General features: G+C 44.3%; 6 protein-coding genes across 11 annotated transcripts; 3 read left to right on the top strand and 3 right to left on the bottom strand.

Annotated features, from left to right (window-relative positions):
* The first annotated feature begins 20,392 nt into the window (after positions 1-20,392).
* LOC136520861 (uncharacterized) lies at positions 20,393-25,328 on the top strand. Of its 6 annotated transcripts, XR_010775409.1 has the most exons (8): positions 20,393-20,864; positions 21,297-22,062; positions 22,140-22,255; positions 22,336-22,549; positions 23,271-23,407; positions 23,505-23,567; positions 24,231-24,438; positions 24,681-25,326. XR_010775409.1 is itself a non-coding variant. In XM_066514529.1 (7 exons), the coding sequence occupies exons 3-7, from the start codon at positions 22,235-22,237 to the stop codon at positions 24,687-24,689; spliced, it is 444 nt and encodes a 147-aa protein (XP_066370626.1). In that variant the 5' UTR covers positions 20,393-20,864; positions 21,297-22,062; positions 22,140-22,234; the 3' UTR covers positions 24,690-25,328. The 6 variants fall into 6 exon arrangements, 2 of the variants coding, with proteins under 2 accessions (XP_066370626.1, XP_066370625.1); XM_066514529.1 differs by lacking the exon at positions 24,231-24,438 and having other exon boundaries at positions 24,681-25,328; XR_010775410.1 differs by lacking the exons at positions 22,140-22,255; positions 22,336-22,549.
* A 658-nt stretch (positions 25,329-25,986) lies between these two features.
* LOC136522770 (uncharacterized) lies at positions 25,987-27,708 on the bottom strand. The gene has a single exon (XM_066516574.1). The coding sequence runs from the start codon at positions 27,439-27,441 to the stop codon at positions 26,083-26,085; it is 1,359 nt and encodes a 452-aa protein (XP_066372671.1). The 5' UTR covers positions 27,442-27,708; the 3' UTR covers positions 25,987-26,082.
* On the bottom strand, positions 27,484-28,211 carry LOC136523367 (S-locus-specific glycoprotein S13-like). The gene is made up of 2 exons (XM_066517070.1): positions 27,559-28,211; positions 27,484-27,487 (listed from the first exon to the last, which is right to left on the bottom strand). The coding sequence occupies exons 1-2, from the start codon at positions 28,209-28,211 to the stop codon at positions 27,484-27,486; spliced, it is 657 nt and encodes a 218-aa protein (XP_066373167.1).
* A 2,401-nt stretch (positions 28,212-30,612) lies between these two features.
* On the top strand, positions 30,613-35,787 carry LOC136520247 (enolase 1-like). Its single transcript, XM_066513705.1, has 17 exons — positions 30,613-30,767; positions 30,910-30,973; positions 32,170-32,234; positions 32,572-32,619; positions 32,748-32,834; positions 32,924-33,004; positions 33,087-33,188; positions 33,264-33,344; positions 33,428-33,502; positions 33,781-33,843; positions 33,924-34,004; positions 34,484-34,678; positions 34,768-34,818; positions 34,920-35,008; positions 35,108-35,159; positions 35,248-35,304; positions 35,389-35,787. The coding sequence occupies exons 1-17, from the start codon at positions 30,699-30,701 to the stop codon at positions 35,467-35,469; spliced, it is 1,341 nt and encodes a 446-aa protein (XP_066369802.1). The 5' UTR covers positions 30,613-30,698; the 3' UTR covers positions 35,470-35,787.
* A 981-nt stretch (positions 35,788-36,768) lies between these two features.
* On the top strand, positions 36,769-40,048 carry LOC136519708 (enolase 1-like). The gene is made up of 14 exons (XM_066513081.1): positions 36,769-36,880; positions 37,009-37,095; positions 37,185-37,265; positions 37,348-37,449; positions 37,525-37,605; positions 37,689-37,763; positions 38,042-38,104; positions 38,185-38,265; positions 38,745-38,939; positions 39,029-39,079; positions 39,181-39,269; positions 39,369-39,420; positions 39,509-39,565; positions 39,650-40,048. The coding sequence occupies exons 2-14, from the start codon at positions 37,042-37,044 to the stop codon at positions 39,728-39,730; spliced, it is 1,062 nt and encodes a 353-aa protein (XP_066369178.1). The 5' UTR covers positions 36,769-36,880; positions 37,009-37,041; the 3' UTR covers positions 39,731-40,048.
* A 25,082-nt stretch (positions 40,049-65,130) lies between these two features.
* Positions 65,131-68,807, bottom strand: LOC136522075 (protein cornichon homolog 1-like). Its single transcript, XM_066515862.1, has 5 exons — positions 68,500-68,807; positions 67,789-67,970; positions 66,057-66,179; positions 65,870-65,957; positions 65,131-65,768 (listed from the first exon to the last, which is right to left on the bottom strand). The coding sequence occupies exons 1-4, from the start codon at positions 68,563-68,565 to the stop codon at positions 65,921-65,923; spliced, it is 408 nt and encodes a 135-aa protein (XP_066371959.1). The 5' UTR covers positions 68,566-68,807; the 3' UTR covers positions 65,131-65,768; positions 65,870-65,920.
* Between the last annotated feature and the right edge of the window lie 1,845 nt (positions 68,808-70,652).

Here is a 70,652-nt window from a genome sequence, read left to right as displayed (position 1 = left end):
CCCACCTCTCCGACCGGAGCACTCACTTCGATCTCTAGCCTACCATCGGACGGCCTCTCTGACCAGAAGGCCTGGCCAAAGCACTACTTCTGACTCTGACCCCATGTCTCCAACCGGGGTACGTAAAAACCCTGCTCACTTCTTTTCTCTGACTGGCGCAACCAGAGCCGACTAGGACCAATCGTCCGGGGACACCCGCTCGAAAAGGACCAGGGAATGAACAGAGAAAGCAAAGCAAGATGCACAAGTCAAACCATGATACTAGGGATCGTACCCTATACACCTGCAGAAACAGTACTCTACAACCTCCCTAACACAAATAGTATTTTAGGCACCGACATTTTTCCTATAGTATTGTGGGCGTCATTAACTCTCATACGGTAAGGCTCCCCCCACATGCCTCTAGGCATTGACAGTGTTGTGGGCGCTGGCATTTACCATACTGAGTGAACATGGTGAAACCCCTCACATGCCTCTAGGCATCAACAGTATAGCAGGTACCAACATCTGCCATACCCAAATAAAAACGACGCAACCTCCCACGTGCATCCGACATCCAACAGTGTTGCGAGCGCCTACCATCATCCTATACACGCTGGCATGGGCAACAAGGCTTAGAAGCATACGTACTCTCTCCCTCTCACTTGTAAGGCCATCCCCTTCACCTATAAAAGGGGATGCGCTCTCTCCCAACAAAAGAAGTGATTCTAGATTCATTAGATCGATCAAGTTCACTAGTTCACAACCATAGAACCACCAGGTTTGAACTTCAAGCATACACTTGAACACTCAGCTCATAGCGAAGCTCCTGTCACTCTCAGCCTTTCCGATCAGAGCCTGACCGGACCTCTTGTACCCCCAATCTTTCTCCCTCCTGTTTGTAACCCCGCTGCAAACTTCGAGCAGCTAGGCTCAGGGATAAAGTCACCGACTGACTCAAACTAGATGTAGGACACGTTGCCTGAACTAGTATAAATCCTATGTCATTGAGTGCTAGGCCACCTCCAATCACAACATATGACAAAACTATAAATATTTACTTGTTGGTCACTTTCTACACCGACAGTTGGCGCCGTCCATGGGGAAGATGCTATACGTTCAACACTTTTTGGTCATCGGATGGCCCACCTTTTCACCACCTTTGCCATGGTAGACTCAGGCAATATGACTCGCTTCGGCTCACTGGAGTTTCCCGCACTCCCACCGATTGGGATGTGGGTTCCACCTGTCTTCGAGCCATCCTAGGCCTTCCTCTTCGGAAGCCTGGACTTTGTCGCCAATAGGCTTGGCATACTACGCCTCCGTGAGGGGACTCTTGTTCTGGCACCCATTGGAGGGGCGCCCTCCATCAGCTCTAGGATGCATGATGACTTCAACAATGAGGCATCTATGCTTCATTCCGAGCAAACTCTCTACTCAAACCCCGCTGTGAGTAATATGCATACTGTCATTTACTCTCTATTTACTATCTCCCACCGATTATCTAGAGGGACCGTATTGACCACATCGTAGACACCGAATGATCGGTTCCCCTATGGCCTCGTGTCCCTCGTGGACATGTGCGCTCGGGGGCTCTAAGGGATGCTGCCACTGTCCCCCCTCACATCTAAATTGATGGGAATGGCGAGCTATGCTCCTACCACTTTCCATGAACTACCGAATGACAAGGGTGAGAGCGACGGCTCAAGCATCGGCGACATGGCACCTAGCCACCGTCTGTCCTAGGAGTGCGCTATGGTGAACGCTCTGGGACAGCCGCTGGTCATTGTGGAGTCTACACAAACTCACACCCCTCTAGACCTACGTGCAGGGGCCCTCGCATTTGCGCAAGGGCATGCCGAGAAACTACGACAACAGCGGCATAACCAGCCGCTGCCTACGTCGGCAAGCTCGGTGCAGCACGTTACACCCTATGTGCATGACCCGGCAGGCGGTGCCCAGGGGTGCGCCTGCTAGGTCCAACATGACATCATGAACGAGGGGAATGATCTCCCATAGTTCGCTTAGGCTAGCCAGAATATCACTGCTGCAGCAATGCTTCTGCACGGCGTTTCCGAGCCCATCGATCCTAGGAGCAGGCGGTCTACCAGAACCTCTGGGTTCTAGTAGAAGCCGCCGCCATTCAACAAGTGGAAAGCTACACATCGCGACTCCGACATGAGCCCTCTCTCCCCATTGGGGAGCAGGGATGTGCCAGATGAATCGCTCCATCTACTCACCGCTATAGCTGCCAGGTGCGACTCGGGAGGTAACAGCCATGCCTCGGTCCGACCTAGCGCCTGCTATGCATCGATCGTCAAAACACGAGTGGCCTGGTCTACACCAGGATGCTCGTAGCATCATCAACAACTGTCATTAAGCCCGACATGATGATGACGTCCATCAAGCGGTGGTGAGAGCACATGACATGGATCCTGGCCAAACCATTGAGGGGAGCGGTGAAACACGCCCTAGGCATGGTCACCGGCCGAACGACTGGAGTCCTAGCCCTAAGGGCCTAGGACCACAGGCCTTTGACTGACATATCTAGAGAGTGCTGTTCCCACAGCACTTCTGATCACCCACCAATATCACCAAGTACACCAGGGAGACAAACCCTGGTATTTGGCTCGAAGATTTCCAACTCGCCTACCGAGCCAGAGGGGTGGATGATGAATATTTCATCATTCAGTATCTCCCCATCTATGTGGGGGAACATGTTTGGGCATGGCTTGAATTCCTCCCACATGGCAGCATCCATGACTGGGCGGACCTCAAGAGGGTCTTCGTCAGAAATTTCTAGGGGACAAATGTCCACCCTAGAAACTCCTAGGACCTCAAGAGTTGCCAACAGGAGCCCAGCGAGTCCCTACGGGATTACATCCGTAGGTTCTACCAGCGATGCAACTCCCTCCCTGATGTCATCGACATGGACGTCATCAGTGCATTCCTCTCTGGGATGACCTACGAGTCCCTAATCCACAAGCTTGGATGCCTGAAGCCTCGTACCACCCGCGACCTGCTCAACGTCGCCACTAACCATGCCTCCAGCGAGGAGGCAGTCGGAGCAGTCTTCAAAAGGGGCTGGGACAAAAGCAAGTCCAAGTGCATGGACCACAACAAGGGCCTCTCCACCCAGAGGGGCAAGAAGAACAAAAAGGATCGACGCTGATTGGACAACACCGCATTGGTCGCCATGGCTGATCATGTGGATAAGCAGCCCTAACAAGAACTACCAGACCACTTCAACAAACTCATGGACAGTCTATGCACTAACCATGCCTACCCCATCAAACACCTCTACAAGGACTACGAGCTCCTCAAACATTTCCTACGATAGGTCGGCAGGCCAAAAGAAGGGGATAGCAAAGAGGTGGCAACCAAGAAAGGAGGCACAGTGGGCAAGGATGGAGACAGTTTCCTCGACGCTGATAAATGCATCATGATCTTTGGTGGATCTGACGCCATCCAGTCAAAGTGCCAGCACAAGGTACGCTATAGGGAGGCATGCGCCACCAAGATAGTTGTCCCCTCCTTCCTTAGCTGGTCGAAATCTCTGATCACCTTTGATCAGAGGGACCATCCCTCCTACATCACGAGACTAGGACACTACCCGCTCGTCATCAATCCCATCATCCGCAAGAAGTGCCTCACCAAGGTGCTGATGGATGGAGGCAGCGGCCTCAACATCCTCTACATCAACACCCTCGATGCCATCTGCATCCCTTGGTTGGAGCTTCGCCTAATGGGCTCTCCCTTCCACGGGTGATCCTGGGAGCATAGGCATACCCGCTCGGGCAGATCGACCTACCCATCACATTCGACAACCGAGCCAACTTCTACTCGGAGGTCCTCACCTTTGAAGTGGTAGACTTTCTAGGGTCCTACCACGCCATCTTGGGACACCCATGCTATGCAAAATTCATGGCAATCCCAAACTACACCTACCTCAAGCTGAAGATGTCGGGACTGAACGGTGTCATCACCATGAGTAGCGCCTTCTCGCACACCTTCACGTGCGAGCGCGAGCACTATGACCTCGTCACTACGGTCGTCAACTCGTCCGAGCTCCCATAGCTTGGGGAATCATCAATCCCGACAGTCCAAGACTGCAACAAACCAACCTCCTCAACAGCCTTCCATCCGCTCAAGAAAACCAAGGCAGTGGGGGATGACCTCACCGACCCGGCTAAGATGGTGCGGATCGGGACCCAGCTCCTAGCCAAATAGGAATGCGAGCTCGTCGACTTCCTATGCACCAACCGCGATGTCTTCACATGGCATCCCTCTGACATGCTAGGCATACCATGGGAGGTCACTGAGCACGCACTGCACCTCATCCTGGGCTCGAAGCCCACCAAGCAATGCATGTGCCGTTTCGATGATGAAAGGCACAGGGCCATAGGTGAAGAGATCACCAAACTCTTGGCAGTTAGATTTATCAGAGAGGTATTCCACTCCGACAGGCTTACCAATCCTATTCTTGTTAAAAAGAAGACCGAGAAGTGGAGAATGTGCGTTGATTATACTGGCCTCAACAAAGAGTGTCCAAAGGATCACTTTCCTCTGTCGCGCATAGACCAGATAGTCGACTCCACCTCAGGTTGTGAGATCCTCTCCTTTCTGGATGCCTACTCGGGCTATCACCAGATCATGATGAAAGAGTTTGATCAGCTTGCAACCTCATTCATCACCTTGTATGGTTCATACTGCTACATAACCATGTCATTCAGCTTGAAGAACGCTGGCGCCACCTACCAAAGGTGCATGCAGCAATGCTTCACCGACCAAATCAACCCACTCGATCAGCCTAATCAAGCCGAGCGACCAAGACCAACGATCGCCATCTATGTTGATGACATAGTGGTCAAAACAACTCAAGCTTGTGACCTGATCACAAACTTGGTCGCAACGTTCGTGAACCTCCAAAGATTCAACATCAGGCTGAATCCCAAAAAATGTGTTTTTGGGGTTCCGAAGGGGAAGCTGCTAGGATACATTGTGTCCAAGTGCAACATCACGGCCAACCCCAAAAAATCATGACCATCTCCAACATGGGTCCCATACACAATGTCAAGGGCGTGCAAAGGCTCACCAGCTGTCTAGCTACCCTAAGTTGGTTCATCTCCTAGCTCGGTGAACGGGGGATGCCACTCTACAAGCTCCTCAAAAAGACAGACACTTTCATCTAGACTAAGGAAGCTCAATAGGCCCTAGAGAGCCTCAAAGCATCCCTGACATCAGCCCCGATCCTCGTTGCTCCTGAATAGGGAGAACCCCTTCTCCTCTACATCATGGCTAGCAACCATGTGGTAAGCGCCACGCTGGTCGTCGAAAGGGAGGAGCCGAGACACCAACTTAAGGTCCAGTGGCCCATATACTTCATTGGTGAAGTACTCATCGACCCCAAGGTCGGTACCCCTAGGTGCAGAAACTCCTATACGCCGTGTTGATGGCAACCCAAAAGCTCCTGCACTACTTCACCGATCACGAAGTCATGGTCGTGACTTCATACCCACTCAGAGACATCATCCGCAACCGCGACGTTGTGGGATGGATCTCTAAGTGGGCACTCGAACTCATGGGCCATGACATGAGGTACATCCCCCATACTGCCATTAAATCTTAGGCTCTTGCGGATTTTGTTGCCGAATGGATAGAGGTGCAGCTACTGACCCCGGACATCACCCACGAGTACTGGACAATGTATTTTGACGGGTCCATAATGGCACCTGGCTTAGGGGCTGGAGTGGTTTTGATCTCTCCAGATGGGACTAGGCTTCGCTATGCCATCCGCCTCCACTTTTTAGCCTCAAACAACACTGTAGAGTATGAGGCCCTCGTCAATGGACTATGCATTGCCATCGAGCTTGGGCTACATGACTCTACATTCACGGTGAATCGGAGCTAGTCATTGATCAGGTCATGAAGGAGTCCTCCTGCAAAAGCCCCCTCATGGTAGCATACTGCCAAGAGGTATGCAAGCTCAAGGACAAATTCTAGAGGATCAAGCTACATCACATCCCCTGAAAGGACAATGATGCCGCCGATTTTCTTGCAAAATTAGCCGCCAGGTGAGATCCATCCCCAAGCGGGGTCTTCATCAACGACATCCACAAGCCGTCCACCCGCATCCTAAAAGGTCTGGTCCAGACACCCCCCCGATGCCTAGTCGGCGCCAGAGGGCTCTGACCTCGATGCCAAGCCAACGCTCAGGGGCTCTGATCCTAGTACCTCCATGACGACGTCACCCGCCAACATCGCCATATTGGCACTCTATCAAACTAACTGGCGAGCACCGCTACTCGCCTACCTCCTCGAGGAGGTTCTCCCACCCAAAAGGACTGAAGCCTGATGGATCGCTCGATGCACCAAGACCTTTGTTGCGCTCGGTGATGAGCTCTACAAATGAAGTCCATCAGGGGTGCTCATGAAGAGCATCCCCACCAACCAGGGGAAGCAGCTCCTTCTCGAGGTCCATGCCGAGATTTGCGGACATCACGTGGCCCCAAGGTCATTGGTCAGAAAAGCCTTTCACCAAGGTTTTTACTAGCTCACTATGCTACAAGATGCAGAGGAGGTCGTCCGTAGGTGTGAAGGATGCCAGTTCTACTCTCGACAAACCCATTTGCTGGCACAGGAGCTCCAAACCATCCCTATCACTTGGCCATTCATGGTCTAGGGCCTCGACATGGTGGGACCCCTCAAAAAGGGCCTAGGCGGCTTCACTCACCTACTCATAGTAGTTGACAAGTTCACTAAGTGGTTTAGAGGCCAAGCCCATCACCAACATCCACTCGGAAGAGGCAGTCAAATTTTTCCTCGACATCATCAACTGGTTTGGCGTTCCTAACTATATCATCACTGACCACGTGACTAACTTCATCAAAAAGAAGTTCCTAGACTTCAGTGATGGATACAGCATCAGGATCGACTGGGCCTCGGTCGGACATCCACAAACTAATGGTCAGGTCGACGATCTCGTACTCTAGAGGACCCAATCAATGAAGGAAAAACACAAACTCTCTCCACCATGGGAAGGGCCCTATACTGTGACCGAAGTAATCCGACTGGGCACCTACCGACTGGAGGATAGCAACAACAACGTTCTCACCAACACTTGGAACATTCAACAGCTACATCATTTTCCCCTAAATTTGGTCTTATCGCTTTTTAGTCAACACTTGCTCCTATAAAACCACCCTAGCCCAAAACATTTTCAACCTGGGTCGCTCAGGGGCTCCATGAGGGTACAATACTAAATATTACCTCTCTCTTTTACTATCACATGGTAAACAACTTTGTCCCCAAACAGAAGCACATTCCATTCCTTTGATTGCCCTATGTGACTCTATTCTTACTCCCAACCGAACGCACCCCGCCATGACCTATGGTTACAAATAGCTGAGCCCCACGGGCCATGCCTAGGTTCTTAACAGCTATAGCCTACGGAACTAACGGGCAGGTGTGAAAAAGAAAGGATAAAACAAAAGCTATGCTAGGATAAAAATAAGGAATGGATAGTGGTTCTATCACAAAAATAGAACTGATGTATTCATTGATACAAAAACTCTTCACATGAGGGCTCACCAACGAACTCAGCTATTACATTTTCTTAAAACTACTTCCATTCCAAATACTACTGCGGCCGCTCGATGACATCGCATGACACCAAAAGAAAGGCCATGGCATACGCCGCCGAACATAACCACAGCCATAGGGGCCCCGCCCGGTTCCACTTGCTCGACTTCAGCGAGCGCAATGGGTACCTCAAGGGACCCACCCAGTTCTACTCCCTCGACTTCGGTGAGCACAATGGGTACCTCAAGGGCGTCGCACCCATATATGCTCACTAGAAGACCATGGAGCTCTAGACCTTCTCATGCAGTCGAGGCAGCTCTTGAGCAGGGACACCGCCACCAAAGTATGGCCACCATGGTTGGAAGAGATCTCATCAAACTTTATGAACTGACCAACCTAAGCAGCTATAGGCGTGGAACCCTCTACCAGCACGATCCTGAGCAACTTCCCCTCTGACAAGGCTCGCCCGATGAAGATCCACCAGAGAAAATCCTCACATGGCTCCATCCCAAAAAAGGCCTCGCAGATGACTCCAACACGCCACCCCCTTTGGAGGAAGCCACCCCTTTTTAGGCAAAGATGGCCAACACCACCCTAGGTAGCCTCTAGCTTGAAATCACGCTCCAAATTCACAAAAGGAACTATAAGTCCCCCTAGCTTACCCTCTCTCTCACTTAGGAACAGCCTCGGCATACAGGCACTCTCAGTGAGGAGGAAGGAGGAAAGACAATAGTTGGAGAATAGGCAAAGGACTGTGATGGAGAGCCCTCTCCTTCCCTCTATTTGAGGAGAAAACACGATAGCTGAAGCGGAGCAAAAGATTAGAGCAAAAAACTCTCTCCCTTCCCCCATTCAATGCAGATGGGAAACAATGGGACGAACCCTTGCCGATGGGATGCACACTGACCGATGGAACGATGCCTGGTCAGATGAAACATCGCCTAGTAAGACAGGACATGGCCTAGGTATGGCCCACCACTATCGCATGTCGGGCACAAAAACCAAAGCATCACCATGCGTAGGTAGCTCTCCGCCTCCCCAGATGGGACTTGAAAAACTCAAACAAAGGGATCTCCACCAAGAGAGACCATCAGACTTCCTAAGTCGACTGAATGGCTCAGAAAAACACACCGAGAGATAGGTAAGGAGTAAAGGGACGCCCCCATGTAGGCCATGCCCACTCCATCATGAACAACGAGCACAGGTCCCGGTCGGACATTTCTGATTAGAGCTCTTCGAACCCCGTCACTCAAGTCATCAAGGAAACACTATCGACCCCGACTATTTCTTTATTTAAATCATTTCATACATCCATATGTACATTCATTCTATACGCCCGTGCCCCCCTCAGATGATTTGGGCCCTGAACCGCCCGAGGGCTCGGGAACTAAGCATCGCACATGAAGCAAAATGCATCACAACGCTCTATGTTGCATCACAAAGTGGTAGTTGCCTCATTCAACATGAGCAATGATCGACCAAGGTTCAAAGGCCAGCCCATGAAGGGCTCGAGGCTGCGCCACATCAAACAGAGCCAGGGGAGAAAAATGCAGATGAGCCCTATGCGGCCCTCGCCTAGTCTGGTAGATAGGGTCATCTCAACCTTCTTGTTTGATCCTAAGCTTCTACCAAGCCCATAGAATCTCCATCGAGGGGAGGCCATTAGGCCACCTGGGTCGGTCTCCAGAACAACCAAGGCATCTATCGGGTTGTAGGTAAAGGAATAGTGAAATGTCACAAGAGGGCTATGCTGACCCCATCACGAACGATGGACCCAGATTCTACTCGATCATACCCATTAGCAAACTCATTGAGTGCGTCACTCGAGCTCGAGCGATCAGAACAAGTGACAAAACTCAGACTCTCCGGTTGTGAGGAGCCGAGGATGAGGTAACACACACAACTCAAACTGACCCTACTAAAGCCCAATGGGGCTTAGGGGCTCAAGTCACCAAAATGCCTAGGTCTATGACCCCGAACTCGCCCCATCTGGCTACGCTTCGACTCCACACCAAAACACCCGGGTCTGCAACCCCAAACTTGCCCCATCCAGCTACGCTTTGACTGCACACCAAAACACCTAGGTCTGTGACCCTGAACTCGCCTCATCCAGCTACACTTCGACTGCACTCCAAAACTACCTAGGTATGTGACCCTGAACTCGCCCCATCAGGATCCATGAGCTCTGGCTCATCCGGGCCGCACCGAGACCAAAATCCATGACTCTAACTCGCCCGATCCCACGACGCGCACCGACGCTAGGATCCGTGAGCTCCATCTCGTCTGATCCCTAAGAACTAACTATCTCGCCTAATCCCATGGTGTGCACCAACACCAAGATCCATGAGCTCTACCTCGCCCGATCCCAAAACTAACCGCCTCGGTTGCGCACCCGCCATCAAGACAAAAATCCCCTAGAAATTTCTGCCTAAATCGCTCGGGGGCTCAAAGGCTCCTATCAGGTTCATAAACCTAGAGTCCCATGTGGACCAGCTTCCCAACAAAGGCTTAGCCCAAGCAGACAACACACAACTCATGGGCAGGCCCAAGTATCTGAATAGCAGGCCAGAAGGGTGATCCAATCACCGACCGAAAGGCCTGGCCGAGGAGGAGCGATGCCTATTTTCTAACTCTGGCCCACCTCTTCGACCAGAGCACTCACTTCGATCTCCAACCCACCACCAGACGACCTCTTCGATCAGAAGGCCTAGCTAAAGCACTACTTTTGACTCTGACTCCACATCTCTGACCAGGGTACGTAAAAACCTTGCTCACTGCTCTTCTCCGATTGGGACCAACCGACCGAGGACGCCCGCTCAAAAAGGACCAAGGAATGAACAGAGAAAGCAAAGCAAGGCACACAAGTCAAACCATGATACTAGGGACTGTACCATGTACACCTGCAGAAATAATACTCTGCAACCTCCCTGACACAACTAGTATTGTAGGCACTGACATTTTTCCTACAGTATTGTGGGCGCCATTAACTCACATACGGTAAGGCTCCCCCACATACCTCTGGGCATTGACAGTGTTGTGGGCGTCAGCATTTACCGTACCGAGTGAACATGGTGAAACCCCTCACATGACTCTAGGCATCAACAATATAGCAGGTACCGACATCTGCCATACCCGAAAACAAAACGACACAACCTCCCACATGCATCCAACATCCAACAGTGTTATGGGCGCCTACCATCATCCTGTACCCACCGGCATGGGCAACAAGGCTCAGAAGCATACGTACTCTCTCCCTCTCACTTGTAAGGCCATCTCCTTCATCTATAAAAGGGGATGCGCTCTCTCCCAACAAAAGAAGTGATTCTAGATTCATTAGATCGATCAAGTTCACTAGTTCACAACCATAGAACCGCCAAGTTCAAACTTTAAGCACACGCTTGAACTCTTAGCTCATAGCGGAGCTCCTGTCACTCTCAGCCCTTCCAACTGGAGCCCAACCGGACCTCTTGTACCCCCATCTTTCTCCCTCTCATTTGTAACCCCACTGCAAACTTCGAGCACCTAGGGTCAGGAATAAAGTCACCGACTGACTCAAACTGGACGTAGGGCATGTTGCCTGAACCAGTATAACCCTTATGTCATTGAGTGTTAGGCCACCTCCGATCACAACATACAGCAAAACTACAAATATTTACTTGTTGGTCACTTTCTGCATTGATAGAGCCCAAGCCTCGCCACCAGAAGGAGGAGCCCACCTAGCATCATAGTTAGCCAGCTAGCCCACTAGGGAGGCCTCCTAGCCCATGGGGGGCCATCAACCTCCACCGCCACGTACTCCTTCCTATGATCTACACCGTTGATTCTAAGGCGGTTTTAGGTCAGTTCATCAAATGGTGGTCGGGAGAGTTGATGCGGATCGATGACATGGCAATTCCTTGCCCCTACTCCTCCTAGAGTCCTTGCCCCTTACTCCACCTTGATTCCTTGGCTGCTACTCTACCTCTAGCCTATATATAGCAGCCTCTACCCCCTCCCTCATTAGATCCTCAAACCCTAATTTGTATTCTTCTCATGAGGATCAGAGCTAGCTATCAAGAGAAGATTAGTCCTCCATAGAATCTAGTCTTATAAATAGAAACAGTGAGATAGAGAGTGAGGGAAGAGTTTGGAGGAGATATCGTCCTATTGGTGCTCTCTCTACGGCTTGTATCTTGGCAGAATCAAGTTCTAATTGAGCTTGCTTCTGAGATTTCTCTAGTAATCAACTTCTGATCCAAGTATCTTGTTTATATTGTTCTTTAGGTTCATGACTCTTTTGAGTGCTTTATTCCTGCACTAGAGTATTAAATATAAGTGTAAGCATGGTGCTTAGACTTAGGTTAATCATGGATGCACCCTGCATTCCAGATCGGTGGTAGATCGCATGTGTGACATCAGTACTATATAGCATCGTACTATAGCATTGTTGATCCTTTGTAGTCCACCTCCCATCTGTAGGCGCACGTAGGACGCGGTTACGAAGGAAAGCATCCTCTGCTGGTGTCTTTCCTTAAGTAATGTCCCTAGTTGAACAGTAGAAGACATAAGCTTACCCAAGTCAGAACTAGAGAACCTTAGTTGTCCTCTCTACGCTCCTGTTTATCCTAACCTTATTGCTACTCCTAGTTAAATTAACCCTTAACCTAATCGTTACCCCTTGTTAAGTTAGACCATAGTTAGTCTCACATGTTTCCCTGTGGATATGATACTTGGAATACTTTTGGCTAAAAGCTATAGCGGTATCCGTGCACTTGTGGATTTATCTGTGTGCGTTAAAATATACCAACAACAGCAAAAAACATGTGGTTGTGTCCGAAAAGCAGAGGATTGTGGGAGCTGATGGAGTCTAAAGCCCCGAAGAGTATAACAACTACACTGAGCTCTCACTCTTTACCGATCATCCAAAGAAGATCAAGTTGGTCGAGACCCACGTCAACAAGACCAAGATGATGCCCTGGTTCTGCCCCGACAGTGAGAAGAAGACCATAGTGGGAACACTTGCAGCAAAATGATATGTGTGCCACACATATATGTAATAATGTAGTCACTTATTTATTAACAAGAACTTTATGTAACTGACTGTTATTGTAATGGAATCATATATATATATATCGTAATCTGTACGTGTTAAGTGTTTGATTTTTAAAAATAATTTGATACTTGTTGAATGCAACTCTACTACTACACTCCTACAACACTACTACTACAACTCTACTACTACTCCTACAACTCTACTACTACACTCCCACACTACTACTACTACTACTACTCCTACAACACTACTACTGCACTCCTACAACACTACTACTACTACACTACTACTACTATTACTACTACTACTACTACTACTACTACTACTACTACTACTACTACTACTACTACTACTACTACTACTACTACTACTACTACTACTACTACTACTACTACTACTACTACTACTACTACTACTACTACTACTACTACTACTACTACTACTACACTACTACTACTACTACTACTACTACTACTCTACTACTCCTACAACTCTACTCCTACACTACTACTCCTACTCCTACAACTCTACTACTACTACACTTTTACACTACTCCCACTACTCTATTACTCCTACACTACTACTCCTATGAATTTTAAAAAGCATTACAAATTACATTTCAATTTTAAAACGTTGTAAAACTGAAATAATCAAGGAATTGAATGAAATGTTAAAAATGCAAAATCTTAACTAAGGCGGGCACCCTAAGCCGCCTGCCTTAGTTAATCTTAACGGTGGTGGTCATCCTAAGTCATCCGCCTCGGTTAATGATTAACCATGGCGGGCACCGTAAAGCAACCGCCTCAGTAGATATTAACTGTGGTGGGAACCTTAAGCGGCTCGCCTCGGTTAATCGTTGTCTATATATACCGCCTCCTCTCCTCCAATTTTTTCTAAGTCCTTCGTCGGTTTCAAATTGACCCCGAAGGGCTGCCCAATTTTTCTGTTGCCACGCCATCGCTGTCGTCGAGCTCCTCCGCCCCTGTCCCTGACCTCGCGCGCTCTAAGCTATGGCCTGCGCCATCTTCCCCATCCATCCTCGACCTTAGGCCAGCTCCCTAGCTATGGCCACCGACGTGAATTCAAGGTGAAACCCTAGCTCTATCCGCTGCACCACCCACCGCCATCCGCACCATCCATGCCCTTGTGGCCTGCTTCCCCGGCTACATCCTCCCCGTTCGTCCGTGACCTCGGTGCCTTCTTCCCTGGCTCTATCTTCACCATCCATCTATCACACCCTCTCCTCAGCGTTGAGACCTGCTGCCTCCATCCACCACGCCGTCTGCTGCATCCACCTCCATCCTCTGGTCCCCATGTCGTCCTTTGGCTCCATTCATCTTCCCTGACTCCTCCATCTTCCCTGACTCCAAATCTAGCTCGCTGAGGTTCATCCCCTTTTATGCTCGTGTAATGCCTGTGATGAACCCTAGCCTATGATGTCAATTTTCTTTAATTCATGTCTTTGATGCCAATTTGATTGTTGTCTGTGATTCCAAATCTTGTTGTTGAGCAAATGCCACTACCTGTGATGCCAAATTTTTGTTGCTGAGCAAATGCCAAATTTTTGCTACCTATTGTGATGCCAATTTTTTTGTTGTTGTGAGCAAATGCCAAATTTGAAGTTGTTTACTGCCTGTGATGCCAAATTAATTTTGCTTACTTGGCTCCTTAACTATTACTTGACCATAGTTGCTCATTACTTGTCCATATATATGGCTGCTCCTTACTAACACTGTTACTTATACATAGTTGCTTACTAAGCTCCATATGTGTCCTATCTGAGCAAATTGAACACTGCTCCTTACTAGCAGTGGTTTGTGGCAGCCGTTGCCCTTTGGGGTCAATTTGAAAAGGCCCAAGAACTTAGCGCTTCTCTCTACTCTCTACTACTAAGTGATGTTCCTGCTGCTCTTCTCTCTACTCTCTGTACTACTACTAGATGCTATTGTATGGTACTCCCCTATCTCCTCTCATTTTTCTACTCTCTGCACAGTGCTTCTCAATTTCTTTGAATTGAGCACATATTACTCCTACAACTGCTGGCTGCTCCTACTTTTCCTGTGATAAATTGGGATAAATTTGTTGCTTTTGAAACGATTGAAGGGCTTACTACTTGTGTAGTAGTGCCTCCGAGGTCAATTTGAAACGGCCGAAGGACTTAGCCCTTTGTGGACTACTAGGTGAGCAACTAGGCCAACCGCCTCCAAGCCCCAAATGGAAACGCTGTGCAAAAGATTTTATGTAGTAGTGCCAATTGGCACTGTCTTCATACTTAATGTTTCTACTACCACTGCTCTACTACTCCTACTCCTACTCTATACTACTACTACCACTGCTCTACTACTCCTACTCTACTCTACTCCTACTCTACTCTACTCCTCCTCCTCCTCCTCCTACTACTTGTAAGCTGCTGGTTGCTACTCCTACTCTACTAAGTGTAGTAGAGTAGTAGTAGAGTAAGTGTAGCACCCAATAGCTTACAAGTAGTAGTAGTAGTAGTAGTAATAGTATAAGTTTATAATGTCCGCCTCGGTTAATCTATTAACAGAGGCGGTTAGCCAACCGCCTCAGTTAAGGCCACGATTAACCGTGACCTTTGCACCGAGGCGGTTGGCTTGCCCACCTCAGTTAAGCCAAAATGCCCACCACGGTTAAGATTCATGTAGTAGTAAGTTTTGAAAAAGTTTTCACAAGAAAAAGCATAGTTCACTTATACTCCTCAAATGTTACTTTCAAATCGCTTAATGGTGTGTAATTCCTTACCAAGGCATAGCAATGTATTGCCTTATTTTTCTTCCTACTACTATAAACTTATGTGGAGCTCAGGTGGGATAAACATGATTTCATACTTGCATTGCATATATTATGAAGTTCAAACAAGGATCCAAGGAGAAAAATGCTATACTCTTAGATCAAAATGTGCATGTATCTAGAATACGATAATAAACTTTATTTTACCACTTAGCAGGTACGATCTTTCCCTCTAACTTATGATTATTTTGAGGCATGCCCATCTTTTTTTCTCATTTTTCATCATTTTTCAACGCATGAGGCTTCATTTGCTCATATTTTTCTATACTTGGACTTTCGCATATCCATTTTCTTTCAATACTTTTGCATAGCACATGTCTCTTTTGCAAGAACTTTAGAGGGAGATCACATGTCATGCCCGATAGGATGATCGCCAAAAGTCACCGTCAAAGTGGCTAAGAAAATAATTAAAATAGGGAGGGGCCAAGGCCCAACTGTAATAGGATTCGATTAGACTAAGACTATGTGGGATCAAGCCCATCAGCATGTAAACCCCCTCTATATAAATAAGGGAGAACCATCAAGAGAAGGCAAGTAAGTTTTGGGGTTAAACCCTTATCTCTTCCTCCTCTCCTTCTTCTTCTGTCGCCGCCGCTTCTCTCTCTCTCTCTCTTGCCATGCCGCCCTCGCCCTGCTCCACCGCCACCGTTGCCACCCTCACCCTTCTCTGCTGCTACTGTGTGCCGCTGCATCATAGCCGCACCCTAGCCGGCCAAGGTCACACCCCCAGCCAGCCCCCTATGACCAGCCCGCTATTAGGAGCCACCCAAGCGCCCATTCAAGGGTCAGCCACCCCAAACGCCCCTGAATGCCCAAGTGGGAATTGAGAGTGTGACATATTGGTATCTGGAGCCACATCGTGATCTCAATTCATGGAGGATATTCACGACATCACTAATCCATGGAGGAAAAATTCAACGAGTTCTAGGATAAGCTTCAAAAATCAGAAACAACCTCATAAGAAAACCCGGACCAATCTCCAATCTATGTTCCACCACCAAAAAGGAACACGCTTTTTTGACACCCTGTTAGATGGGTTGTTGCCAACACTGCTGCCAGATCAAAACTAGGGTGAACAGGTCAAGCCTTTGCCAACAATGCAGTCCCCATTGATCAACAAGGATGACCAAAAACGAGATCAACCATCAAGGCGTCGGGAGAACATCCCTAAACTATCATTTTTGGAGTATGACTAGGATGGAGACCCATCCTAGTGGCTGTATAAATGTTGAAAAAAATTTAAAACAAAATACTAGGGAAGAATATCAAGCTAAACTCACAATCTTCCACCTTCAAGGGCAAGCGTTCACATGGTTCATTAGACTAGAACAGCATAGCGGTCAACTGCAATGGTCCGAATTCGCAACAGCAATCAGCAAAAGATTTGGTCCCCACACCCACCACAATCATCTAGGACAACTCTCTCATACAAGATAAATGGGAGAATATATTACATGACTACAACAACCGCTTTACTCTAAACCTGACAAAGGTACCTGGACTTTCCTCATCTTAGCAGGTGATGTTATACACAGTAGGACTAGCTCCAACACTACACATTGACACAGAGTTACAACAACCTACAAACCTAGAGACAACAATTATATCACTGGTAAAAAGATTCTATCTCGCCAACACAAAAATCAAGACATCAACTCCATCAACTACCGAACATTCTCACATAGAGATCTCCTTGCATGCAGTGATAGGAATTACAACGAGCCAAACAATGCAAGTACAAATCACCATCAATGGTCGTGACTTCCTCACCCTACTCGACTCTGGCTCAACACACAATTTTATAGATTCAGAAGCAGCAGTAACACTAAACCCCAATAGAACAGAAGTACTTGACAACATCACAGTAGCAGTGGCTAACGACAACAGAATTAGCAATGCGGGAATATTCAACAACCTGACGGTACATATTGGAACAGAAACATTCAATATCGATGGTTACAACATAAAACTAGGAGGTTATGACTTTGTCCTAGGAGTCAATTGGTTAAGCTCAGTAGGACCAATTGTATGGGATTTCTGCAACCTCACAATGAAATTCTAGCATCAAGTCTAGCGGATTATGTGGACAAGCCTCAACAAACCACCAACGAAGATACCTTGCATACACACAGTTTCTACGAAACCTACATTACAATCTTTACTGGACAAATTCTCAGAAATTTTCAACGAGCTAACAAGACTCCCCCCCCCAAAAGGCGATATGACCACAAAATCTACCTTAAAGACCCAGGAACCCCGACAACAGTCCGACCATACAGATACCCACAGATAAAAAAATGAGTTGGGAAAAGCAATGTCAAATGATGCTACAATAAGGAACAATTAGATAACTACTAATTTTTTTACCCTATCGCATCGCTTCGCCTTGCATCAAATGCAAATATAATGCAATAGCTTGCTGCTATTACATCAATTTTGCAAATCTGATGCAATAGGTAGTCATTATTGCATCGAGAAGACATTGGATGCGATAGTAATTCGTGTCTATGCAATAGGTATGATCTACGCACCAATTTCGAACAAGAGATGCAATAGGTAGAAATCAGACAAGTTTGGTTGCGTTGCTATTGATTTTTTATGCAATATGTAGGTGGTATTACACCGGTTTAGAATATGGGTACAATTAGGAAGCACTGTTACATCGGACTGATAGTGATAAAGTCTAATGCAATAAGTGATTGCTATTGCAGTTTGATGGATGCCACTAGCAAAGAATATATATTCCATTTTTCACACTTATTTATATTGGCTCAGAAATATTTAGTGCCTCCAAACTGAAAAGAAAATGTGTTAAAATGTATGTGTGTAGAGGAGGCAAAAGAAGCACCTAATGATGATGACTTTGAATTTGCTTTTAAGCTGGACACTCAGGCTATTGACGATAGTCAAGCCACTGCTAACCTCTATGCTGACCACTCTCGAACCCTCATCAAGCTCGCTGAACACAATGGTGCGTGAAATCCTCCCCTTCAGATCTAGCTTTCATCTCTCCCATTAAATATAATATGGTTTGATCCTATCTTTCTAAGAGCTAACCTTCTCAAATGGTCACTGGCACATTTATTTTAATTTTTTGGGTATTATTTTGTAGAAGAGAATAAATTTTCACTCCTCTCCGATTAATTTCTGTTTATAGTGTTGTGTGGTATATGCTTAAAGATAAAAGCTGCTCTTGAACAAGTCTCACCATATAGACCTAGATCTGGTGATCCTCGCTTGGGTACCTTATCAAAGAGATGTGATCAACGCATTGTTGGTGAGAGTAGAACCTTAAAGCTACCAGTTGCCTTATGTATTTTGGTCTATGAAATGTTTTCCCCTTTCATCTTTCCAATTCTAGTGTGATTCAAATTATTATATGTGGCTACATATTTCATTTGTCACGCGTATTATCTTGTTAGCCTATTTATAAAATGAAGAATAAAGATGCTTGAGTCATTTAATACTCACTACCGTGTGTTATCCAGAGGACATCAAGAAAAATGTTTTGAATAAAAAGAGTTATCCAGAGGAGATCAATAAGAATGTTCTGAATAAGAAGAGTACAAAATATGGAGAAGCTTCGAGCCAACCTATGCAGGTAATTAAGGAACAACTTCTAAATAATGCTAATGTTTCCTTTACCCAAATAAGCATACTACCATCTTATTCTAATAGAGGAGCCATACACAAAAGACAAATGCATATTGTAGAAGATTAGAGAAACACCTCACACCCATTAGGCATGGATGACTTTCATATATATAGCCACAAGACCTTCAGTACATTTAGAATTAGACCCCTAGATATATACATATCTAACACCCCCGCAGTCATAGCGAGAGGTTCACAGACGCATAGACTAGACTAAAATCAGTAAATAACTGTACAGGTAGACCTTTAGTCATGATATCCGTGAACTGATGCGAGGACGACACATGCAGAACACGAACATCACCAAGCGCGACCTTCTTGTAGATGAAGTGAATGTTGATCTCAATGTGCTTAGTCTGGCGGTGATGAGCGGTGTTAGCTGTCATGTAAACATCACTGATGTTGTCATAGAAGACAACCATGGTGGAGGGTAGAGGTAGATGGAGCTCACGGAAGCAAAACCAGCAGCACTTGGCGACGACACGGTACTCCGCCTCAGCACTGGAGCGATAGACGGTGGTCTGACGCTTGGACGACCAAGACACTAGGTTGTCTCCAAGGTAGACGTAGTAGCCCGACGTGGAGTGGCGGGAGTTGGGGCAACCTGCCCAACCTGCATCCGAGTATGCTGTGAGGGACTGGACAAGACCAGTGGCAATGTGTAGACCTTCAGAAAGAGTGCCTTTGACATAGCGGAGAATGCGCTTAACGAGGACAAGGTGCAGCTCTCGGGGGTCGTGCATGAAGAGGCACACCTGTTGGACCGTATAAGCCAGGTCGGGGCGGTAGCGTTTGTCCAAGGGTGGTGGTGCTCGGTGCTTCAAGTCGTTTTTGCTAGTTCTCTTCTTAGTTGGAGTTGTGTTTAGTTGCTCTAGTGGCTAGATAGTCGAGATGCTAGTAAGGTCGGTTTTTTGACCATGTTGGTTCAAGTTGGCATGTAGTCAGGTGGTGCACTCTCCCCGTTGATGATTTTTTGGCCCGGTTTCTACTTAAAAAAGCTAGATCGACACTTATTTTTCTATTTTCTATGTCTAATAACATAAATCATGGTAAAACTTTTTCCATCCCAAACGTTCATATTCGCTTTGCTGAAAAGCCGAAAAGTGCTATTGGACTGTGACAAAAAAATACTAAGCTGGACTGACAAGTTCAAACTTATGCATAGTGTTGCGAGGCTCCCTCCCTGGGGAGAAAAAACAAAAACAGGGTGGAAACTGCAGCTCTGGTATGCACATGGACAACGCGACAAAGACCTGTGGTCAACGTTAATCGAAAGAAAAAGGTTTTCCAGAAGCTGAAATCATTTTCTTGACAATATACTACTAGTGGCCAGCATTCAACTCTGAACAATGTTATGAAGTCTGAACATTTCTTCAGAGTTTCAGACATCTTAAATCCATCCAAACAATCGATCAGATTGCCCCGCTTCTTCTTCAATCTGATCGCGCGATCAACTCGCCATCTCTGTTATGGTCACCATCTTCTTTCCCTCCTTCCCATTCTGTTATGGTCGCCATTTAGCATCTAGCAGACTCACCACCACCCATACCAGGCCACCGCCCACCAGTCCCTCGAGATCAAAATCCATGCATGGACGCAGGTCCCCAGTCCCCACCAGGCAGGGGCAATCGGCTCGGCGGCACCATATAGGCAGATTAGCCTCCCCTCGGCGACCCGTTGGTGGTGGAGAAGGAGAAGGAGAAGGAGAAGGAGAAGGGCAGATCCGCCACTTGTCCCCCGCTCGCAGAGCCCGTCAAACCCCGTCGCCACGCGTAGTAAACGAGGACCTGCTTGCGCTGCGTACACCGTACGATCTCGCACGCTTTTTTCATGCTCTGTAGCGACGATCTTGTGCTAAGTTATTACATATTAGTCGATCTAATTTTAGGTTTACATTACATGCTGGTCAATCTAGACATTTTGTGAAGCCGGATTCTATCGGATTAAGTTAAGAGTTGTTGATTCATTGGGTAGAATTGAGATTGGTAGCAAAAAAAACTAATGATCATTAGTTCATTACCCTTGGGTGTGGGGTGGAACGGGAGTTGTTTTAATCTACCAGCAGGAGAAAACGCCCCTAAATAAATAAACTGCTGCATTTGTATGTATTTCAGTTGAACTGAGAGTATTTGTTTTATGAATTTGTGACATCTGGTTACTTGTATAATATCGCACAATGATTGTACTCAAATAACGATTTGTTAGATCTGTACTCATCGTGCTGCTTTCTCCTTTTTAGGCGTAATTGGCTGTGGCAGGTGCTGCTGAGTCTGCATATGCAAAAACTCTGCAAGACCCCCAATGTTTTTGTTCTTGGAGGAGTTGCCCAACACCACGCCATTAGAAGAGTCGATCCCTGACAGTGCACCAACAGTGCCACATGAAACCATTGGGAGCTCATCCAGCACTTCCACATCCACTTGTCAGAAGCCTGTGGCAGCTGCTGCTGATTCCACATATGCTCCAGGCCTGCAGGAGCCAGATGGTCCATCCTTGGATGAGTTTTTTGACAATTCATCTGGGCAGAAGCTTGTAGAAGGTGTTGTTTCATCTTTGGAGAAGTTGCACGACACTAGTACATCATATGAAGAATCAAACATCGCCGACCCGCAGACAATGACGCAGAACACCATTGATGGCTCATTGAGAACATTACCCTCCTGGTCTGAAAAGTTTGTGGCGGGTGCTGCTGACTCCACATCTATACTAACTCTGCAAGAGCCAGATGTTTCCTCATTGGACGAGTATCTTGACAGTTCATCAGAAGAGTTGATCACTGCCAGTCCACGGACAGTGCCGCTTAACACCATTGACGACTCTCCACCAACTCTTGGGCCTAACATTTTGATCTACTATCCTGCAAACTCATTTGAGGTGTTCTACATTAGGATTGACAGGAGGGGATCTATCTGGATATACCCTAATGTGGGTGGACCGTTTCAGAGCATAGATGAAACTGAAAATGCTATCATTAGCTTCCTTGATTTATGGCAGTGTGAAACAAGGTAAAGTTTCTGGACTTCGTTCTAGTTCGTTTTATCTCCATTACAAGCAATTGTTGTTGATTATTGAACTCAAACAGGATTAGTACAACAAAGGGAGGTCCTAATTCGTTAAGTAGTGAGAATACCTGTAGTGAGAAGTGGCACTTGGCTCAAGCTATACTGGACCAGTTTAATGACCAAAGCAATCTTTTCGGTGGCTGTCTCCTCTGTCTCTCTCTCTCTCTCTCTCTCTCTCTCTCTCTCTCATGCTACAGTTTTCTCTTCTTATACTAGAATCTTGCACATGAACTGGAAGATCTTTTGAGGAAACAAATCATTTATGAGAACCACAGGTGGTATTATCATTTCAATTTCACAACAAAGCAGAAAGAAGCTGATGATGACCATAGCACTGGCAACAAACTATTCTTTGCTGAAGTTTCGCATATGCAAGGAAAAAAGGTCTGGGAGGTCAACTGTTGCTGCATGATCGAATTTGTATCTAAGGGTATCCCACACTCGTATCTTAAATTAACCTCTACATACTCGTCATGGTGGTTAGGGGTTCAGTTATAGTTTTACTTCAAATACATGGTCAAAAGAAATATTTGTTTAATATATATATATTCTGAAGTGCATTCCTTCATGTGGCCTTTTGCTATGGTCACACTTTTGCAACTCAAATCGAGAGACCCTGCATGTATGTATCTGACAATAGCTTATGTTGGCACATAAAAAATTTCAAAAATACAGGTTCTGCTTTTGCTAGCTCATCTGTTACATATGTATATGGTTGTAAATTTGTTGCTTGTATATTGAGTGCAGACCTTGCAGTTTATAATCATGTAATATCTTTAACTGTTTCATGCAGATGACTTGTACTTATTGCGTATATACAATTTTCCTTACCTTAAATTACTTGGGTAATTAACATCTGGTTGTGCATGGTTGCTGATCTGGCGCTTACTCTTCTATTAGATGTAGATCTTTTTTTGGCTAAATATAGAATGTGATTTGCAATTCCTATTATTCTAACAAGACAGTTTGTTTGCCTGTCGTGTTATGTTTTAGTGGTTTATTATTCATATGTAACCCTTGCAGTTTAAGTTTGTGCGTTATCTTAAACTGCTATACATTTTTCTCTACCCTGAATTAGTCGCTACTATTAACATCTGTTTGTGCATGGTTGGTGATATGTCTGTTTCTTGCCTTATTTCTTTATGATGAAGGTGGCCATTGTTTTGGCTGTAAAAACAATGGAAGTTCTGATATGCTGCACCCGTTTGAGGCTGATGCATACACTGGTGGTCACTTGGATGGATATTTACCATTTGATTTTGATGCATTAAGCAGCTCTGATGATGATGTATAGTGATTCAGTTTCCTGTTTTTGTTCAGGTCATAATTTAACATTTTTGCTACTTTGTTGCTAACTGCATGTGCTTCCCCTTATTATTCTATAGGACGGTGAATATGAATATCTATATAAAGATGAGGATGAAGAGGATGAAGAGGAAGAGTTTGAGGTATGGTTAGGCTGTATCTTCTGTGATATATGCTACCTCCAGTGAAGAAAACATGATTTTCCAGACAGGCAAAACAGATTGTTTTCCTTGTCTTAATGTGGAGTTACTTTACTGGAAGTAGTGTATTGTAGTACTAGTGTGCTGTTTCTTACATGATGATTACTGAGTTTTTCTTTACTCTATTGGGTTCCTGTGTTGTTTCTTACTTAGTTTTTCTTTAGTTTATTTATGTCGCAAAGCAAGCGCAATGAAAGGCTAACTAGTGCACTAAAACATCTGTAATATTAATCTGTTTTTAAGCTTTTCTGATCTCTGCCGATTATACTGTCAGTTGAATTACTTTTGTTACTGCTTCAGATGAAATGCCTTGTTGGTCTGGGCCAATTATGATATCTACTCTTGGATGCATCACGTAGAGTGTGTCAGTATATTACTATGTACACAGTTTTAACCTATCCTAGTAGCCACTCCAGCTGTTTGCCTTCCAGTTTGTTTGCCAAACAAATGTGCATGCTATACAGTAACTACAACCATGCCTTTGTTTTTTGTACTACCTCCTGTCCTTCAAGTGCTGATGGCATGATTATTCTTAGTGACCTTTCTTGATTTCATACATTCATTTAGGCTTGTTGAATTGACTGGTATATGTTTGTGGTTCTGCAGCGGTGTTTGAGGTTCTGATTTGTCATCTTGGAATTTGTAAGTAAGCACCGAAAATTTAGTGGTGGCCGCCTGGCCGGGGGAGGGAAAGAGAGGGGCTGGGACAGAACCTCTATATCTTTAGACTTGGGAGTGTCATCGTTCTGTAGTGGTCTAGCGCGCATATACTGTGCATTCAACATAAAGTCAAGAACTAAGGCACAACATCAAGGTTCGCTTCGCTTTTCTAGCTTGGCGTTACAATACAATACTTTGATACTGAATTATGTGCTGTCAAGTTTTCTGGGTTTGTACTAACTTCTGTAATAACTTTATCTTGGTCAAATACTTGAATATGCTGGATGTCGGGATCTTAGTTGTTCTTTTTTTAACTCCACTGTGTTTGGTGCATTGGAGGGTTTGATGCTACAAACCTACAACAACCCCTAAATTTGGAGCTGAATTGCACTGTAGGTATGGTAAACGACGGGTGTCTTTCAAGCCAGGGTCATGGCAGCCAGCCAGCCACCAACATGAATGCTAACCGGAACTCCAGCAGACATGGGTGCTATACTGCAAATGGATGCTCACAGAACGAGGAAGTCATCGAAATCATCGCCTGCTAGTTGAGGCATCTTTAGGCTTGTGATTGGCATCTTGTTGATCTTGGATATGTGCAGCTGAATCATCGACTTGCTTTGTTTAAACTTGATGCAAGTCAAGGTGCTTTGTTTAAACTTCTGTATATTTCCTAGCTCATATTGCTCTAATGAAGTAAGGAACATTAGATCAGTTGTTACTCATGATTCAGATGTCTTATATCCCACCCTTTTTTTCTCTCTTCAATCTTGATTCTTATGCTCCTGCCATCTGTAAGAAATATTCCTTTCATATTTTTTGTTGGCTTGGACTGCCTCCACGTTCTGTTGTTTACATGCAGGCATATTGGTGGTTCAGTGTCAGTGTGCAATCACACCGAAGTCCAGAATTTGCTGTTGAAGAAGCTGCAAGAGTTTCTGTGATAAATTGCATGCCTCCAGATGATGGTTCTCTATCGCCCATCAGATCCATGAGTTACTAGTATAGAAATATACAAGTATGTGTTTTTTGGACCTGTTACTGTTGTGGTCTGTGGAACAAATTCTGCTGTTGTGGTTTTTGGTACAGGAAAGAGCTATGTCCTCATTTCTTTTCCCAGAGAATTTTTATTCTGCTGTTGTGGTTGTGAGCACATGAAAGAGCTAGGTCCTCTTTTCTTTTTCCCCAGAGAATTTTTATTCTGCCGTTTGTGGTTTTTTTCCTGAGAATTTTTATTCTGCTGCTGTGGTTGTGGGTACTGGAAAGGGCTAGGTTCTTTTTTTCCCCCAGAATTTTTATTCTGCTGTTGTGGTTGTGGGTACAGGAAAGAGCTAGGTACTCATTTTCTTTTGTCCTGAGAGTTTTTAAGTCTCTTGTTGCCATCCTCGGTGTCAGCGAGTCACCCATTCATTAGCCAGTGACGTCATGCATACGCAAACTTGCACGAAGGGCTCAGCCTTATCGTTTCGGCTTATACGATCGTGGATTATAAGCTACAATAGTATTTTTCATTCACACCAAACTAGCCAGCAGTATTTCTGGCTTATAATTCACGATCATTTCAGTCGAAACGATTCTTTATTCATTCTAATATATAACGATTCATCAGGTAAGAGTGCCATGTTGCATCATCGTTATAATGGTGTTTACATATAAGAAAAAGAGTTAAATGCACCAGAGATTCATTAACTTGTGAGGATGTTTCAGTTGGGTCCATCAACTTTTAAAGTGGTTTTTTAGGTCTATAAACTTTTAAAATAGTTCACTGCAGTTCATACCTATTTATTTAACCTTAAATTTAAAGCACATTTGTAGAAAACACCTTCCCGCACCACGTCACGTACGCGGACGGCTCCGTGGCGCCCGCCATCGCTGTTGCGGGCGCGCTGGCGAGCCGCCGCTGTCCTCCAACCGGCAGCTCGCTTCCCAGCGCCCTCCTCCAGCCGCCGCTCTTCCTCCCCGCGGCGCCGTCGTAGGTGCCGACGGCGGCGGCTAGCCGGCGCCGGGCACGTAGGCACCGACGGTGGCGGCTAGGCCGGTGCGGTCGGCGTCCAGGCCCAGCGCGTCCAGCGCCTGCGCCAGCTCGTCCACCGGTCATCATCCCGTGCTCCAGGTTCCATGGCAGGTCAGGAAGAAAGGGTTCGGCTCGTTGCGAGCTCCTCAGGTGATCTGGCAACCCGCGCACGACGCTGTCGGCGTGGTCGATGCCATCCAGCACGACGACTCGGAACGGGTTCGCCCGTATCGCCTCCGCCATGCGGTCCAGCGCCGTCTGGCCACGGCACGACACGACGGACTCGCCGCCGTCATCGCCGGCTTGCGGGTAGCCGAGGCGCACGGTGGCCGCCCCCGTGCCGAAGACGGACTTGGACAGCGCCTCGGCCATGCTCCTCTTCCCGGCCACGTCAGGCCCGGCAAAGACGACCCACGCGTCGACGTCGGCCTTGCCGCGCCGCCTGGCTTCGCCGGACTTGGCCTTCGCGATCGTACTGGCCACTGCAGCAGCAGCCTCGGGTTGCCACCTCACCGCCTCCGTGAGCCGTCTCACGAGCAGCTTGTCGTCCGTCTCACACGCCGGCCTCGTCGCCGCCAGGCCAAGCGCAAGATCCATGTCCACGGCACCCCTATGCTGCACTGATGGCCGTACCACCGGCGGCGGCGCCTGCATGTTTGCAAGAATGGTAGGAGCAGCGAAACTCACGTTGTACAGGTAGTTGTACCATAGCTTGCATCCAGAGTCGTCGTCATACGCGTATGCGATGCAGTAGCATTTGCTCAGACAGGCTTGTCTGCATCCTTCGTCACCCTCTGCCGTGTCGTTCTGCGAGTTGCAAGGGTGCCCTCGCAGGTTATCTAGCAGCACAAACGAGTCATCGTGTTCCACCGTCAGGCCATCATCTGCCGTGCACCTCAGTGGACGAGACCTCGAGCATCCGTCCACAAAGTATCCACGCTGCCACTCTGATGGTTTCGAAGGCTCGAATCTGTGGACGCAGCCACACGTGCCGTTGCTCGTGCAGGCGCCGAAACGGCCGCAGAAGAAGGCGCTGGATTTGCAGTCGGAAGGGAAGGTCCAGCGGGCCACCCAGCAGCCAGCAAAACTCGACCAGCTCCGTAGGCTCACTTGCCCCAGATGGAGCCGCAAGTGCTCCGCCATGCCTGCGCCGGACGATTTTTGAGCAGCAACAGTGAACTGCCGTTATCTTGAGAAGACACCATCCACTCCGGGAAGGTTCCCCGGAGGACGTCCCAACCGTGGGTGGTGAGCACGAACCCGTTCCTCCTGCGCTGGTCGACGCTGAGGCTGCTGGTCGACGCTGACGCTGAGGCGCTGAACCAGTTCGTGTTGGTGTACGTCAGCGAGACGTCGTTCCCGGTGTCCCCGTCGAGCCCGAGCCTCGCGCCGGGGAGCAGCGCGTCGCCGGGGTAGTCGAAGCTCTGCCACAGGACCCGCGACGAGTTGGCCTGGTCCCTCACCACGAGGTTGCCGCTGTCGAGGAGGACCGCGACGGTGGATGCGGGTGCGGGCGTGGGGCCGTCGCCGTCGCTGTCGTCGCCCGCCACGCTTGACCACCAGAGGTAGGCCCCGGCCTCCGTGATGTACAGGCGGTCGCCGAAGAGTTGCAGCGCCGCGCTGGAAAGGTCGGAGATGTAGACCCGGTGCCCGAACCAGAACTTCGGGGTGCCCGCGTTCCTCGGCATGTTCCTGATCCGGACGCCCAGGAAGTGGTATAAATCCGTCCCCGACGAGAAAAACCCCAGCTCAAACACGCCGTTCCGGGACACCAGCGTCTCGTTCCCAGAGATGCCCTCGCCGGGGAGGATGGTGTCTCTGGCCGCGAAGGCAGCCACGGTGAGAAAGAAGAAGGCGGGCAGCGGTGCCATGGGTGGCCGGGACAGCGAGCAGACGCGTTTCACTGCCTCCATTGGCGAACTAGCAGTAGTAGCAATAGCAAGGAAAGCTGCCGGTTGGAGGACAGCAGCGGCTCGCCAGCGCGCCCGCAGCAGCGACGGCGGGCGCCACGGAGCCGTCCGCGTACGTGACCAGCTGCGGGAAGGGTTTTCTACAAATATGTTTTGAATTTAAGGTTAAATAAATAGATATGAACTGTAGTGAACCATTTTAAAAGTTTATGACTAAAAAACCACTTTGAAAGTTGATGGACCCAACTGAAGCCTCCTCACAAGTTAATGGATCTCTGGTGCATTTAACTCTAAGAAAAATATGCAAAGGCAAAGTCGAATTCCTTATCATGAATTCACGACTGAACTTGTCGATCAATTTAAAATGGTGGCATTATTGGAATGACACGAGCAGTGTTGCCAGTTGCCACCCAGACTCCCTGGGACAAACAAAAAAACAAAAACAAGGGGGGCAAATTCCAGCTCCGGGGACAACGTGACAAGGACCTGTGGTCAACGGTAATCGAAAGAAAAAAGTTTACCAGAAGCCCAAATCATTTCTTTGACATTTACTATGTGCGTACTGACAATTTGGTATTGGTTTTCCGACCGTGTGTGGCCAGCATTTTGACAAAGTTCTGACAACGTAACCCCAACTTGAGCTGCTGTCATGCCTCCGTTCTGTTCATCGCTGAATTCCGGGTCTGGTCCGCTCTCAGGGTCTAAATAAATGAACCGTATAACATGAGAAATTCTAGAGTCCGTGGTCTTCTCAAATCATGCAGGAGAGGTATAACATGAGAATTTCTGGAGTCCGTGGTCTTCTCAAATCGTGCAGGAGAGCGACGTATCTTTGTCCGAGAAAGATTAATAAAGCTAAGAACTTCAGAATGACCTTTCAATGTGCCAAGTGTCATCTTTCTAGACAAAAGTAAGAGCTAGTTGTGACTTTGTGCACGCGGGTGGAAGGATTAAAACCCATACATCATGCTTGCTGCCTAGTCACCTAGACGAGCTGTTACTTTCGTCGACAGAGTTGCACGTCTGATTGGACCAAGACCAGCAGCAGATGGTGAGCAAGGCGGCGACGCAAAAGTACTCCTTTTCCCGTGCCTACCTAACATGTGCTTTGATCTCTAAAAGCGCTGGAAGCTCTCGTGTCCTCTTGTGCCATTAGTTTCTAGTGTAATTTAAGTAACTGCTTAAAAGTTAAACCTGGAATTTTTCTATTAAATAAAGGACAGTTAAATCTAATTAAGAGACGATACTCGATATGCATATGCATATATTCGCAAAAAAAAAAAAAAAGATACGCATATGCATACTATTATGATCTGCAGCTGAAATCATTTGAATGAAAGCTCGTAAATACTATTACAACATATACAACAGATGTTTTAAACATATGGTTACACTCAAATTACATTTGAATTATTGCGTACAAAGTATCTCTCTTATTCAACGGCTTGTAATAATAATCATTGTAGAGCCTGTTTGTGTATAGATAGAAGAAACCAGGCACAGCCGCCGCCGCACAAGAAGAAGCCACCACAGCTTTTCAGCAAAGAAGAAAAGCATACTCCCTCCGTCCCAGAATATCTGTCGTTCTCGCTTCCCGAGAAACAACTTTAAGAGCATCTCCAAGAGTTTGTCAAATTTTATTTGGCAAATCTTGTGATTTGCCAACTCCCAAAATTATATGCCAAGTAAAAAAACAATCCATCTCCAAGAGTTTGGCATTTTTGACTTGGTAAAATAAAAAAACCCGTTAACAAAACGAAGAGGCCCGCTAAGCGAACGAAGAGCCCCGCTAAGAAACGAAGAGCCCCAGATGCCAAGACGTATACGTGCGCGCATATTTGCGCGTGCGGAGGGAAGATTTGCCAAGTTGCTATTGATGCCAAGTTGTTTTGCCAAACTGTTGGAGGCTATTTTTTATTGTTTTGCCAAAATTATATGGATAGCAAGTTGAGATGGCAAACTCTTGGAGATGCTCTAACAAAATATATATTAAAAAATATTATTATTTATGATACATAATTAGCATCATTGGAAAGATCTTTGAATCTAGTTTTTTAACAAATTTATTTAGAGACACAAATGTTACATATATTTTGTACAAATTTAGTTAAAGTTGTGGCACGGACACCGAAAACGATAGATAATAAGCAAGTTCCTATATTTGAACGAAACGAAAGCGCACACAGTCCTTGCACCACGGAACAAGAAATCGAATATGCTCCCGCAGCCCCGCCCCGTGGAAACCAAGAGCGATCGTGGAGGGACCTTCCCCTCCTCCAAGCAAAGCCAAGGCCACCGACGGGCGGGCTCCACCCGCTCAAACATCTCTCACCGCCAGGTGGCCCCCACCCCCACCCCCAAACCTCCGCTGCCTCTTCTTCTACAAATAGCCCGGCCGGCCGCGGCCGCTCCCGAGTCGAGAGGCGAGGCAAAAGCGCAAGCAGACGCGACCACAGATAGCGAGCGAGCGCTTCTAGGCCTTTTCGAGAGATGGCGGTCACGATCACGTGGGTGAAGGCGAGGCAGATCTTCGACAGCCGCGGCAACCCCACCGTCGAGGTGCGTTCGTTTTGCTGAGTCTTCCAGAGGCTGCTGTGAATTTGGTGATCTGTTCCGATTCGCCGCGTCGCTGTGCCGATGTGCTCCGGTTTTGTTTTCCTATGATATGATGAATCTGGATTAACTGCTGCGCTGCGCGCAGGTGGACATCGGCCTCAGCGACGGCAGCTTCGCGAGGGGGGCCGTTCCGAGCGGCGCATCCACTGGTACGTCTGTCTGTCTGCCTCTGCTCTGCTCCATCCACCAGCGTGCTCTGTTCCTGAGCGACTGCTTGGTTTGGTTTGCTTGATCTGGTCGTGTCGAGGGATTCGAGCGGTGTCTGAGATCGTCGATGCTGTGTGGCTCTGTGACATGTATACTGTGCTTGCTTGATCTGGACGTGTCGAGGGATTCGAGCGGTGTCTGAGATCGTCGATGCTGTGTGGCTCTGTGACATGTATACTGTGCGTTTGTTGTTGGTTGTGGGGGATAATAACAGACCTTCATCATGTTGAACTGGCTAGGAGTCTACGACTGAGATGCGCGCGCGGTTGTTTTGTTGCTAGATCTGATTGATGCGTATATTCTTGTCCTAAGTTTTCAGTATGTTCTCCGCCGCCATGACCAGCGCGTGTTTGGAACCTGCTTTTTTTACTGCGCGAATTGAAATACTCCCTGCGAGATTATTTCTATGTTCGGGGGGTTTATAAAAATCAGCTTAATCGTTTCAAAGCAGAGCCTAAGAGTGTTTAGAAACATGTCAGCAGAATCATCACCGCCGTGACATGGTCAGCTGATCTGAAAATTGCTTACCTTCTGGATCTCTTAATGAAGCAGAAGGCAACCTTGACTTTTGAACTCCTGTTATTATACTGTCCACTATTAATTAGAATGTTTTTTCAGATATAATGTGATTTATTTATCTATTTATTTTCAGTTACACTTCTCTGAACCTTGCTTCAATCATCGATTATAAGCATGATTTTGTTTTCAAATAACACAGAAAGAATGCAGTAAAGCCAATAGACCTTCCCTAAAGTATTCTTATCTATTGAATCAAGAAAACATATTTATATGTGATATACCATGCCATTTAATCATTTTGACATGTTAGCAACATAGAAAAAGACATACTTTTCATATTAGATATGGTATTATGGGACGTCAACATCTGCTATTTCGTTTGGAATGGACTTTTTGTGAAATTTCAGTTTGTGGTCCAGACACCTTTACATATTAGATAGTACTATGGGATGTCAGTATCTGCTATTTCGTTTGGAATGGACTTTTTGCGAAATTTCAGTTTGTGGTCCAGACATTACTTTTTGAATAGGTTGCCTTCTGTAGTTGCCTCAAGTTCCATATGTTAGACATCAGCACAGAATTTTGACATTTTTATCTTTGAACAATTGACCTCTCTCAGGAATATATGAGGCCTTGGAGTTGAGGGATGGAGGATCTGATTATCTTGGCAAGGGTGTTCTTAAGGTTAGTTAACCAGCCAATTTTTCCATTTCAGTCTGAGCAAATATAATTTGCTATGCACTCGCATGCACTGTAGTCATTCATGCATCCAGTGGTCATGGTTAACTTATATAATAGAAACCAACATGTGTATCCTCCCCCTTTTATTTGCGATAAATTTGATTTGAGAACCTATTTGAAGGCTATGCTCTAAACTTCAGTTGACTAATGTTACTGTGTAGCTTTTGGCTTAAAATTTGAATCCACAGCTAACCTGTGTGAGTGATTGCAACCATTCTGTTTTTGATGGGTTGTTTTCTTTTTTCACATTGGACTAATAAGTTGTATTGTCTTTTGCTAGGCTGTGAGCAATGTAAATAGCATTATTGGACCAGCAATTGTTGGAAAGGTATGTATCTCAGTTCTAAAGTTACATGATTTCATTGATGTGGTTTATCTCAATTCTAAAGCTACTTTTCTATGATGTGATACCCAAAACACATGATAGCTATCTTACTGTGGTGAATTATGTTTCAGGACCCCACTGAGCAGGTTGAGATTGACAACTTCATGGTCCAACAGCTTGATGGAACCTCCAACGAATGGGGCTGGTGCAAACAGAAGGTATCATGGGGAACTTATGTTTCTAAACTTGACTTCCATCTTGCACTGCTTGTATTGATTTACTTTGATGTTGTGTTCAATCTATAAAGCTTGGAGCAAATGCCATTCTTGCGGTTTCACTTGCTGTGTGCAAAGCTGGGGCTATGGTGAAGAAGATTCCTCTTTACCAGGTCTTTCAAACATTACCACTACGATTTATTATTATGTTGTATGCACAATTTAGAGGTGTCCTGAAAGTTTACTTATTTGCAGCACATCGCAAGTCTTGCTGGAAACAAAACTCTGGTGCTCCCTGTACCTGCCTTTAATGTGATTAATGGAGGATCACATGCTGGAAACAAGCTTGCCATGCAGGTAATTCCTTGAGAAATCTGATTTTCTGACTACATGCTTCGACTATACTCTCTAATCATTTTAACTGTTGTACAGGAGTTCATGATCCTCCCAACTGGTGCCTCCTCGTTCAAGGAGGCCATGAAGATGGGAGTTGAGGTGTACCACAACCTGAAGGTGAGCAACTAATGCATCTATTGATGTATCAAGTGTGGACCCTAGGAATATGAAGTCAGAATGCTAAATGCTTCTGTATGCAGAGCATAATCAAGAAGAAGTATGGTCAAGATGCCACAAATGTTGGGGATGAAGGTGGTTTTGCACCTAACATTCAGGTAATGTCCATATGTTTTTCTCTGCTGCTGTCATAGGCAAGCACAACAATTCTTACTTTTATATATTTTTTGAAGCTATCTAGCATATTATTTAAGATGATCAGGACATAATTCAAAAATTGGCAACTTAAGTTTTATCCAAAGATAGTGGTGCTAGCCTAATTATTGCTCTATGGTTCTCTCACTATAGGAACACTATGATTTGTTTCTATGTTTAAATTAATCATCAACATCCATTTATCTCACAATCTAATTTCTATGTCAACCAATATATGCAGGAAAACAAAGAAGGCCTTGAACTACTGAAGGCAGCTATAGAAAAGGCTGGCTACACCGGAAAGGTACGTCCTTTCTTTTCTACTTGGCTCACAAACAGACAAACCTTTGTGTGTGTAGTTGATTCAACTTATCTGTGTGGCAGGTGGTCATTGGAATGGATGTTGCTGCTTCTGAATTCTTTAGTGAGAAGGACAAGACTTATGATCTTAATTTCAAGGAGGAGGTAAGAATTGCAACTTCTTATTATGCTTTTATAGTTTTATTTACCTATAGCTTTAGCTATTCCTTATGTGTTAGGGCCTGTTTGGTTCCTTAGACCGAATTTTAGTTCCTGTCCCATCGGATGTTTGGACACATGCATGGAGTATTAAATATAGACTAAAAAAATAACTAATTACACAGATTGCGACTAATTTACGAGACGAATTTTTTAAGCCCAATTAGTCCATGATTTGACAATGTAGTGCTACAGTAAATATATGCTAATGACGGGTTAATTAGGCTTAATAAATTCGTCTCGTAAGTTAGTCTCCATCTGTGTAATTAGTTTTGTAATTAACTCATGTTTAATCCTCCTAATTAACATCCGAACGTCCGATGTGACGTGGACTAAAATTTAGTCCGTGGAACCGAACACCCCCTTATTCTATAGGGCTATATGAGCTTTTATTTTATATTAACTGTACTCACTTTCTTGGCCAGAACAACGATGGTTCAAACAAAATTTCAGGTGACAGCCTGAAAGATCTGTACAAGTCCTTTGTATCTGAGTACCCTATTGTGTCTATCGAAGATCCATTCGACCAGGATGACTGGACCACTTATGCCAAACTCACTGATGAGATTGGACAGCAAGTGCAGATTGTAGGAGATGATCTTCTCGTTACTAACCCCACTGTGAGTAACATTTTAATTAATTGATTCCCCCCTAGTTCTATGCACAACATGCAGTTCTAAACATTACCTGCTTGACCTGTGCTGTACAGAGGGTTGCCAAGGCCATCAATGAGAAGACATGCAATGCTCTTCTCTTGAAGGTAGAATCATTGCTATTTCATATCGCTAATCTTTTTGCCTGGGTAACGATTACCTGTATTGTAAGTGGCTGTTGACTAACTCCATCGCTACACGGTGACAGGTGAACCAAATCGGCTCTGTGACCGAGAGTATCGAAGCTGTTAGAATGTCCAAGCGTGCCGGATGGGGAGTGATGGCAAGCCACAGGAGGTAGCCATTGTAGTTCTTTGTTTGCTTTTGAAAACTTTAACTAGCGTTCCTATTTGATCTGTTCCGCTCAATTGTTCTATCTTCTCTTTATTTGTTCAGTGGCGAGACAGAGGACACCTTCATTGCTGACCTCTCAGTTGGCCTGGCTACGGTACGCTGTCAACTGGCGAACATACACTTAAGATACTGTCGAATTGAACATCTTCGGTACTGACCTGGTTTCCATGACTTCGATTCAGGGCCAAATCAAGACAGGAGCTCCCTGCCGGTCTGAGCGCCTGGCCAAATACAACCAGGTAAGCGTGCGCACCTGCTTCTTCGTTTCCCAACCAGGTTATGCTTACGGCTCTCGAGTCTGAACCAAACATTCGCGGTTGCAGCTGCTCAGGATCGAGGAAGAGCTCGGTGATGCCGCAGTCTACGCCGGAGCAAAGTTCAGGGCACCAGTGGAGCCCTACTAAACCACGAGTGCCCTCCCAGAGTCTGGAGAAAGAAGATGAGGATGTTTCTTGTGGAGCTACTAGTTCGCTGCTGCTTTTTGATAGAATGTCTGTACGATCACAATAAAAGTATGGTCTTGTTTGCCCGAGAGCTACACTAGTTATTTTGTCGTGGGAACAAAAAAAAAAAGGAAAAAGAAAAAAAAATACTGTTTTTCTATATTATTCTGATGAGTGGTGGTCCGCACTCGCTGTAATATCGTTGCCCAAACTGATTTTGATGGGTACGCAACAGAAAATTTTGCTGGTCTTGCCATATGTGAGTGACTTTCTGGTTTCTTTTGCTATGTGAAACTATTTTCGTATTCAGCTTAGAAACTCCTCGCCATGGCTTCGGCTGGTAGGAGCCACAGCCACATCTTGCACAACAGAATATCTTGTTGGTTTTGCCATATGCGAGTGACTTTCTTATTTCTTTTGCTATGTTAAGCCATTTTTTAATTTAACATGGAAACCCCTTGCCACGGCTTTGGCTTATAGCGGCAAATGGAGCTACATGGCTTCGGCTTGTAGTGGCAGATGGAGCCACACGGCTTCGGCGGCTTATAGTGGCAGATTGAGCCACACTATTTCGGTGGCTTGTAGCAGTAGATAGCCACACTGCTTTAGCTTGTATCGGCGGATAGAGCCGCACCATTTCGGCTTGTAGCGGCAAATGGAGCCACAATCGCATCTTGCACAAAAGAAAATCTTGATGGTCTTGCCATATGTGAGCGACTTTCTTGTTTCTTTTGCTATGTTATTAAGCTATTTTCGAATTCAGCATGGAAACCCCTCGCCACAGCTTTGGCTTGTAGCTGCAGATGGAGCCACACGACTTTGACTTGTTGCGGCAGATGGAGCCACAGGACTTCGGCTTGTAGCGGCAGATGGAGCCTCAATCACATCTTGCGCATCAAAAAATCTTGTTGGTTGCTAGTCTTGCTATATGCGAGTGACTCTTCTTTCTTTTGCTGTGTTATTAAGCCATTTTCAAATTCAGCTTGAAAACCCCTCGCAATGGCTTCGGCTTGTAGCGACAGATAGAGCCACAACCGCAGCAATTCATGGCTTGTAGCAACAAATGTAGCCACAACCGTAGCGTCAATTCATGGCTTGTAGCGGCAGATGGAGCCACAACCAAAGACAAAAAAAAGGCATTAATTCATGGCTTTGTAGCGGCAGATGGAGCCACAGCTGAAGACAAAAAAAGGAAAAATGTGTAGCTTTTGGCTTAAAATTTGAATCCACAGCTAACCTGTGTGAGTGATTGCAACCATTCTGTTTTTGATGGGTTGTTTTCTTTTTTCACATTGGACTAATAAGTTGTATTGTCTTTTGCTAGGCTGTGAGCAATGTAAATAGCATTATTGGACCAGCAATTGTTGGAAAGGTATGTATCTCAGTTCTAAAGTTACATGATTTCATTGATGTGGTTTATCTCAATTCTAAAGCTACTTTTCTATGATGTGATACCCAAAACACATGATAGCTATCTTACTGTGGTGAATTATGTTTCAGGACCCCACTGAGCAGGTTGAGATTGACAACTTCATGGTCCAACAGCTTGATGGAACCTCCAACGAATGGGGCTGGTGCAAACAGAAGGTATCATGGGGAACTTATGTTTCTAAACTTGACTTCCATCTTGCACTGCTTGTATTGATTTACTTTGATGTTGTGTTCAATCTATAAAGCTTGGAGCAAATGCCATTCTTGCGGTTTCACTTGCTGTGTGCAAAGCTGGGGCTATGGTGAAGAAGATTCCTCTTTACCAGGTCTTTCAAACATTACCACTACGATTTATTATTATGTTGTATGCACAATTTAGAGGTGTCCTGAAAGTTTACTTATTTGCAGCACATCGCAAGTCTTGCTGGAAACAAAACTCTGGTGCTCCCTGTACCTGCCTTTAATGTGATTAATGGAGGATCACATGCTGGAAACAAGCTTGCCATGCAGGTAATTCCTTGAGAAATCTGATTTTCTGACTACATGCTTCGACTATACTCTCTAATCATTTTAACTGTTGTACAGGAGTTCATGATCCTCCCAACTGGTGCCTCCTCGTTCAAGGAGGCCATGAAGATGGGAGTTGAGGTGTACCACAACCTGAAGGTGAGCAACTAATGCATCTATTGATGTATCAAGTGTGGACCCTAGGAATATGAAGTCAGAATGCTAAATGCTTCTGTATGCAGAGCATAATCAAGAAGAAGTATGGTCAAGATGCCACAAATGTTGGGGATGAAGGTGGTTTTGCACCTAACATTCAGGTAATGTCCATATGTTTTTCTCTGCTGCTGTCATAGGCAAGCACAACAATTCTTACTTTTATATATTTTTTGAAGCTATCTAGCATATTATTTAAGATGATCAGGACATAATTCAAAAATTGGCAACTTAAGTTTTATCCAAAGATAGTGGTGCTAGCCTAATTATTGCTCTATGGTTCTCTCACTATAGGAACACTATGATTTGTTTCTATGTTTAAATTAATCATCAACATCCATTTATCTCACAATCTAATTTCTATGTCAACCAATATATGCAGGAAAACAAAGAAGGCCTTGAACTACTGAAGGCAGCTATAGAAAAGGCTGGCTACACCGGAAAGGTACGTCCTTTCTTTTCTACTTGGCTCACAAACAGACAAACCTTTGTGTGTGTAGTTGATTCAACTTATCTGTGTGGCAGGTGGTCATTGGAATGGATGTTGCTGCTTCTGAATTCTTTAGTGAGAAGGACAAGACTTATGATCTTAATTTCAAGGAGGAGGTAAGAATTGCAACTTCTTATTATGCTTTTATAGTTTTATTTACCTATAGCTTTAGCTATTCCTTATGTGTTAGGGCCTGTTTGGTTCCTTAGACCGAATTTTAGTTCCTGTCCCATCGGATGTTTGGACACATGCATGGAGTATTAAATATAGACTAAAAAAATAACTAATTACACAGATTGCGACTAATTTACGAGACGAATTTTTTAAGCCCAATTAGTCCATGATTTGACAATGTAGTGCTACAGTAAATATATGCTAATGACGGGTTAATTAGGCTTAATAAATTCGTCTCGTAAGTTAGTCTCCATCTGTGTAATTAGTTTTGTAATTAACTCATGTTTAATCCTCCTAATTAACATCCGAACGTCCGATGTGACGTGGACTAAAATTTAGTCCGTGGAACCGAACACCCCCTTATTCTATAGGGCTATATGAGCTTTTATTTTATATTAACTGTACTCACTTTCTTGGCCAGAACAACGATGGTTCAAACAAAATTTCAGGTGACAGCCTGAAAGATCTGTACAAGTCCTTTGTATCTGAGTACCCTATTGTGTCTATCGAAGATCCATTCGACCAGGATGACTGGACCACTTATGCCAAACTCACTGATGAGATTGGACAGCAAGTGCAGATTGTAGGAGATGATCTTCTCGTTACTAACCCCACTGTGAGTAACATTTTAATTAATTGATTCCCCCCTAGTTCTATGCACAACATGCAGTTCTAAACATTACCTGCTTGACCTGTGCTGTACAGAGGGTTGCCAAGGCCATCAATGAGAAGACATGCAATGCTCTTCTCTTGAAGGTAGAATCATTGCTATTTCATATCGCTAATCTTTTTGCCTGGGTAACGATTACCTGTATTGTAAGTGGCTGTTGACTAACTCCATCGCTACACGGTGACAGGTGAACCAAATCGGCTCTGTGACCGAGAGTATCGAAGCTGTTAGAATGTCCAAGCGTGCCGGATGGGGAGTGATGGCAAGCCACAGGAGGTAGCCATTGTAGTTCTTTGTTTGCTTTTGAAAACTTTAACTAGCGTTCCTATTTGATCTGTTCCGCTCAATTGTTCTATCTTCTCTTTATTTGTTCAGTGGCGAGACAGAGGACACCTTCATTGCTGACCTCTCAGTTGGCCTGGCTACGGTACGCTGTCAACTGGCGAACATACACTTAAGATACTGTCGAATTGAACATCTTCGGTACTGACCTGGTTTCCATGACTTCGATTCAGGGCCAAATCAAGACAGGAGCTCCCTGCCGGTCTGAGCGCCTGGCCAAATACAACCAGGTAAGCGTGCGCACCTGCTTCTTCGTTTCCCAACCAGGTTATGCTTACGGCTCTCGAGTCTGAACCAAACATTCGCGGTTGCAGCTGCTCAGGATCGAGGAAGAGCTCGGTGATGCCGCAGTCTACGCCGGAGCAAAGTTCAGGGCACCAGTGGAGCCCTACTAAACCACGAGTGCCCTCCCAGAGTCTGGAGAAAGAAGATGAGGATGTTTCTTGTGGAGCTACTAGTTCGCTGCTGCTTTTTGATAGAATGTCTGTACGATCACAATAAAAGTATGGTCTTGTTTGCCCGAGAGCTACACTAGTTATTTTGTCGTGGGAACAAAAAAAAAAAGGAAAAAGAAAAAAAAATACTGTTTTTCTATATTATTCTGATGAGTGGTGGTCCGCACTCGCTGTAATATCGTTGCCCAAACTGATTTTGATGGGTACGCAACAGAAAATTTTGCTGGTCTTGCCATATGTGAGTGACTTTCTGGTTTCTTTTGCTATGTGAAACTATTTTCGTATTCAGCTTAGAAACTCCTCGCCATGGCTTCGGCTGGTAGGAGCCACAGCCACATCTTGCACAACAGAATATCTTGTTGGTTTTGCCATATGCGAGTGACTTTCTTATTTCTTTTGCTATGTTAAGCCATTTTTTAATTTAACATGGAAACCCCTTGCCACGGCTTTGGCTTATAGCGGCAAATGGAGCTACATGGCTTCGGCTTGTAGTGGCAGATGGAGCCACACGGCTTCGGCGGCTTATAGTGGCAGATTGAGCCACACTATTTCGGTGGCTTGTAGCAGTAGATAGCCACACTGCTTTAGCTTGTATCGGCGGATAGAGCCGCACCATTTCGGCTTGTAGCGGCAAATGGAGCCACAATCGCATCTTGCACAAAAGAAAATCTTGATGGTCTTGCCATATGTGAGCGACTTTCTTGTTTCTTTTGCTATGTTATTAAGCTATTTTCGAATTCAGCATGGAAACCCCTCGCCACAGCTTTGGCTTGTAGCTGCAGATGGAGCCACACGACTTTGACTTGTTGCGGCAGATGGAGCCACAGGACTTCGGCTTGTAGCGGCAGATGGAGCCTCAATCACATCTTGCGCATCAAAAAATCTTGTTGGTTGCTAGTCTTGCTATATGCGAGTGACTCTTCTTTCTTTTGCTGTGTTATTAAGCCATTTTCAAATTCAGCTTGAAAACCCCTCGCAATGGCTTCGGCTTGTAGCGACAGATAGAGCCACAACCGCAGCAATTCATGGCTTGTAGCAACAAATGTAGCCACAACCGTAGCGTCAATTCATGGCTTGTAGCGGCAGATGGAGCCACAACCAAAGACAAAAAAAAGGCATTAATTCATGGCTTTGTAGCGGCAGATGGAGCCACAGCTGAAGACAAAAAAAGGAAAAAAATATTGTTTTTCTAGATTCTAATGAGTGATGAGTGGTGGTCCACACTCGTCGGAATTGCGCAAGAGAAAATCTTACCGGTCTTGCCATATGCAAGCGACTTTCTTGTTTCTCTGTATGCGAGCGGTTTTCTTCTTTCTTTTGCTTTGTTGAGCCATTTTTGAATTCAACATGGAAACCACTCATCACGGCTTCGGCTTGTAGCGGCAGATGGAGCCATAGCCACCGCATCAATTCATGACTTGTAGAGACAGATAGAGCTACAACCGCATCAAACCCTTGCCACGGTTTCGGCTTGTTGCGTCAGATGGAGCCACAACCGCCACATCAATTCATGGCTTCTAGCGACAAATGGAGCCATAGCCGCATCAATTGATGGCTAAGATTGAAAACGGACAGGTTATATCTCGTCCTGACCCGTCCCATTTTCTATATTTAATCCGTCCGTTTCTGTATTTTCAGAAAAATCCGAAAACTGGACCGGACATGGGTCGAGAGTTGGCGGGTGCGGGACGGAAATGGAAAAGGCTTGATCCCGCCCGTATTAATCTGTATTATACCCAGATTGTAAAATACGGGATAAGCCCAGCATACAATATATCTGTGAGGCCCAAGGGCTAAAAAAAAAGGCCCATCATATCCCTTCCTGCCGCTGCTTGCCTGCAGTGCGCTGTGAGCATGGGCTGCTGTCTGCTAGCTTGCTACTTGCCTAGTGCTTGCTGCTTGATGATATATTACATGACATGTTAACTTGTGACGTGTTAACTTGATTGATGAATAATACCTGCACTTGCTTGATGAATAATACGTGCCCAAATTAAATACGTGTACTTGCATAGGCGCACTACACGTCTGATATGTAAACTTGATTGATAAATAATACGGCACCACTACCGCCCGGATGTCCAGAGAAATCGGATCCGGCAGACGCTCCATCTATCCACAAAAGTTATTTTCGTACGTGTCCTGTTAATTATTCGTATCCACAAAAAATATCTTCCTACATGTCCCGTTAATTATTCTTTTTAATTCTGACACCAGAACACTCGAACGGTCACATGTTCCACTTTTCCTACCTCCGCGAGGGGATGGCGTCATCGACCTCTCTCATTAGACGTTATGTAGATTACATTTTATTTTGTTGCCCAACTAACATTGCAACATCCAACTATGGGCCTTGTACGGAAATGAAACACATGTACACATGAGACCATCGACCACCCGCGCCTACGCCTACTCACGAAACACTTACAACGTGAAAAGCACTTTCTGTAACATACGTTTGAAGCAGATGAAACATTTAGAATTGCAACGTATGTGTATAGCCACTGCAACATATGCAACATGCAGATAAAAGCACTTGCAACATATGTTTGAAGTAAATGAAACATTCTGAATAGATACTTGCAACATACGTGTATAGCCATTACAACATATGCAACATCTAGATCTACTTTTGCAACATCTATATCGTGCACACAGGGACCGACTTCGCCTACTCATTGCAACATGAAAGCACTTCCTACAACATACGTCTGAAGCAGATGAAATATTTAGAACATATGCTTGCAGCATATGCAACATTCAAATAAAATATTTGCAACATACGTCTGAAGTAGATGAAATATTTTGAATATACGCTTGCAACATATGTGTATAGCTATTGTAACATATGCAACATCCAGATCTACTTTTTTGCAATATCCATATGAAACACTTGCAATATACATCTGGAACATCTGAAACACATGACACATATGTTTATAACATACGCTTTGATGTAGACAAGGCCCGATCTTTCGATAGGTACGATAGTGTCGATTGGTGGAGACTCGACGTTCATGATCTAGGCTTCGAACCAAGACTGATTCGGACCCTCACAACCGTTACACCACTGCTCCATTGGTTATCAACCACGCGAACGCGATTGACCTCACCGAGAAGGCTTTCCTGCAAGTGAATCGAGAACACAAGCAAGAACGGGATGAACGCAGTCCAAAATTGCAAATAAATATGAGGCTTATGATAACGAGGAGTTCAAGTCTTTATTCGAAAGGACTAATCGCCACAGGCGAACAAGATCAAGACCGGGACCCTAGTTCACGATAAGCGGCCTTGGAGGGAAAGTTGCAGCAAAACGATATTTGTTTTACGAGGAAATCAAGAACTAAACAAAACCCAAACCCTAAATAGAGCGACGACTGCTAATTATAGAGTCTCGGATGTCACCCCCTTGGATGTGCCCCCTAATGGGCTCTAAGACGATACACGGCCCAACGGACCAAAAGACGGTGTCGCGGCACCCTGATAGATTCTGGACGCTGACTTGTTTTGATGATTCCTGTTGATTCCGAAGGGCTTTTGACGTGAGGCCACTTGCATTGGCTTCCTTATCTAATTAGCTTCCCAACCATATGTGGATCATAAAAAATGGAGCCCGGACGTGACCGTGTGACCAATTTTATGATAGACTGGTCCTAGAACCCAAGATGGGCTCGAACTTGATTTGGGCCTCCACCTTGGTGACTCGAACCGGATGAGCTTCGGGCCTCCTTCTCAGTTAGGACACCCTCACTGATCTCCTCGTCCTCTATCTCCAAGCGTGGTCGTATGTATGGAGCTCATGTCCTCATCATCCTTCCTTTCTTGATGAAAAGCCATCCTCGGCGTCGATTTTGCTTGAAGTCGATCCTGCACAATATGAGGATAAGCGAGGTTTCCAAAATAATGGGAATGGACAATGTTGTGAAAAAGAATATGACCATATATCCAGATTTGTAGCATGTCTTGTCCTATAGACATGTAGTCTACTCAATTAAAATATATATGATCTTTGCCAATACTATCATGCAAAAGATTAGTACTAACAAGAAACATATGCTCCCTTTCTTTAGATTCCACTTGTGTTCGAAAAGCAAAACTAGAGAAATATGGTATAACAATAGTGTTGATTTTACTGTCCTCTAGTTGATCATTACTTTGCACAACAAAAGGAGAATTCAGATTTGTATAAATGTAAACTCGTTGTATCAAATATTGTCCTTGGTTGTTATATTTGCCAAAAATATGATATGTATGTCTAGAGAACCATGTCAAATCAGCATATGCATAAAGTTTCTCCTCTAAAGAACTAAGATTACACGGAACATCAAATTCAATGTAACCCAAAGTATTTAAAGAAGACAATAATTTTAGCCATCAACTTCACTAGCATTATGAATAACAAGTCTATTTTTAGCACAAGTGTTCAATTTCAGCACACATATAGCATGATCATTCTTCAATGATTGCATGGGTATAACGTAAATATCATCATGCAAGTCATCTTCATCACAGGGAACATCAAGCAAATCATCTTGTGACAAAGATAAATCAAGCGAAGGCTCCACTAAAATTTGCTCTATCATAGCATGATTGGTGGAAAATGTGGCAGAACCACCCGAAATCACATGCTTATGGAGGCGCTCGTCTTCACCAGACACTAAACACCCCGAAAGTACACTACAGCGGGCGGTATCCGTCGAAAACACCCCAAGAGAGGACCCAAAAGATCCACGTTTTCCCCAAGGATCCAATAATGAGAACAAGTTACAATACTTGTCTATTTCATACATCAGAGTTTCTTAAAAAGTACATTATTACAATACCAAATGTCAGAGTGTGGAAATGATAAACAGCGGAATTTAAGATAAACATCTAGCGATAAGAACGAGGATCCGTCTGAGCCCACCAAAAGAATCCTCCACATAAAGGTACTTCTCAAGCATCACCTGCAATAGGGGTAAATAAACCCTGAGTACACAATGTACTCGCAAGACTTATCCGACTAGTGGGAGTAATTTCCTGACTCCAAGGAATATGAGAAGCTTTATGGTTTGCTGGTTTATTTTAGCAGAAAGCAATACTAATAGTGAATCCTTATTTAGGTTATTATTATTGGCCACATTAAGTTATTATATATCCAGTCTATATAAGCATTAGTTCTACTTTCAAGCAAGAGTTGAGCAATCAGTTCCATTTCATCATCTTCCGTCTTTCAGTTCTTACTACGATGCTAGAGTTAAGACAAGTCGTACTGACTCGGCGACAATTCACGAACCAATATGCCCAGCTAGGTGCCCCGAAAACACATGCCTCGCTTGTACCCAAGGCACAAGCAGAACCAAACCATCACTCTCCTATCCCGGGTGTCTAGGTCCCTGTTCAAACTTGGACCCCAAGCCCCCACTCTTGAGTCCCGGACTCAGTGTGGTGCAAGGACCTCCACCATCTCCGCCTCCCATCAGTCGGTCTAGAAAGAGCCGGATCCGCGACATGAGAGCAACAAGTCTTTCCTGCGCCCATACCCAAGTATGTGCTCGGGACAATAGATCTGTGACTTGCCTAGCGTCCATTGCAACGACCGGTCCTTAATCGACACGGACAGGAAAAAAGTGTAACCAAGTCATGCCATGTTTGTAACACCTCGGGTGTTTAAATATTAAAATCTGACATGTCATCATATGCATTGCAAAGCATTTGGCATTTGGTGAAAACTTTGATGTGCATTTACTAAAACAAGTTTACAATTGTGTAATGAATGTTGAATTGTATTGTTTGACTCAAGTTCAAAGTTTGTCTGGGTTTTGAATTTTTCGAGAAAACCCCGCTTTTCAGTATTTAAACCCTACCCTGAAAATCCATTTCAAAATCTAAGTATATTTTGGGGTTGAGCCTTAAAGCAAAAGTGTAATGCTTGACAAGTTAAGCAAAGTTTATCTTTGGAGTTTTTCAAGTTGTTTAGAAAATTTTTGAGTAAATCAAAAAGGCGTAATTCGTTAAATTTCCTGATTCAAATTCAAAAGTTCATTTCAAAATCTAGACCGAATTAGGAGATGGTTATAAAAGCAAAGTTGTAGAACTTTTGATTTTGAACAACTTTTATTTTTAGAGATTTTTGAGTTGTTATGAAAATTTGGGAGTAATTTGTGAATTTTGGCGAATGGCAAACTTGTAAATACTGTGAACAGTGTTCACCGCCGTAGCTACACCGCCGGCGACCTTCGGTTCGCTTCCAGACGCGTGCGTGGATGTCCTCGGCTTCGTGCTGGCGCAGAAACGTCTCCTGCGTCGCTTCCTTGAGCTTCCTGGCCATCCTTTATAACCAGAGCCGTCGCCGTTTGCCCCCGCCCCTTTCCTCTGTTTTCCAGTCACCGCCGTCGTAGCTTTGTTGAGCTTTTGCCATCGAACCAGCGCCCACGCCATCGTAGCAAAGCGTGTTCCAGCTCTGCTAGTTCCTTGTGCGTCCAGCAAACCAGTTCTTGTGGCTTGTCTTCACCGGAAACTCGCGGTGCACGCCCTTCTTCCTCGCGGCCGGCAACTCCTCCGCCGAGCGCGATTCGCCGTGGCCAGAGCTCCATGGTGCATCTCCGTCCCTGGTTTTGGCTGATTCTATTTTGTCTCGATGATGTAGTACTTAATCCATAGCTGGTTGCTCATTTTGACCACTGTAGTCGCCGGTACACCATCGCCGACGACGTTTTGCTTCGCCGTGATCACCGTGATCGTCGTCACGCCTCTCCGTTGCTTCTCCGACCTCGCTCCTTGCTTCAACATGTTCGGGGTGAGCCACTGGTGCTTCTTGAATCCCTTGTTTGAGCTCTACCGGTCTGTAGTCGCTGGCGTAGCGCTGCCGTGCCACCGCGTCCGCCATGGCCGACGACGAGCTAGTATAGGGTCGTAATCAGTGCTGCTAGGGACGTCAATCGATGCGCCTAGTCTTGGTGATCATTTTGGTACGTTGGCCGTTGCCGTTGGTCTCACCGTCGGCGAGAAATCGCTGGTCAGAGCCGTCGCTGCCGTGGTCAACGTCGGAGGTTGAAGATGACAAGTGGGACCCGGGTGTCAGTGACTCAGCGTTCAAATAGATTTTTCTATTTTCAGATTTAAATGAATAGTGTCTATTTTTGTTATTTTTGTGTAGATTTATTTAGAGCTCCAAAAATTATGAAAATATTTGTGAGACTTCTATGTGATGTAAAGTATTTAAGAAAAATATGAAATAATGTTTTTCAGTACTTTTTGAATGTGATAAAAATTGCTCAATTTATTAATAAATGGATTTCCAAGATTTTTCTAGGCTTATTTATTTATCCAAAAATTATGAAATTTGTTTACCACTTAGTTATCATGTAATGAACATGTACTAAAATTTTGAGCTCAATTAGAATAAGTTGATTTATTTCATAATTTTGAATTAAATAATTAATTCATAAAAGTGAATAGTAACCTTTAATGATTTAGGTTTTTGTTTGGACTTTTGGATTGAGTGATGCCCTTGGGTCATTAGTTGATGATGATCCTTGGCAATTGATGTATGTGTTATGAAAAAGATTTAGTTGTTTGACTTGCAACTGTACCGCGAAGGAAAGTTGTATTCAAATTGTTAATTTTGTATCCACCATCGAGCATCATGTTTCGTATTTCGCATCATGTTAAACATGGCATTGTTATTACGTGTAGTGAACGAAGGTGAACACGTGGTAGTTAATCAAGTGATTGAGGAAGTTAATCCGTCTGTTGAGGTCGGATCAAATACTTGTGAAACGTTGCAGGAACCGGATTTTTCCGTCAACGAAGGCAAGCCCCGGATGCATACAAACCTACCTTGTGTTTTACAAATTAATTTCGCTTTTGCTTTCCGTTACTGCATTAAGTGATTAGGAGTTGAGTAAAAGCCTAATTGGTGCATTACCACCCTTGTTATTCCATATTTACCATATTACCAGTTTTAAACTCGTATATGCCTAGTTTTACTTAGCTTGCATAGAACGATGAAAGTCGGGTGACTACCTACCACCTGCAAGTTTTAAATGGAACATTGGTTAATTATGATAGCATGTGATATGGGAATGTGGAGTAATAAATCTAGACCGGGCGGACTTGGTGTGTGTGAGCCACAAGACATGGAGGCCTTGTGAGCGGATTCTTTTCGCTTGTGTCGATTAAGGCATGTCCATTGTTGAATTGCATGAGGTGAGAATTTGTAGTACTAACCATATACTCCGGTAAGCCTGAACTTGGCAATTCTATTACGAGAATGGCTACTCACGCACTGGGAGTGGAGAGATGGCGGGAATAGTGTGTACCCATGTGGCCATGGGCTGGAATGGTGGAGTACTGTATTCTTGGGTGGCGCAGACCTGTTCTTGTTTTAGAGGATCCGAGGGTAGGTTGGTATATGTAGGTCAGGGACCTGCATATGTCGTGTGGTCTAGAATCCCCAACTGGGTTTAATCAGTTTGAATCATCGTTGCTCCTCGGTTATGGAGACTCAACTCACTGTTCATCATCGTAGTATTAATAACTGGAACTTGAATAAGGCTTGTGAAAGTGTTGAATATGAAGTTTCATGATCTCAGTGCGGATCATGTCAGTTTTGTATATAATTCTTAAAGAAGTCTTCTATATAAAGAATTTTATTAAAAGAGCTTTTACGCAAAAGAACTTTGATCATTGTTATAGCTATACCTTGAATCCCTGAGCCTATATTACTGAGTTTATCAGTTATTATTTCGTATAAGTCTTGTTGAGTACTTTTGTACTCAGGGTTCGTTGACCCTTGTTGCAGGTGAGCCTCATAAGCAGATCTGTTTTTGATCGTGCTGCATGACTATCATTCGTTCTGACGATGAGAAGTAAATGTGTGATCCTTGGGCAGGATGCTTAATTTGTGTGTTAAGTATATGTTAGTTATGCCACTCCACTACTACTATGGTTTGTAATAATTATCGAACTTAGTTTGTAAGGTTTGAAACAACTAGTTTGTAAACTATATTACTGTAAGACTTCTGCTGTTTTTACTCTAGTTTTGATATTTGAATAAATATTGTAATACTGCAATGACTCTGTAATGTGATCCTGCTCGGAAATTGTGGATGATTCAGGGTTCCCCGAGGATACCCGACAGTCTTTTTAAGTTCATGGAAACATATGCATAGATGTCAAAGGTCGTCGGACAGTGATAGGTGCATGTGGGCCCTATAACTTAGGAGGTTCTGCCATAGAATGGTATCGGAGCGCTCGTTACAAGGTTTTTGTTGTATTGTTTTACAAAAACTTCAAAATGATTTGGGATGACTAAATTTAACTTGATAATTTGGTCCAAATTGCTTCTGACTTATCTTGTTTCTTTCTCACCATTTCATATTTGATTAAAAAGGTTTTGTGTGGTGGAGTAGTAATCATATTATGCCCTATATAAAAATAAATGTGGTTTATGTGCATTATAAACTTTGATGTTTTTGATCGTAAGAACGATGCATGCATCATGAATAATTCACTCGTTACTTCCTTCACCTCTTAGTCTGGAGTTGAGTAGTGAGTCTAGTTTGAGTAATGTAATCCATCATAGCTGCTCTTTAGACTTTGATCAAATGGTCTTACTTGGATTAAATTGGTTTCCTATAGTATGGCTCATGCCAAGATGATGCCCCGTAAGTCCACCGGACCCAAAGGAGTTCCTCGTCACCAACTTGCCCCTAGAAATGATGGTGCTAGCAGTAGCAGTACTAGGCCTGATCCCCAGGTAGAGATACTGAGGGTTTCTATGGAGTTAGCACAATCTACTAGAGATAGGGCTTTGGATGTTGTACAAATAGGAAAATTACAGGGTCAATTGAGGCAGCTCACCACCGCACATAGGAACTGCGAAAGTATGTTAGTTCGTATGGTGGAAGGAAGAAATGAAGCTTGGCATAGGGAAAATGTAGCTAGAGCTAGAACTCATGAGCTAGAATTCTATGTAGAAGATTTAGAAGAACATAATACATATCTATATGAGGAAGTTCATAGGCTTAGCAATCTACTAAATCCGAATCATGAGCCTCAAGCTGATATCATGGACCCCGGTGTCATCCTTGCCGATGATGATGAACCAAGAGAGGAAGAGGAAGAAGATCCTGAAGAATTAATAATGATCAATGAAAGTGATGATGAAGGCGGTAATAATTCCGGAATGGATACCGAGCCTAAAGTTTGAGGAAATTGAGGAAAAGAGTAGAGTTGTATAATAGTAGCTCTAGTTAAGTTATGTAGTTCTGTTTTCGTACTCGTGGGTTTGTTTGTACATTAGTAAACTCTATGTAATGTGTCTAGAGTAAGCTTTGGTACAATTCAATAAAGACATGTGAATAAAGTTTGGTTTGTTATGAGCAGATGCGTCGTACGTGGGGTTCGTTTATTCTGGGAACTTCACAAGATGAGGACGGTATTTCAGATCCGCCACTAGTTCCAACAAATTTAGCTGATGCTATAACCGCACTTGTCAATGTGATGGCTAAGAATTCTCGTTTGCTTCATGAGATGGCTCAGAGTAATCAGAATCAGATGTACAGAAACCGTGGACGCCACCATAACCGATAGGAGGCTACATATGTTGATTTCACAGACACAAGACCCCTGGTGTTCACCAAGGCAGATGAACCATTGGAGGCTGATGACTGGCTTTGAACCATGGAGCAGAAATTTGACCTTATTCCATGCACGGAGTATCAGAAACCTACGTTTGCTGCCCAGCAACTTAGAGGAGCAGCAAGTGCTTGGTGGGCAAACTTAGTGGCTATGCAACCAGATGGCATTCCAATAACTTGGGCTGAGTTTCGTACAGCCTTCAGAGCCCATTATATCCCTGAAGGAGTGATGGCTATGAAGCTAGATGAATTCCTTGCTTTGAAACAAGGAGATCAAACCGTGATGCAGTATGTGGGAAGATTTAATCATCTATCCCAATATGCATCCAAACATGTCAATACTGATGCCAAGAAGAAGAGGTGGTTTATGAGAGGCCTGAATACCAAGTTGCAGACTATGATGACCACTTGCACCAATGTTACTTACCATGAGGCCGTAAATATTGCAATTGCTTCAGAGTCAAAGTATCGGCAGCATAAGGAGCTCAAAAAGAAAAAGAGTGTGCCGTCTGGATCTTTTGGGGGAAATCAGAAGAGGCAGAGGGTGATTTATCACCCAATACATCATAACCGTCCTCCTTATCATCTGCCGCAGTTCCAAGCCAGGCAACAGTCAAATGTTTGTCCTGCTATAACATATCCGAGTTCACAGTCAACCAATGCTCCTGGTGGTAATGCTCCAACATCCCAGGGTCACAACTATCCATGCTACAATTGTGGAAGGACTGGTCATTTCTCCAGGGAATATCCATATCCTAGGCAGATTAATCAAAATTATCAGAAGGCCCCTGCTAATCAACCACAGGGTTAGGCACCAAACAAGAACCCCAATCAGAATGCTCAGAAGGGCAAAGATGAGAGAAAGACAGGACGGGTGTTCTATATTCAAGCTAGAGAAATTCCGGAAGGGGAGCCAGTGATGATGGGTATGTTTCCTATTGCCAATCACCCTACAGTTATACTTTTTAATTCTGGCGCATCGTATTCATTCATCAATAGAACATTTGTCGTGAAGCATGAAATTTCCATTGGGGCAACAAAGGAAAGTTTCTTTATACAGTCGCCTGGGGGACGTCTATGTACTAAGGAAATGGTATATTAGGTACCTGTAAACCTGGGTGGGCATATTTTTCCCACTACCATGATTATCCTTAAAGATCAGGATATAGATGTAATCTTGGGAATGAATTGGATGTGTCAGCATAAGGCTGTTATAGATATTTTGAATAGGACATTAAGAGTGAGTTTGCCTGATAGTAATTCTCAACTTCTCATCCAACTTCCAACCCTAAGAAGATCAGTGGGCAAGATTTGTACAACTGCTGTTAAAGATATTAGAGATATTCTGGTAGTGTGTGAATTTCCAGATGTGTTTCCTGAAGATTTACCTGATTTACCACCCGATAGGGAGGTACAGTTCAATATAGAGTTACAACCTGGAACAGCTCTGATTTCTCGGAGAGCTTATAGGATGCCACCTAAGGAATTGGCCGAGTTGAAAACTTAGTTACAAGAATTGATTGACAAAAGGGTTTATCCAACCTAGTTCCTCACCTTGGGGATATCCGGCAATTTTTGTGAAAAAGAAAGATGAGACTCTGAGGTTATGTGTTGACTATCATCCATTGAATGAAGTGACCATCAAGAATAAGTATCCATTACCTCGGATAGATTTGCTTTTTGATCAATTGGCTGGAGCCAAAGTTTTCTCCAAAATAGATTTGAGATCAGGATATCACCAAATCAAGATAAAGCCTGAAGATATTCCCAAAACGGCATTTATCACAAGATATGGATTATATGAATACTTGGTAATGTCTTTTGGTTTGACAAATGCTCCAGCTCATTTCATGTATCTAATGAACTCAGTATTCATGCCTGAGCTAGACAAGTTTGTAGTGGTGTTTATTGATGATATTTTAGTATATTGCAAGAATAAGAAAGAACATGCGGAACATCTTAGAATTGTTCTAACCCGCTTGAGAGAACATCAACTATATGCCAAGTTCAGCAAGTGTGATTTTTGGCTTAAGGAAGTGCAATTTCTTGGACATGTCTTGTCAGCCGAAGGAGTTGCAGTTGATCCTAGCAAAGTGAAAGATGTGCTTGATTGGAAACCGCCAGCCACAGTTCATCAAGTTCGGAGTTTTCTGGGATTGGCGGGGTATTACCGTCGGTTTATTCCAGATTTCTCAAAAATATCAAAGTCCATAACTGAATTGTTGAAGAACCAAGTTAAGTTTGTCTGGTCATCAGATTGTGAGGAGGCTTTCCAGACTTTGAAGAGACTGTTAACCACTGCACCAGTATTAGCCCAACCTGATATCGAAAAGCCGTTTGATGTTTATTGTGATGCTTCCGGTATTGGTATTGGATGTGTGTTGATGCAAGAAGGCTGAGTCATTGCCTATGCATCTAGGCAACTTAAGCAACATGAAGAACACTATCCGACTCATGATTTGGAGTTAGCAGCTGTGGTTCATGCTCTGAAGATTTGGCAGCATTACCTGCTTGGTAATACGTGTCATATGTCTACAGACCACAAAAGCTTAAAGTATATCTTCACTCAGTCAGAGTTAAACATGCGACAAAGAAGATGGTTAGAACTGATTAAGGATTATGGTTTGGAAGTACATTATCACCCTGATAAAGCAAATGTAGTTGCAGATGCCCTCAGTCGTAAAAGTTATTGCAATTGTCTAACAGTGAGAACAATGGGTTTGAATTTATGTCAAGAAATGGAAAGGTTGAATGTAGAAGTAATTCAACAAGGAAGTTTGACCAACGTAATTGTTGAAGCCACTATTTGAGATCAAGTTATTGCTGCTCAGAAGGAAAACAAGGGTATAGCCCATATCAAGGAAAGAGTCAAGAATGGAAAGGCGGAATGCTTTAGCATAGATGATGAAGATGTGTTATGGTTCAAGGATCGCCTGGTGGTACCAAAAGTTCCTGAATTGCGGCAGTCAATTCTAGATGAGACACATGCTACTAGGTTATCAATCCATCTAGAAAGTAACAAGATGTACCATGACTTGAAGCAAAGATTCTGGTGGACTAAAATGAAAATAGAGATTGCTAGATACATAGCAAAGTGTGATACTTGTAAAAAGGTGAAAGCTATACATTTGAGGTCTGCTGGTGAGTTACAACCATTACCTATTCCATCTTGGAAGTGGGAGGACATAAGTATGGACTTTATTGTTGGTCTACCCAAGACATCAAAGGGATTTGACTCAGTATGGGTTATTATAGATTGACTCACTAAGTCAGCACATTTTCTTCCAGTCAAGACAATATATCCTACGATCTAATATGCCAAGATATATTTAGCAAGAATCATGAGTCTCCATGGAGTACCCAAGACTATTGTGTCAGATAGGGGTACACAGTTTGTCTCCAACTTTTGGAAACAATTGCATTCTTCATTGGGTACCAAACTTCTATATAGTACAGCTTATCATCCATAGACTGATGGACAAACTAAAAGAGTTAATCAAGTACTTGAAGATATGTTAAGGTGTTGTGTCCTTAACTATTTCAATAAGTGGGATGAATGCTTACCTTTGGATGAGTTCTCATATAATAATAGTTATCAGAAAAGCATTAGAATGGCTCCATTTGAAGCACTCTATGGTCGTAGATGCAGAACATCATTGAGTTGGTCTGAGCCTAGAGAAAGAAGATTCTTTGGAGTTGACCTTGTGAAAGAAACAGAAGACAAGGTTAGGCAAATACAGAGTAATTTGAAAATAGCTTAGTCCCACCAAAAGAGTTATATGGATAGAAGACGGAGACCATTGGTATTTAACAAAGGAGATTTTGTATATCTGAAAGTATCACCAATGAAGGGAGTTAACCATTTTGGTGTTAAAGGAAAGTTAGCACCCCGATACATTGGACCATATCAAATTTTGGAGAGGTATGGAAAAGTGGCATATCGCTTGAAATTACCTAAACATCTCGCAGCTATGCATGATGTGTTCCATGTTTCTCAATTGAAAAAGTGTCTCCGAGTGCCTGAACAGAATGTTGAAGTTGAAGGAGTGGAACTAGAACCTGATTTAACTTATTCTGAATATCCTATCCGAGTGTTAGATCAGAAAGATCGTGTTACTCGAAGACGGACAATCAAGTTCTATAAAATACAATGGAATCAACATTCAGCAGAGGAAGCTACTTGGGAATCAGAAGATTACTTGTTAGAAAAGTTTCCAGAATTTCTAGCGTCAATATAGAATAAAGTAATGTTAGTTGAGTTTGGTAGTACAAATTGTGTTTTGTAAAGGGACCTCAGCTGTTTTATGGATAGAGTTTGTATGTGTTCTCGCGACATATTTCCTTTTCCATTACTTACCCTATGGCTTTGAATCTTGGGGCGAGATTTCTTTTAGGGGGAAGGATTGTAACACCTCAGGTGTTTAAATGTTAAAATCTGATATGTCATCATATGCATTGCAAAGCATTTGGCATTTGGTGAAAACTTTGATGTGCATTTACTAAAACAAGTTTACAATTATGTAATGAATGTTGAATTGTATTGTTTGACTCAAGTTCAAAGTTTGTCTGGGTTTTGAATTTTTCGAGAAAACCCCGCTTTTCAGTATTTAAACCCTACCCTGAGAATCTATTTCAAAATCTAAGTATATTTTGGGGTTGAGCCTTAAAGCAAAAGTGTAGTGCTTGACAAGTTAAGCAAAGTTTATCTTTGGAGTTTTTCAAGTTGTTTAGAAAATTTTTGAGTAAATCAAAAAGGCGTAATTTGTTAAATTTCCTGATTCAAATTCAAAAGTTCATTTCAAAATCTAGACCGAATTAGGAGATGGTTATAAAAGCAAAGTTGTAGAACTTTTGATTTTGAACAACTTTTATTTTTGGAGATTTTTGAGTTGTTATGAAAATTTGGGAGTAATTTGTGAATTTTGGCGAATGGCAAACTTGTAAATACTGTGAATAGTGTTCACCGCCGTAGCTACACCGCCGGCGACCTTCGGTTCGCTTCCAGGCGCACGCGTGGACGTCCTCGGCTTCGCGCTGGCATGGAAACGTCTCCTGCATCGCTTCCTTCAGCTTCCTGGCCATCCTTTATAACCAGAGCCATCGCCGTTTGCCCCCGCCCCTTTCCTCTATTTTCCAGTCACCATCGTCGCAGCTCCGTTGAGCTTTTGCCGTCGAACCAGCGCCCACGCCATCGCAACAAAGCGTGTTCCAGCTCCGCTAGTTCCTTGTGCATCTAGCAAACTAGTTCTTGTGGCTTGTCTTCACCGGAAACTCGCGTTGCACGCCCTTCTTCCTCGCGACCGGCAACTCCTCTGCCGAGCGCGATTCGCCGCGGCCAGAGCTCCACGGTGCATCTCCGTCCCTGGTTTTGGCTGATTCTGTTTTGTCTCGATGATGTAGTACTTAATCCATAGCTGGTTGCTCATTTTGACCACTGCAGTCGCCGGTACACCATCGCCGACGACGTTTTGCTCCGCCGTGATCACCGTGATCGTCGTCACGCCTCTCCGTTGCTTCTCCGACCTCGCTCCTTGCTTCAACGTGTTCGGGGTGAGCCACTGGTGCTTCCTGGATCCCTTGTTTGAGCTCTACCGGTCTGTAGTTGCCGGCGTAGCGCTGCCGTGCCACCACGTCCGCCATGGCCGACGACGAGCTAGTATAGGGTCGTAATCAGTGCTCCTAGGGATGTCAATCGATGCGCCTAGTCTTGGTGATCATTTTAGTACGTTGGCCGTCACCGTTGGTCTCACCGTCGGCAAGAAATCGCTGGTCAGAGCCGTCGCTGTCGTGGTCAACGTCGGAGGTTGAAGATGACAAGTGGGACCCAGGTGTCAGTGACTCAGCGTTCAAATGGATTTTTCTATTTTCAGATTGAAATGAATAGTGTCTATTTTTGTTATTTTTGTGTAGATTTATTTAGAGCTCCAAAAATTATGAAAATTTTTGTGTGACTTCTATGTGATGTAAAGTATTTAAGAAAAATATGAAATAATGTTTTTTTGTACTTTTTGAATGTGATAAAAATTACTCAATTTATTAATAAATAGATTTCCATGATTTTTCTAGGCTTATTTATTTATCCAAAAATTATGAAATTTGTTTTACCACTTAGTTATCATGTAATGAACATGTACTAAAATTTTGAGCTCAATTAGAATAAGTTGATTTATTTCATAATTTTGAATTAAATAATTAATTCATAAAAGCGAATAGTAACCTTTAATGATTTAGGTTTTTGTTTGGACTTTTGGATTGAGTAATGCCCTTGGGTCATTAGTTGATGATGATCCTTGGCAATTGGTGTATGTGTTATAAAAAAGATTTAGTTGTTTGACTTGCAACTGTACCGCGAAGGAAAGTTGTATTTAAATTGTTAATTTTGTATCCACCATCGAGCATCATGTTTCGTATTTTGCATCATGTTAAACATGGCATTGTTATTACGTGTAGTGAACAAAGGTGAACACATGGTAGTTAATCAAGTGATTGAGGAAGTTAATCCGTCTGTTGAGGTCGGATCGAATACTTGTGAAACGTCATAGAAACCGGATTTTTCCGTCAACGAAGGCAAGCCCCGGATGCATACAACCCTACCTTGTGTTTTATAAATTAATTTCGCTTTTGCTTTCCGTTACTGTATTAAGTGATTAGGAGTTGAGTAAAAGCCTAATTGGTGCATTACCACCCTTGTTATTCCATATTTACCATATTACCAGTTTTAAACTCGTATATGCCTAGTTTTGCTTAGCTATGCGTAGAACGATGAAAGTCGGGTGACTACCTGCCACCTGTAAGTTTTAAATGGAACATTGGTTAATTATGATAGCATGTGATATGGGAATGTGGAGTAATAAATCTAGACCGGGCGGACTCGGTGTGTGTGAGCCATAAGACATGGAGGCCTTGTGAGCGGGTTCTTTCCGCCTGTGTCGATTAAGGCACGTCCGTTGTTGAATTGCATGAGGTGAGAATTTATAGTACTAACCACATACTCTGGTAAGCCTGAACTTGGCAATTCTATTACGAGAATGGCTACTCGCGCACTGGGAGTGGAGAGATGGCGGGAATAGCGTGTACCCACGTGGCCATGGGTTGAAATGGTGGAGTACTATATTCTCGGGTGGTGCGGACCCGTTCTTGTTTTAGAGGATCCGAGGGTAGGTTGGTATATGTAGGTCGGGGACCTGCATATGTCGTGTGGTCTGGAATCCCCAGCTGGGTTTAATCGGTTCGAATCGTCGTTGCTCCTCGGTTATGGAGACTCAACTCATTGTTCATCATCGTAGTATTAATAACTAGAACTTGAATAAGGCTTGTGAAAGTGTTGGATATGAAGTTTCATGATCTCAGTGCGGATCATGTCAGTTTTGTATATAATTCTTAAAGAAGTCTTCTATATAAAGAATTTTATTAAAAGAGCTTTTACGCAAAAGAACTTTGATCATTGTTATAGCTATACCTTGAATCCCTGAGCCTATATTACTGAGTTTATCAGTTATTATTTTAGATAAGTCTTGTTGAGTACTTTTGTACTCAGGGTTCGTTGACCCTTGTTGCAGGTGAGCCTCATGAGCACATCTGTTTTGGATCGTGCTGCATGACTATCGTTTGTTCTGACGATGAGAAGTAAATGTGTGATCCTTGGGCAGGATGCTTAATTTGTGTGTTAAGTATATGTTAGTTATGCCACTCCACTACTACTATGGTTTGTAATAATTATCGAACTTAGTTTGTAAGGTTTGAAACAACTAGTTTGTAAACTATATTACCGTAAGACTTCCGCTGTTTTTACTCTGGTTTTGATATTTGAATAAATGTTGTAATACTGCAATGACTCTGTAATGTGATCCTGCTCGGAAATCATGGATGATTCGGGGTTCCCCGAGGACACTCGATAGTCTTTTTAAGTTCATGAAAACATATGCATAGATGTCAAAGGTCGTCGGACAGTGACAGGTGCATGTGGGCCCTATAACTTAGGAGGTTCTGCCACAATGTTGGCTGTAGGACACAACCCCTTACACCCCACCAGTACCCAAACCATATCCCTACCCGGTCATCATTTTTCTTTTCACTATTTTATCATGAGTGATTATATTTTATCACCTATTTGCGAGTAACGGCAGGTTACTCGCGCTACAGATATCCTGAGCATAGCAGCTACTCGACCTGTACTAGTAGGACTCATGGATAGATATATTTATGCATGTAGTTTTCATAAAATACCTATAACTTAAATGCACATCACATATATATATTCAGTGATCATTAAAATAGGGGTTATGCACCGGAGCTTGCCTTGGGCAGGCGACGGGTCAATAAAGTCAGCACCAACAGGCTTCGGGGCTCCCTCCTACACGAGGATCTCCTCCTCATACTCCTCAATCACCTCGTCGTACACCTACTCGTCGACAGGCATGAAATCTACTAGCTCGTGATCTACATGCATAAAATGATGATACAATGCTTAGTAATATAGCAACAGCAACTCTTAAAATAAAGGTACATCTGTTTAACCACTAAGATAGTGCTACTGACCACAGTATTAAGCTATCTATCGTTGCCGATAACCAATTTGACGTATGGCATACAATATTATAACAACTACATATATTCTTACTCCTAACGCTGATCTATGCTATATACGATAAAATAAGGGTAATAGCTATTCTATTTTGCAACACATTCTAAGGCTACAAAATTTACAGCAAGTACCTAATAACCTAGTGAGCCTACTGTAAAATTTTTATAGCTATATCCATCCCCAATCTACCACAAAAATTCCTATAATTATTAATCTACATAATACTAAGCCATCTAGTTTGAATTTATGAACCTACCATTATCATGAATAACTGTAATATAACTGCACTAACAGGTAGATGGTAATTTTACGAACCTAACAAACTTGGTTTTACTATTTTTGGACATCTACAGAATTTACTACAAATTATCAAAGTTTAGCTCATAACTAAATTAAATAAGCATTTCTACTTCACTGGAAATTGAAGAAACTAATTTCTAACTCGCGGCCCAACTCGCACGGCTTGGCCCACAACGGTGCGATGCGTGCGCGTAGTGCGGCCCACGCGCGGGCGTGGCCTAGCCGGACGACGGCCCACGGCGGGAAGGACCCACGCGCGTCGGTCAAAATGCAGAAACCCCCTCGGACTACTCTGTATTCCCCATGAGCTCTAAGGCACTATTCTGCTAGTCTACGATTTTATGGTTACGCCCTTGGAATATTCTATTTTTACATCAGCGACACCCCCACGGCACCTACGCGCGCACTGGCGCGGCGGCGCTGGCACCGGCGGCTGTGTAGGCCGCATCAGCCCTTCCCCGACCTAACTACAGAGTCGACCCTTACCTAGGAGCGAACACAAAGTGCCGGGCTGTGGAATCATGAACCGGGACACTGTAGCGAGGTCGGACCACGATGGCGGGTAATCTGCAGCCATGGCAGGGCGTTCCGGTGAGCGACAGCGAAAACAGAGCAAACGAGTTAGCTAGTGAGCTCAAGGGATTACCCACGGAGACAGTCGAGGCATCGGTTCGGCTGGAGATGGCCTGAGCCAAGCTGGCCGCATGCGCACTAGCGATGCGACGGTGCACGATGATGGCACGACCGCGTCAGTGAAGGCTAGGTTACGGTAACGCTAGAACCGAGGTGTGTAGGGTGCTTAGGAGGGAAAGATGAGGTCAGTGGTACAAGTAATTGCTATGAGGTGCTTAGGGTCCGTGGGTTGCCGACGGCGCTGACCCATCCGGTCTTAAGGACCCGGCGGAGTGGCAACCCCAAATTGGGATACTGTGCGGCAACACAAGCAGCGCGGTGGGGTCATTTGGGTGGCCGGCTACCTAGCGGAGCTGAGGACGTGACTAATTGAATCATGGTACTGTCACCACGACGAATCGAAGGAAACGGTCCCGCCGGCCATGGCAACAGTGGAGACAGGGGGTTTGGCACGGCTTGGCTCGGCACAGTCGTGGTCGTCAATGCAAAGTACAAGTGCACACAAATGATGGGGAACAATGAGGCGTGCTCCAGGCGGCTGTCCGCACGGCCAAACTCGCAGCCGACGAAGCTTGGTACCGCGTCACAGCGGACGGCGCCGGACAAGGGAAGCAATAGCGCAACATGACGTCGAAGTGATGGTGGAGCAGGCGGCCGTCCCACGCACGCAGCTATGGCTGGTCAATGGGAGCAGTGTTGTGCGGTGGCGATGGACGACGCGCAGCGCGACCAGGGTACCGTGCGACGCGACGGCGAGGCAGAGCTGCCAGGACCCAGACGTAGTGCGCTTGCGTGCGTGCATGGTGAGTGCTGGGCAGATACGTCCGCCCAAGCAACAGCACGGGACCCCGCGCACATCCGGCCAGTGCAGGGCAGGGCGCGGGCGACGTCCCGGACACAGCGCGTCAGCCACGGTGATGTGAACCGCGCGCCAGCGCGTGGTAGTAGGCAACCGAGGCAGTAGCGCATGGACCATGTGCACGATGTGCTTGCACAGGGCGGCAGTGAGGACGCGGCCGGCGCTTCGGCGCGCGTTGGGCGAGCCAGCAGCGGCGATGACCGCAGCCAGCACTGGCTCTGTGCAAAATAGGTGACATGCAAGCTTTTTAAAGCTGTCGCAAAACCCTACCCAAAGGTCAAACGCCAAACCACTTCTTCTATACTCTAGTGGTACGTAGAGCTATCGACCTATGCCACGACATCATGCTACTTCTTAAGCCGGTCTCTCTACAAAAATTGTCAAACATGGCTTCGTCGACCCATTTTCAACTTACGCGAAATGACTTTGACTTCGAACGGTTTCGCGTCCAATTCCAATTCCGACCTACTTGATATACTCGCTAGCGAACCTCGTCCTCGACCGCACATACTTCATCGTCGCCTAATGACTTAGTACTATAAACTTTATTAAAGTTCGCATAAACGTTCTACAACATTTTTATTCGATAAAAAATTTGCTTAGAATACTAAACGATGTAAAGCGACATGAAATGTAACATTTGTTTCTTTTTTTGGATAAACGTTTCCAGTACCGTACATTGATTTATACTTTATGTTATACACATTTGCACATAAGTAGGATGCTCATGCAGTGTTTTAGCAAAAACAGTATAATATAACACCGAGGGCATTACCTTTGCTCTCATGTTCAGCAGGAGTAATAATTGATGGTTCTGAATTTTCACATGAGGCTGTGAGCATCTCATTTTCTGTCACGTCATCCTCGCTTTTTTGTATATTGTCCTGCAAAAGGTTAGACATAGCAGGAGGAATAACAAGAGATTGATCTAGTTGATGCACCTCATCATTTGAATTAATTACAAAAAATGGATTAACAAAATTTTCTCTCATAAGATTTTCATATCATTCCATGTGTGAGGTTTATCTGAAAAACTTAAAGACTCCCACCAAGTTGATGCAGATTGTCTCAAAACACTAGTTGCATTTTTAATTTTCCTCCGTTCGCACATATAACTTTGTGCAAAAATATTATCTATTTTAGTTTCCCACTCAATGTACTCATCAGCACCAATACCATCATAAGTAGGCCGGGAAACAATACCATCATAAGTAGGCCGGGAAGAAAGAATAGATTGACCTACGGGAGGAGGTGTAGCAGCAATAGTGCGTGGCTCATACATCATTGATGTCTCATATCGGTACGTGTTGTAACCTGTCATTGTTAGCATCAAACAAGAAAACACATAAGTATGTATTTTCCTATTAGCTACTATAGGATGTGGTCAAGGAGTAAAGTCACACACTCTCAAGCGTCTTACCACGGTCTTACAAGTGTTCTTACCAAAGTAATAGACGGTGCAATTGGTCGATGACTGTGATACCGTTATAGCTTGAGTGTAACAATTGTAAGATAAACCTGTACTTGGTTAAAAGAAAGTGGAGCTTGGACAGACACGATATAGTAGCAAGGAATATCAATAATTTAATTTAGAAATTGTAAGATTAAAAAGTAGTCTCAAGCTAGTCTATGTCGTTGGCCTAAACTCGTCCTGGACCTAGTTCAAGTAAGCAACAAAACAACTTAGCACAACGACTCAAAAGGATGCAAGCACTTCTGAATTTTTTTTCACTTACTTTTTATTTTTCTCTTTTTTTTTTGTGTGGCTCTGTCCTTCTTCTTCTTTTTTGCACCTCTTTACCTTTTCCTTTCTTTTGTTTTTTTATGTTTTATATTATCAGAAAGTGCCGCAAAAGAGATGTTACAACTCGATGACGCCAGAGTACCACAGAGCCCAAATTTTCTTTTGTCTGTCAAAAAAAGTGGGTTGTCGAAACTTCTTTGGCACGAAATATGATGGATGTCATATAGCTAATAACTGTGCCTCAAAGGAAATTGCGCCAAGCCAAAGTAACACAAACACAAACCAATTCCAACATGGCTCCTTTGTGAACTAGATATAGACAAGACAACTCACGTAGTTAGATAGGTTCCAGGCTTTTGACACAAAGCAAAAAGAATCGGAGTTCTCTGTAGCTACGAGCAAACAAGGAAAAGATTTACTAGCCTCAACACGTCCAGATGTTCTACTACTTTAACCATGCACCGCTAGACAAGGATTCAATCATGAAATTGCACTGGCGTACTACAGACCCGCAAGGATTCTATCCTGAAACCGTCACCACGCACAGGGGCCTAGGGCAACCAAACAAAGCACGGTTTGGTGGAAAAAAATTGGAGATCAATATGATGCAAGTCACACTAGGAAACAAGACTTGACACTAGATCCAGAACAAGATCAGAACACAACGAACACTAAGACGCCGTGAGGGACAACAGTTCAATAAAGCAAACTAAAATTAAAAAATTACAACGGCACAGCGGGGCTATAGGACTAGAGATATGTGATAGTGTATAATTTTTTTGACTTTTTGTGGACTATAGGTAATGCAAAAACAGTAGCAATCTACAAGGGAAAACAAAGTTCTACCTAATGGGCAACAAGGTCTCTGATACCACTTGATGTAGACAAGGCCCAATCTTCCGATAGGTACGATAGCATCGATTGGTGGAGACTCGACGTTCACGATCTAGGCTTCGAACCAAAACTGATTCGGACCCTCGAAACCGTTACACCACTGCTCCGTTGGTTATCAACCACGCGAACACGATTGACCTCGCCGAGAAGGCTTTCTTGCAAGCGAATCGAGAACACAAGCAAGAACGGGATGAACGCAATCTGAAATTGCAAATAAATATGAGGCTTATGATAACGAGAAGGAGTTCAGATCTTTATTCGAAAGGACTAATCGCCACAGGCGAACAAGATCAAGAACCGGGGCCCTGGTTCACGGCAAGCGACCTTGGCGGCACAGTTGCAGCAAAACGACGTCTGTTTTACGAGGAAATCAAGAACTAAACAAAACCCAAACCCTAAAGAGAGCGACGACTGCTAATTATAGAGTCCCGGACATCACCCCTGGACGCGCCCCCTAATGGGATCTAAGACGATACACGGCCCAACGGACCAAAAGACGGTGTCGCAGCACCCTGACAGATTCTGGACGCTGACTTGTTTCGATGATTCCCGTTAATTCCGAAGGGCTTTTGACGTGAGACCACTTGCATTGACTTCCTTATCTAATTAGCTTTCCAACCATATGTGGATCGTCAAAAATGGAGCCCGGACGTGGCTGTGTGACCAATTTTATGACAAACTGGTCCTAGAACCCGAGATGGGCTCGAACTTGATTTGGGCCTCCACCTTGGTGACTCGAACCGGATGAGCTTCGGGCCTCCTTCTCGGTTAGGACACCCTCGCTGATCTCCTCGTCCTCTATCTCCAAGCATGGTCGTATGCATGGAGCTCATGTCCTCATCACACTTTTAGTGCAATATGGGCGGGCGGCGCGTCGAACTGGCGCAATGGAGGCGGCCCTGTGAGACAGCCGTAGCAGGCGAGGCACGCAACTACCGGGGCAGAATCTACACTGGCCGGAGCGAGCAACGACGCGGACAGGCGGGGCACGAGCAGAGCGGGCAGGGCGCGCGGAGACACCCGCTTCGTAGCATTACCATTAAAGACAATGCATGATGAAATTTTGGCACAGTGTTGACTATAGTTAATCAAGCAAAATAAATTATTAACCCGGCCGCACAAATATTTTATATGTGGCTCTAATACATCAGGGCCCCTACGAAACTGGTTACTACTTATGTTGATCATGCTAAGTTAACTCGCAATATGATCAGGCTCACGTATATCTATGGTCTATTATTATTTTTGGTCATTCAACACAGCTCTCCATGCATGTCGATTATGTCTTCTTCTGATATACATGCATGTCATGTATCCATATTCTAAACTTCCGATGCGGCCTCCGTACATACATATTGTCTTACATTGCGTCCATGGATCCGAGACCACTAAGCAGCCGGTGCACCCTGGAGCAACGGCACGAGCGGGGCGCAGAGCAGTCCGTCCAAACGCTCAAAACAAATAAACCCGATGGCCTGTGGTTTAAAAAAACACAGGCGCATGGAGCGGTCCCGTTCGCTGGTCTAAAACTTGGCTGAAACTGGCTGAAAAACACTGTTCCGGCTGAATTGTTGTGAGAGAAAAACACTGTTCCGACTGAAAAAAGAAGCCGAACAAGCCATTTTTAAGACAAGCGAACGGGGCCAATAAATTCAACATGTAATCTAATCCCGATTTAAACATATTTGTTCATTTCCTTACCTCCGAAATTCTGATCCCGTTTCCAAATCCAGCTCTTCGGGACCGATCCTATTTCTGCCAAAACAAATATAGAAACTGTCCGCCCGTTTCCATCAGTTTTGAACCCTATTCATGGCAGCCGCGTGGATCAGGTGTCTGAGTTGCCGCGGTTGCAATGGTTGTAAGAAATGCTACGGCCTACGGCCAAGCAAACAGCAGTTCCTGGTCCAACACAACTGTTCACAGAGCACCGGTGGTGAGCTGCATCAGTACCAGCAAGATGCACTGGAAACTCCAAGAGCCGGCAATTTAACCAGCAAATGCACTGCTAATGATGATTAGGGGTAACATCAGATACGAGGGAACTCCAGCAAAAGGAAAAAAAGACGAACCATCAAACATGGTGGCAGCTTAGCAGGGTTTAGGCAAATTAAAAAGAGCACAAACTTATGCACAAATCTGTGGAACTATTTCTCTGCCCCGTGAGAGCTGATGCGCAGTCCAATTCAACAAATTGCGGGAGTGGCTCATGATACACATGGTGCACGCTACAACAGTTGGAGCTTTTGCTAAACTGAACAATAACCAGCCCGGCGCATCAATCTTACTGTTGGGGGGGCATGTTGCTTCTTTTTGTTCCTCACACTGAACCAGATAGTCTACATTCAACCATAGATTTCATCAAAAGTTAGTTAACAATATGAAAGTCATAAGGCTAAGATATGTTCAGCTTGCCATGACGACTCTCGTGTGGTGTTACCTAACTAAAGATTGCAAGATCAGAGTGAGCTACCATCCGGATTTTGTCAGCCTACTCGTCCTCCTCCGACAATACAGTCCAGATCATCCTGGAGACAAACAACCAAGTGGCAATTATTAGTTTCTCGTTTGGTAGATGCAGACTTGCAGTGACTATCAAATAATCGAGGTATCCATAGCGCACTTACCAGAACAAGGACAGGAAGAGGAGGACTATGAGACTAACTATCTTAAAAAGGCGGCGCTTCTTCTCACGGCCAAGTTGATTAAATATCTCTGTCACATCTACCAGATGTTGCCGCCGCTGGTACCTACAAAAGCCATAAAACATATAAACTTATCCATGACCAGTGCTGAAAGGAAACTAGAGTTGCTTGTTTCCAACTTTCCAAGTAGTTTAATATTAATAACTAATTGATGGTTACTGTCTGAACAAGAAAAGGTTCTGAAAAGTGAAACTGGACAGCTTAGTGGCCATAAATAGCAAATTATTGAGGAGAAACTACAGTAACGATAGCAAAGTTAATAACCACTGAAATGGTACTCTCTGTTTGTTGCAGTTGTTATTTCCTTTTTATGTGGTTGAGGAGAATGAAAAAGGAACTTTCTAAGCTTGACAAGTCTAGCAAGGTAAGGTATAACCCAAAGCAGCCAGAAGAAGAAAGGTATCCAGCCAGCTCCCGGTTATAGTATCAACTGATAAGGTTGAGCTTTAACCACCAGCTATAGAAACCTAATGGTACCAATTTTAGAAAACGGTCAGGTCATATCTGCCACTCGTCGTTCTTCCTTCAACATTGAAAAAAACAGAAAGACTAGGAATGTTTTGACCAACATTTCAATGACATAATTAGAAGCTGTGTAACTCCTCTAAAGTTCCATGTCCTGTAATAGGTACTTCTTACTTATATTCACTAACATCAACATGTGTACAGCTGTGCCATACTGATCACTAACTAAGTTTGGTATTAAGAATATGGTGATTTGGTTCAATAAAATTAGAAATTAGCTTCATCAGTACTTATGTAACCACCAAGGTCACACAACACATATGAGCAGAGACAGCAAAAGATAAGGGTACAGATTGTGGCCTTATGTTGGCTGCAAAAGAGGTATTCTTTTCTTCTCAGATGAACTACTCTATTTTAAGTTAGAATACAAGTTATGCTTCCTGAATAGTTTACAGAACAAGATGGTTTTGCATATACTTTGGTTTCACCCAATTGTGTGATATTTATAGGTTGTTCGTTTAATGTGTTTTAGAACCTTGTCTGCTTGACTAAAAAAAAGGTAGACATAGACTGTCTATTCGATCACTCACCAAGCACACCCAGCGTAAATTTAACGAGAACAGCACAACAACACAAAGCACCTAAACAGAAGTGAATAATTAATTAACTAACTATGTAAAACTGTGTCCCTACTCCCTACACACGTCCAATGCTGATGAGATGTTAAGTTTGTAGCAATTCGAGCCAGCTTGTGAGCATATATGAGTAGCATTTGTGTTAGAAAAATATAAGAAAAAGATCTGCTATATATTATACCCCATTAATCATGTAACCATATTCAGTATGTCGTGTGTAAAGTACCAAACAAAGAGTTAAAAGCAGGAGACACACAGGCCCTTAACATATGATTATTTCAATCCAACAATTTGTGACCCAAAAGCTCAAAAACAGTTAAACTCAGTTCCGAGTACATATTTCCTCCTTTTCTTTTGATTCTTAGTACGAGTAGCCAGCACAGTACACTTTCCAACTTTCAATTGCATGTTTACTCTATCCATATTAGATCAATAATTTAGCAACAATGCAGAATCAACAAACTGCCAATCCCATGACATCAAATTAGTTAAGAGCCTACAGGATCATATTCCTAGTTGCTTTAAAAGGTAGTTACAAGACAAGCGACACTTACAGCGTATAATTGTAGTACACCAATGGGAGAGAAAGTAAGAACATCGCCCAATGGCCAGATAAGAGGAACAGTACGCTGAGAAGCACTTGTAACACAAATTCCGGCATCACGACTTTATTTATTCGAGAGGATGAATCAAATGGGTTGATATAGTCAAACTCTAGATCTGCCAAGCACATCAGCTGCAAAGAGAAACGGAAGAACTAGATTATCAGTAACAGTTTAAGGCCAAGTATGCTTATATCAGTTAAAATATGAGGGAAAAGCATCCAAATTCCTCCAAAAGGTAGCAACTGCGAGGCTAGAAAGACAAGTAAATTTGATCCTGGTGTGAATTCTTAGCAAAGGTCACAAATTTACAATGTATAAAAGGCACAAAACAAAACAAAATGCATCGGGCATCAAACACTACACATCCACCACCAACTAGTTGAAACATTCACTAGAACGCAGCATCGCAACCAAATCCTGAGTCCTTCTCCACCAGCCAGACAAATAGACACCTCCAGGCCTAAAATTTCTCGGATTAACTACTCGCTCTAGACCCCAGATCACTGAGGATTGGACCGAGAAACAACGTGTGAATCCGGAACCCAATCCTTGAAACACAGCACGAGCCGCATCAAATTTGGCGGGGAATCGGCCACAGTAAGATCCTACCGAGCCCAGCGCGGCTAGGGATTATTTCGGAGCACGGGGACCGGCGCTGACCTGGTAGATGACGAGCACAATGAGCGCGACGACGAGGAAGAACGCGGTGAGCCACACGAACACCATCTCCGTCTTGGCCCCTCCGGGCGGCCCGGTTGCCCCGCTCTCGCTTTCGTTAGGGGGCGGGGGGAGGCGCCGCGGGAACCCTAGCCGAGCACCGTGGCGCCGCTGCGGCCGCCGGCGAGGTGGTCGTCGTGGGGCGGTGAGCTGGAAGGCGTGGTTGGGAGGCGAGCGGGTGGGGTCAGTCAGATCAGATGCGTAGGAGTAGTTTGTTGCGAGGGGCTCCTTCCAATTCCAGTGACCGCACATGCCCCGTGAAGCGTGAACTGTAAAGTCGTTAACTGATACGATTCATCTCTTTTTAAAGAATTTTCTGATGTGAATTTTATATAAAGTATTAAACTGGTATACAAGGATGCCCCCCATCAACGAGGGAATCTGATGCCAAGAGGATAGGCACCGATTCGACTGTAAATAAATTACAAATGCAATGGACTCAAAGTCATAACAGACGAATGAAGGAGCAACCATTTGTGTTTTATTAGGTAATATTACATTTTTTGTCTTGACAAATTTGATAGGAAAATGTAAAGCGATATAAAGAACTTTCTTCTTTGAATACTCAGTGAGTGAAGGAGTTGCGTTAAATATACAAAGTATCATGTGATGGCCATTTTCAAGAACAGTGTTAAACATTTTGGTTGGGATTTAGATGAGGTGGCATTGATATCACAAGTGACCAATGATATTGTAGATATCTACTCCCTCCATCCCACAAAAAATTATAATTATAAGACTAGATGCGTAAACTGATGTAGCTACCAAATTACAAAAATACCCTTATCCTCAGTCTTACTTAGTCATCCCCGTATTGCTATGGCTCCCTCGTGCAGTCATGCTGGAAACTAGCCTGTGCTAGTGTGACGTAGCCTTTTGAAAGAAGGTGTGCTACTGTGACAGAGCCTTTTAGAAGAAGGTGGGCACTACATCCTTGCAGGGCTTGCGGCTGATTTCTTTTCTTCAAGTTATGCAACTTTGTTTTTTTATAGGAGAAGAAACAATGGTGGGAGACATCTTACGGTCTTATTACAAGTGGGTCCCATAACTTGACACCTAGTTTGTATTCTAGATGTGTAATTTCTTTGGGACATAATTTAAATCGTAGAGTTGCGGTTTTTGGAATGGAGGGAGTAGTGTCTTAGGTTTTGCGTAACGCTAGACTCTAGTAGCCCCGTTCGGCTTATCCTATATCTGGTTTGTTCGGCTTCTTTTTTCAGCCGGAACAATGTTTTTCTCTCACAATAATTCAGCCAGAATAGTATTTTTTAGCCAGTTACAGTCAAAATTCAGCAAGCCAAACGGGGTCATAACCTCCAGTATCTAAATCATCAGTTGATAGACTTGGAGGGTCTCGGGACTAAGGATACCTTGCAGGCAAACAGCTTCACACCTAGGTGCATTGTACAAATGTAGAACCTAGCCATACATTCCCCAGGTAAAGCAAAAGTTAGTTTTTAGCTTTAGGTACAGACGATGGAACCTTATTAAAATGAGTAAGTTGTCTTTGCTATGGGAGACTTGTAGCTACAATTTTTCTCTATCTTTGTTGGCTGTAACTACGATGTTGTTATTCTCTGTTGGGCATGCCCTTAATGGTGGTTTGTGGAGATGGCAGGCGAGGTACGTCATAGAAGTTTCTTTCTCTTCTCGTCACATTTCTTGGCGATTTTCTTTTGTTTTGTGGGTGCGTGTGTGGGGAGGGTTCAACGCTTGAGCTTTCTATACCCAAAAATTAAGGACATTTTTTCTATTGGCGGTTGATTTTCTGAAAAAAAATGAGTGTGTAAAATCAAATTACTACTACATTAATGATGGCTTGGATTGTAAAGAGAGATGTATCTGTAGTCCTTTTGATCTCAATGTCTGTAGTCCTGGTTAGGTAGTACTTATCAATGCCAACATCTGGAATTATAAAGAGAGATGTATCTGCAATCCTTTCGATGATGAAACTTCTGGCTCTTCTAGGATTACAGATACATGATGTGCAGATGCAGGCTCAGCAACATCAACCATAAGGTGCTCAGACCTGAAGGCAGGGGTGGATCTAGTAAAGGGGCATCAGACACTATTTTTTGCAAAAAGTTAGAAATTGG

This window comes from Miscanthus floridulus, chromosome 18 (assembly GCF_019320115.1).
Source record: "Miscanthus floridulus cultivar M001 chromosome 18, ASM1932011v1, whole genome shotgun sequence".
NCBI lineage: Eukaryota > Viridiplantae > Streptophyta > Magnoliopsida > Poales > Poaceae > Miscanthus > Miscanthus floridulus.
Note: the sequence above shows the minus strand (reverse complement) of the source record. Positions and strands in the feature narration are given on the sequence as shown.

Excerpts from the sequence above, each read along its gene's own strand:
- LOC136522075 (XM_066515862.1), bottom strand. The coding sequence starts at position 68,565 with ATGGTGTTCGTGTGGCTCACCGCGTTCTTCCTCGTCGTCGCGCTCATT. Across the intron at positions 67,971-68,499 it reads TTGTGCTCGTCATCTACCAG|CTGATGTGCTTGGCAGATCT; the intron begins GTCAGCGCCGGT and ends TTCTCTTTGCAG. Across the intron at positions 66,180-67,788 it reads GTGTACTACAATTATACGCT|GTACCAGCGGCGGCAACATC; the intron begins GTAAGTGTCGCT and ends TGGCTTTTGTAG.
- LOC136519708 (XM_066513081.1), top strand. The coding sequence starts at position 37,042 with ATGGTCCAACAGCTTGATGGAACCTCCAACGAATGGGGCTGGTGCAAA. Across the intron at positions 37,450-37,524 it reads GAAACAAGCTTGCCATGCAG|GAGTTCATGATCCTCCCAAC; the intron begins GTAATTCCTTGA and ends ACTGTTGTACAG. Across the intron at positions 39,270-39,368 it reads GTGATGGCAAGCCACAGGAG|TGGCGAGACAGAGGACACCT; the intron begins GTAGCCATTGTA and ends TTATTTGTTCAG.
- LOC136522770 (XM_066516574.1), bottom strand. The coding sequence starts at position 27,441 with ATGGCGGAGCACTTGCGGCTCCATCTGGGGCAAGTGAGCCTACGGAGC.
- LOC136520247 (XM_066513705.1), top strand. The coding sequence starts at position 30,699 with ATGGCGGTCACGATCACGTGGGTGAAGGCGAGGCAGATCTTCGACAGC. Across the intron at positions 32,620-32,747 it reads GACCAGCAATTGTTGGAAAG|GACCCCACTGAGCAGGTTGA; the intron begins GTATGTATCTCA and ends ATTATGTTTCAG. Across the intron at positions 35,160-35,247 it reads TCTCAGTTGGCCTGGCTACG|GGCCAAATCAAGACAGGAGC; the intron begins GTACGCTGTCAA and ends ACTTCGATTCAG.
- LOC136520861 (XM_066514528.1), top strand. The coding sequence starts at position 21,359 with ATGTTTTTGTTCTTGGAGGAGTTGCCCAACACCACGCCATTAGAAGAG. Across the intron at positions 22,063-23,504 it reads TTATGGCAGTGTGAAACAAG|GACGGTGAATATGAATATCT; the intron begins GTAAAGTTTCTG and ends ATTATTCTATAG. Across the intron at positions 23,568-24,680 it reads ATGAAGAGGAAGAGTTTGAG|GTATGGTAAACGACGGGTGT; the intron begins GTATGGTTAGGC and ends ATTGCACTGTAG.
- LOC136523367 (XM_066517070.1), bottom strand. The coding sequence starts at position 28,211 with ATGGAGGCAGTGAAACGCGTCTGCTCGCTGTCCCGGCCACCCATGGCA.